Raw genomic sequence first — 72089 nt, 5'->3', positions numbered from 1 at the left:
TCAATCTCCTGGAGTTTACCTCTGAGACTGTGGACAGATTCTCTGACAGGAGATGGTGGGCTCCTTTGACTGACATTACTGACGTTACTGCTTGCGGTTTGGTGCAGATTCCGCATGTGAGTGATTCCATACATTAGATTATCCACAAGCATTTGAGTCCCAGCCCTGTTAGGGTGAAGCTGATCAGGTTTAAAAAGCTCAGGACGCCTCCAAAAAATGTTGAAATTGTCAATAAAGTTTACCTTCCGATGTGCACAGGCTGTAGTGAGCCAGCTGTTTAGAGCCAGCAGTCATGTAAAGTGACCACTGCCTCGACGTGCAGTTGGTATCGGTCCAGAAATGAACACTTCACACTGGGAAAACTCCAGAATGTCGAACAGATGGTTAAAATCCTGTTTCAGTATCTCAGACTGTTGTTTGTAAACATCGCTAGAGCCGACATGTACAATCAATCTTTCCGTAGCTGGATGGTCATGCAATATGTGTGGAATCATGGGTATCACTTCACAGACAGTAACACGAGGAAAGCAAAAGACCTTAATACTGTTACTCCATACATCTCTGATGACTGAGTCCCCAATTAGCAGCGTTTTGGGCTGTGGCGGTGTTACTCGACTTCTTTCACCATTAATGCCTCGGCGGCTAACATGGTTAGCATCCCGATGGCCAACATGGTTACCACCCCGATGGCCAACATGGTTACCACCCCGATGGCCAGCATGGTTACCACCCCGATGGCCAACATGGTTACCACCCCGATGGCCAACATGGTTACCACCCCGATGGCCAACATGGTTACCACCCCGATGGCCAACATGGTTAGCATCCCGATGGCTAACCCTCTTAGCATGCTTGTTAGCATGCTGCTGGCTAACACAGTTGGCAGCCTGGTGGTTGGTCCGCGAATGGCCAGAGTTATTTGCAAGCTTAGCAGCCAGACTGGAGTCGGATCTCTGATGCTGATTGGGGTGCGTTTGATGTCCTTGATGTCCTGGAGAGGGAGGCAGTATGTTGTGATGAGACTGCTCAGTTTCTGCTACTTCAGTTGAGGCAAGAGCTTCATATCTGTTATCGAGAAGAATGTTCTGTTCTGAAGATTGCTGCTTGCCGCCGCTGCTGTACTGGTTTCTGCTACGTTCCTTCCCCCGAACAAGAGTCCAGCCCTTATCATTGTTGTTGTTAACAGGATTAGGAGTTGAGGCCAAGATGAGCTTAGGCTTTGCCCCCAGTACATCCCAGCGACAATGGAGAGAAACGTCTCTTTCTTTGCCAGTCACAGGGACGGTTTTGTCAGCGGTTTGTGTGGCAAGAATCGAGTCCAGATATTCTTCCTCCTCCCTTATAGAATGTAAGGTATGGATTCTTTCCTGAAGTTCTGCAACCCTCTGAGACAGTTTGATACACTCAGAGCAAATAGATGATGTGGAAGCATGAGCCATAATCGCAAAAGCACCGGGCACAAGGCTCAAATATCAAAGTTAAAAATCCAAAGTGCAAAAATAACACCCAATAAGTTCTGGCAGGTATTTCACAGCTGAAAACAATATCAGCTGCTGATAAAACAGTGCACAAAAACCACTCACAAGGATGAGGCGCAAAAAACAGTTCACTCGCAGTGTCGGACTGTCGAATGTAAAAATGCTAAATAATCCTTTATAGATGAATGTAAAAAAGCTTACCAAGTGAAGTAACGAGTAATGGATCCTTTTAACTTGTAAAAATAACTTGAACTTGTAGATATAACTCAAATAAATGAAAGGACAGGCAGAGCTGACAGAAAAGCGTCTGTACAGGAGGAAAGCAGGAAGTGATTTTCCAATATAACATCCAATATCAAACAACCAACATTAACCAACCAACCTCAACCTCCTTAGCCTCTGAGAGGAAGGCCTCTTATACTAGTAGCTCCTCCCCTTAATTAAGCTGGGACACACCACTACTACTAGCAGGGGTTACCTACAAACACAAACATGACATACATACATTACTGCAGTAACACAATATATACATAACATTTTACATTTAGTGCACTACTATGACAAGAATAATAATTAATATGTCCATTTGTTGCATACAACTCCGTCCTCAGGTATTCCCAGGAACTGTAACCCCCCTCCCCTCCTTCAGTAGGCCGAGGGCCCTTCGGCCACTATAAGAGGAGGAGCTGGATGGGCCGCCAGTCCCCTGAGAATCCCGGAACAGGTAAATACAACATTATAATCAATCACATGTCTTTTAGAGACTTGGTGATGGGTGAGTGTATCATGTTTTGTAAATTGTATCTAAGCATTTCTGTCGTCAAAGCAGTTGCTTAAACATGAATAACTTGCATTTTAAACATTCCAGCCACACCTGGAGAAGTTGTGTCGGCATTCGAATATTCGGGTTCTCCACAGGCAACATTGTCGACTCGGAATGCAAAAATTCGAGACATTTGAGTTTTTCTTGACAGTTTCACGATAATTTATTCAGTTGGTTTGATGTTCCTCGAGACCTTGTTAAGAGTAATGATGCTGTGATTGTGATGGTATACACCAGGGGCGACCCAGCCCGCCAGGGGGTTCAGTCCAGCCCACGGAATAAACCTGCATTATTAAAAAAGAATAAACTCCATTTAGTTAAAATCTGCAGTTCCTATATTGTCTGCACCCTGTTAAGTGAAATGTCTGTCAAAAAAAGAGAAAAGCGGACACAGAGTGTCGGATTTTTCAACAAAAATGGAATTACTTCAGAATAGGCTATATGCACACGGGGTGCTGACATATTTCCGTTTAAATATTAGCCAGGTCAGCCCATTGATCTATATATCTATATATGGATTGCGCTGCTGTAACACACGATTTCCCCTCTGGGATACATAAATAAATCTATCTATCTAGCTATCTATCTCAAAAATCCCAACAGAGGATGTAATGTAATTATCTGTAGTTATGTATATATATATTCATGTACATTTTTGTACATTAAATGTGGTTTACATGTGTTGTGACCAAATGCTGATTTACTGCAATAAATTCACTGTTTAAGTACTGTTTAATTTATTTTAGTAATAATTTGTCACCCACCTGAGAGTTCTGATTGCTTACCATACTGTATCAATTACACAAGACACTGACCAGATGAATGCTAATTTCTTTATTATAATAATTCATTTTCTATAAAATTACATGCATCTTTTTAATGAATATAATTACACCTATAATAAAACAATGAAATATATTTAAACACACCTTTAAACACAACTTACACAATGTGTGAAACACACATTTAAGTACACACACAGGTGAAGTGAGCACACGTGCCCGGAGCAGTGAGCAGCCTCTACAGCAGGGATGGGCAACTTCCATGATAAAGAGGGCCAAAAATTTTTCAGCACTATTATTGGAGGGCCACATGACCACGCACTTCAAATAATTGGATATGAAAGACACTACAAATTATTCTCAATAAGAACATTTTCAATGAATTCAGATCTGTATGTTTATTGCACCAACATACATCTATTTTCTGCATATAAATGCATTAACATGTCCTTAACCCTAGCAAGTCTATGGGCATTTTTGCTGTTTAAGCATGGTTACATAAATGTGTCTCTAAACATACTTAATTATAGCATTTTACCCACATGTCTCATTTTTTTTTTCTTTTAATTATTAAATTATTATTGATCTATTTGCGGGCCGCCAGTTGCCCATCCCTGCTCTACAGCCTCTAGGGCTGAAGTGCCCTTGGGTAAGGCACCTAACCCTGAAGTGCCCTTGGGTAAGGCAGCTAACCCTGAAGTGCCCTTGGGTAAGGCAGCTAACCCTGAATTGCTCCACGGGCGCTGTAGAGGCTGCTCACCGCTCCGGGCACTCATTGACAACTACAAATGATTATAGAATAGAATAGAATGCCTTTATTGTCATTATACACATGTACAATGAGATTGAAAGCTTACCTTTTTCAGTGCAAACATACAGAATATAAAAAGTATCAGAAAAATTTTTACACTATAGAATAATAAAGATTTTTAAATTTAAATATGTAGCGCCCTAGCCGAATACTATTGAACAGTATGTGGCGTTTACTACAATAAACGCGGCCAGGGCCCCGGGTTCACTGTTATCAAAACTTAGGTGGAGAGGTTTACACTAGTCACTTAAGTCAAACACCGTATACGACATCTAATAACACAGGAACATTTGCTTATGTAAGAGCAATAATGGTATGATGTAACCTGTTCTATATGTTCATACATTTGTAGAGTGCCTTGTAGCCTCTAGAGGGGAGTTAGAGTGATGTTGAAGTGGGAGGAGTTAGAGAGAGAGGGTTGGACAAGTGTGTGAGCGGGAGAGAGAGGACGGAGACCCGGACTAGCCGGTAGCCACTACTACTAGCCTCCCAGTTGTTCTTGATTAAAGTGAGATACGTTGAAATCCATTCTTCAGTCCCCCTGTTATATTTCCACACTTATCTCGCTACCGAAATCGCCACCTGGATTGACCCACAGCCCGAGAACCGGTAAGAGTACTGGTTCCGTAAAAGTACGTTTTACACTGGTAGCAGCGGTGGTTGGCGATTTTTTTTTTTTCTCTCACTACTCGCCTTCTTCGCTAACAAAACAGCGCTATTTTTCATTTTTGGGGAGACTTGGATTGCGTTGTATTAACTCGCACTTTTAGTCGACTGGTTGAGTTTTTGCTACGTGCCGCTTGTTTTGTGCTTTCCTGGACGTGAAATGGCGGACGAAGAGCAACCTGCTCCCTCCCTGCAGCCTCTTGCAGCGCCAGTCTCAGCCGAGACAGTTCACGCACGTGTTCCGTTCCGTATTGAACTGCCTGCTCCCTTTACCGGTGAATCCCTAGAGCCATTCAGTTCGTGGATTCAGCGTTTCGAAGTAGCATTGGAAGTTTCAACTGCTCATTTGGAGAAAGCGAAATTACTAGCTGCGAGACTTAGTGGTCCTGCATTCGCATACTGGCTAAGTTTGCCTGAACAGGTGAAGTTTGATTATGATCAAGCTAAAGCGAAGTTGAATGCGGTTTTTGGACAGACACAATTTTTGGCCACCTTTCAGACACACTTAAATGCTCGCCCTCGCAAACCACAGGAGCCCCTAGAAGTATATGCTGCGGACCTAAAAAACTTAGTGGCGGATGCTTTTCCATGCTACGGCCCAGAGGCACAGAACTGTGAGGTGTTCCGGCGTTTTGTGACTGGGTTAGATCCCTCATTACAACTTAAAATCCACGAGCATGGTGCAGTTACTTTGGAAGCTGCACTGAAAGTGGCGACTCAGTGTGAACGAGCACAGTTAGCTCTGTCAGTAGCAGCACACACACCTGTGATGCCAGTGACTGTAACTCCACAACCTGGTGCCATGTCACCCTCTGCAGTAGCTGAATTAACAGCTGCTATTGCTGACCTCAGAACGGAACTGCACGCCTTGACACAAACGCATCTGCAACACTCAGAGAAGAGATTTGACCACCTCGCGCACCATGTGACTGATGTCCAGCGTGGCCTACCAGGCTGTGCTCGTGCTGCATACCCTTCAGGCTATATGGCTGCACACGCATGCACAAGCGGATGCCATCGAGACCGGGGCGACCTTCAACAGCATGACTGTGTTGACTGTTGTGCCACATCATCACGTCATTACAATAGAGGGCGTCGACCTTACACTGATGGATCCCCACCTCCTCGACACAGACCACGTTCATCCAGCTGGACTCTCCAGGATGATGACCAGCGCGTTTCTACCCATGATACCAACTCGGCTGCCCCTGGACGACCTCGCCAGTCTCCATCTGACCGTCAAGATGCGTATAACCGGCAACCTGTGAGGGATGACGGCTCCCCTCCCAGGTTTCGCCGTGACAGGTACTCTGGTCGCTCTCTGTCACCTGGAAGCCATTCACACTCATCTCCTTACTACTCACACACGCCACGGAGCTCTAGGCCCCGGTATGCCCGTTCTCCATCACCTGCCTCACCATACATGTACACACGGCCCTCCACCCCCCCCTCTCCACCCCCAGCATCACATGACAGGCCACACCGCCCGCATCATTATTCCCCCTCACGGCGTGTTCACTTTTCCACACCACATACGTCTGACAATTCGTCCCGTGCCGATGGTCAGGGAAACTACTAGAAGCTGGCATTGCGGACCAAATGTCAGCTTATTGTACCCCAAAGGTCCCTTCTCATGTTGTACAGTCTGATATAGATACATCTCCAACGCCCTACATTTCAATTTCACTTTTTGGCTCTGAACAGCACGCACTTATTGACACGGGCTCTGGCCTTTCCTTGATTACTGATGAGTGCCGCAAAGTGATACCTGCTCTGGCTTCCCAACCTGTTACTAAGTCCTTTATCCTAGCCTCCTCAGTCACAGGTCATTTGTTAGACGTACTAGGTTGCCTTACTGCCCCTGTGCGCATTGGTGATATAACCCTTTCCCATGTGTTTCACATTGTACGATCCTCTAGTCACCCAGTGATCCTAGGTTGGGACTTTCTGACACAACACAATGTGACCCTATCAATTTCTCATGCACATATACAACTCGAAGACACCACTGTGCCTTTTGTCTCCATGCAACACCTGGTCCCAGTACAATGTGCTGCTGTCACTGCCTCCCCTGTCACAATTCCCCCTTTGGCGGAGATGGTAATACCTGTCTCTGTTAATGGATGTATGGCCACGATACCTGGTCCTACCTCGTATGTAGGTATTGTCGAGCCACAGCCTCCTCCAGCCTCATCCTTAGCAGTCGCTAGGACACTGACCACGATCCGTGATGGACAGGGATTGGTTAGGGTAGTAAATCCCACATCAGACCCCATTTCGCTAACTGGAGGATGCCCCCTGGGCCAAGTTTTTTCGGTCTCAGGCCGCTTTCATGATGAATACACACTGGTGTCAGCTGTTAATACATGTGACACAGCTAGTGCTCCGGCACCCATTATTGACCTGTCGGACACGTGCCTCTCTCCGGATGAAATACCACACCTCAAGGGCATGTTGAGCGATTTTGCTGACATTTTCAGTTCGCATCCTTATGATTACGGCCGGACAGACCTGGTCCACCATTGCATTGATACGGGTGCAGAAAAACCGATTAAGTTACGACCCTACCGCACATCTCCAGCCACGCAAGTTTTGCTGAAAACGGAGATAGACAAGCTCTTGGAGCATGGTATTATTGAAGAGTCACATAGTCCATGGTCAGCACCAGTGGTGCTTGTCCGAAAAAAAGATGGCACCCATCGTTTTTGCGTAGACTATCGTAGACTTAACGCACTGACAGTCAAGGACTCACACCCACTTCCTCGTGTCGATGACACGTTAGACAGGCTAGCTGGTGCCCAAATATTCAGCACCATTGATCTTACTGCTGGTTACTGGCAAATTCCACTCCATCCACGAGACAAGGAGAAAACTGCATTCTCCACGGGTTCTGGCTTGTTCCACTTCAGGATGATGCCGATGGGCATTTCAAACGCCCCGCCGAGTTTCCAGCGTTTGATGGAACTGGTTCTCCGTGGCCTTCACTGGGACATCTGTTTGATCTACCTCGACGACATTATTGTGTATAGCACAGATTTTTCCCAGCATCTTCAGCATTTGAAGGAGGTTTTCCAGCGCTTTCGCGCCGCCGGTCTTAAATTGAAGCCTTCCAAGTGCCACCTAGCTCGCTCATCCGTCACATTCTTAGGCCATCACATTTCCAGTGCTGGGATCCAGCCTGATCCGGCTAACATCGAAAAGGTTTCTACATGGCCTGTGCCCCAATCAGCCACTGAGGTGAGAGCCTTCTTAGGCCTCTGCTCTTACTATAGGCGATTTATTAGGCAGTTTTCTCATATTGCCGAACCACTTCATCGCCTTACACACAAAGGCGTGGTCTTTGAATGGTCTTCTACCACCAATGATGCTTTCGAGACCCTGAAACAAGCTCTAACGTCACCGCCTGTCTTGGCCTTCCCCAACTTATCAGCTCCTTTCCTGCTGTACACGGACGCATCTTCACACGCTATCGGCAGTGTGCTGTCCCAAAGGGTAAATGGTAAAGAGCATGCTGTTGCTTTTGCTAGTCATACCCTCTCCGCTTCAGAAAGAAAGTGGTCAACATTTGACCGTGAGCTGTATGCCATTGTTTGGTCGGTTCGTCATTTTCGCCATTACTTGGCATTCCATCCATTCACTATCATCACGGACCACAAGCCATTAGTGGGTCTCAAGAAGCTCCCTCTTGATCTGGACCACACTGGTAGGCGTGCACGTTGGGCAGTTGAACTGGACCTTCACGACTGGACTATAGTGCACCGTGATGGTGCTAAACATCTCAATGCAGATGCCATGTCCCGTCGCCCGCCTGAATACCCAGTCGAATTCCCCAAGCCCCTGATGGTTTCAATAGCAACGCAGACAGTCCCAGGCTGCGTTACACAGACGTTGGCTCAGGGTTCGGACGGCCATTCTGAGATCCCAGCCTCACCATACACATCGACAAACCTGGTTCATATCCAGACAGATTGGGATCTGTCCACAAAACAGCGGAGTGACCCTGACATAGCTACAGTCCTAGACTGGTTAGACCATGGCCGGCGTCCACCACTGTGGAAGCTTCGGAAAACATCTCCATTCCTGCATAAAATGTGGTCTCAGTTCCCTCGCCTCATGGTACAAGATGGTCTTTTATGCAGGCGTACACACCACCCATCGTCTCGGTCTGCCATCCAGCAGGTGGTCATACCTCACTCCCTAGTTCCCCAGGTATTACACTATTCACATGGCCACCCTGCAGCGGGACATTATGGGCCAGCTAAAACACTTGATAGAGCTTTACGCTCCTTCTACTGGCCTTACATGTCCTCAGACGTTCACCAGCACTGTCGTCAGTGTGCTGCTTGCCAGGCCCGATGCTCTCCTGTCCCTCGTCCTCAGGCCCCACTTGTGTCAATTTCACCAGGTAGACCCCTGGAGATAGTGGCTGCTGACATCACGGAACTGCCCATGTCAGCCAAGGGAAACCGTTATGTACTGGTCCTGATGGATCTGTACACTAAATTTGTTAACCTTTACCCTTTGAGGACTCAAACAGCTGTTTCGGTGGCTCAGTGCATTTTTGAACAATTCATTCCTCAGCATGGCGTCCCTGAGTCTCTTCACTCAGACCAGGGCCGGCAATTTGAGTCAGATCTTATTAAGCACCTCTGTACTCTCATGGGAATACAGAAACTGCGGACTTCACCTTACCACGCGCAATGTGATGGGGCCGTTGAACGATACAATCGTACCCTCAAAGATGAGCTCTCTAAATACCTATTTGACCTAGGATGTGAGTGGGATGATCATCTCCCTCAAGTTGCACTGGCCTACAATACTACGGTTCACACCAGTACGAAATTCACACCTTTCTACCTAGCCCATGGACGCGAAGCGCGTGTTCCTGTAGACACCTTGCTTACTACATCTGAGTCGTCATCGTCCAGAACGTCGGTAACACCAGGTGCATACGCTGCTTCCTTACGGGCTAGGCTTAGGGATGCGTACAAATCAGCCACCGCTTTCAGGAACCAAGCTCAAGAACGGCAGCGGAAATACTATGACCGTCGTTTGAAATACAACCCGTACAGACCAGGCGATCTAGTATTAGTCGATGACCCAGCCAATCGCAATAACAAACTCGCTCCGCGCTGGATTGGCCCCTTTGAGGTTTTGGATACTGTGGCTCCAGAGGATCAGTCCTTACCTGTTGACTTCCGGGTTCGCGATTTGTCCCGCCCTTTGAGCAAACCCAAAGTGCTGCACTACAACCGGCTCAAACCGTTTTTCTCTAGCTCACACGATGCGAAGGTTCGAATTCCACAGCCTAGGTCTGGTATTTCATCCGGCCCCTTATACTGTCCTATATGGCCTGATGTACCTTCAGCTGCCCCGCCCCCAACTCTGTCTGCAGGCCCCGAAAATTTGTCACACCTTGCCAGTCAGGGTACTAGTGCACAGGACTCATCCCCTGCCCACTTGCCATGCACTCCCCGCTCGCCTGTTCCTTCTGCTACCCCTCAACACACTCACTCGGTTCCTGTCCCTCCTGAGCAACCCCCTGCCACTCACAGCCCACATGGCACACTCACTCCCTCCCCAAACCTAGCCATGCACACTAGTGGCCCCCTTCGCCGCCGGCGCAGAACTCCGGCGCACCTCAAAGACTATGAACTGTACTGATTGTACATCAGTTCACACACTGGATTGTTCCTGCTGACATCCTGCAGCAGTGGGACTCATTTTGTTCAGAATGTACTTTGTATTGCTCTGTGTTTTGTTTATATGGACGTATGCTGTTGGTATTGTTATTTTTTTTCTTTCTTTTTTTTTCTTGCTCTTACCATTTGTTTTCTCAGCACTTTCAGTGCAGAAATGTGGACATTTCTTGTTAGGAAAGGGAGTATATGTAAGAGCAATAATGGTATGATGTAACCTGTTCTATATGTTCATACATTTGTAGAGTGCCTTGTAGCCTCTAGAGGGGAGTTAGAGTGATGTTGAAGTGGGAGGAGTTAGAGAGAGAGGGTTGGACAAGTGTGTGAGCGGGAGAGAGAGGACGGAGACCCGGACTAGCCGGTAGCCACTACTACTAGCCTCCCAGTTGTTCTTGATTAAAGTGAGATACGTTGAAATCCATTCTTCAGTCCCCCTGTTATATTTCCACACTTATCTCGCTACCGAAATCGCCACCTGGATTGACCCACAGCCCGAGAACCGGTAAGAGTACTGGTTCCGTAAAAGTACGTTTTACACTTATAACACAATAGACCCAATATAATAAATGTACACAATTTAATAATACAGTAACAAACACAAAATCACTGAGTATTTAAGGATTCTTCAGTATAAACTCAAGAGGTACAATTCTTAACGACAAGAAATAAAAAAGGGCCCGCACACATACACACATTCGCACCCCGTTGCAGGCCTGAACCGTTGCTGGGGAGCGGAGTGGCCAATGGATGGTAAAACGGCCTCTTCACTCCGAAGAGCAATGGCTGAAGTGAAAGTTACCTTTAAATAGCGTTTTGTCCCTTTCTGTTGTTCTCTTTTCCCCGAAGCAATAGTTTCCACACGCTCCTCTTCAGCTCGCAGTGGAAACGTTGTAGACGGAGAGTCACCAGAGCCAGTGGAAACTGGGGCTTTTCTGGTCACCCCAGTCGCTAACTGGTCTGTCCCTGCAGTTGGATAGCGCGAACACACTATCGAAGTCCTCCCACAGTCTCAGTGACTTCGGCTAACCGAGCTGGTCAACCTACACGGAGTACGTGGTCTGACTTATAGCATTAGCCTTAAGCTAACCCGATTAGCTAACAATACACGGACGTAACGGCAGCCCGAACTAGCCTGCCCAACTACGCGGTGGAATTCGTAAAGCACGGGAATATCCTCCCCTACCTCGGTTCTCGATCTGAAAACCCCTTTGCGAAATCCCACTCGGTAAGCTATTTCGTCCACACACCTCACTACTGCATTCACTATGCTTAATTCGGGTGAAAACCAAATCAGTCTATCTTTCTCTTCTTTCCGTATTTTTTCTCTATGTCGTCTCTCTTCGCGCTCTCTCCTCTCCGCCCCTCCCCCACTCTACCTTCACTCGCTCACAACCACTCCCCTCCCCGACGGCCGCGAAAATTTTCGCAAGGCTTAGTAAGGTCCATGTAGCCCACTCCCCTGCTGTGAAGAGATTAACGCCCATTGTCTTGGTAATGCGGTGGAAGCGTCTCACCCCCAGCTCATACGCCTGCCAAAGCACAAGCGGCTCACCTCCAAGCTCATACAAGGCACCAAACGTGATACTTCACGAAAAACTTGGTTACAAACAAGCAGACTGTATATGTTACCGATCCTACAACAAACAGCGGAAATTTTGTAGACTCGTGTTTCAAAAAATACAATTCAAGCGCACGTAGAGAGTTTCTCAAATGAGTCCCGTCAAACAATAAAAATAAATAAAATTGTCTGAACCTCTTTGTATATTGTTTGAAGCTCTTTGTATATTTACTACACTATATAATATTTGTTACACTTTCTGTTTCCGCGTTTGAATTCGCGTTTGAAAAGCTAAGAAATTATATGGCGCAATTATATATATGGCTGATAAATGTTGTGATCTAAACAGCAGACTGGAAAAGGAGAGGAAAAGACAGGAAGAACAAATTCATGTGCTGTAAAACAACTTTATTTTGATCAAACATGGATGTCTATTCCGGGTTTCTTGAAGTGGAATGTCAAGAAAGTTGAGGGTGTCTTGAAGTTGAGGGTGTACTCGCCAGATGCACTTGCCGCATGCAACACACGCGTTGATGCTGTGGAGAACAATTCAAGGTACACCTTACATTTTGAATAAAATCTTTCAGAAGACAAAAATACGTAACATATGTGGTGTTACGTATGTAGGCCTACTTATCAACGTACCTTCATGTAGTTGTAGCCAACAGTTGCTACACAGCCAGGGTGTACTCGCTGCATGCAACGGGCCACCGGCGTGTTCCTGCGCGCACTGTGTATGCACGCACCTTCATGATGTCTGTCAACGGCGCACTGCAAAGAACAAAGTACATGTTATATTTTGAACGAATTTATTCATGTGTACCAGCCAGGGACCCTCTTTCTTACATTTGCGGCAGGTTCATCGTTCATCGCTGCCAAGGTCAACGGGCCACCGGCGTGTTCCTGCGCGCACTGTGTATGCACGCACAGAAGTACATGTTATATTTAGAACGAATTCATTCATGTATAAATTGATTCTGTGAAAATATCACAGGCATGGGTCATAACAGAACGGGAATCCAATTCCAGCAACCATGAGAAAAATAACCAGCAACCACGACGAGAAATAAACAGAGGACTAACACGGAAACAGACATGAAATGGCAGGAGATGCGGGGCAGACCGTGACACCGGGTTTCATGATGTGCGACTGTGGAACAGAAAGAGAAGAGATTTTTGGTTATGTTCAAATAATAGTGTGTGTGTATATATATGTGTGTGTGATTGGTTGTCTGTAACGTAGCTGTGTTAACAATTGTAAAGCGCCTTGGGTATTTAGATAAGGCGCTATATAAATTGAAACATTAATTCATTCATATATATATAAATATACTTATCGACGTACCTTCATGTAGTTTTAGGTACACAGTTGCCACACAGCCAGGGACACTCTGCCCTACACTTGCGACAGGTGTACTTGCCGCATGCAGCGCACGGGGTTATGCTGTGGTTCCGGTTGCAGTTTGTCTGCACCTGACACGTAGTCTTCTTTCCAGGAGCAGGCGAAGGACGTGGCGTTCTCTTCAACTCCTTTTCCTGTAGGAAACGAAACAGCAGTCCTCGTTGGTCAGCAAAGCCGCAACTTCTTGACCGGTGAACGTCCTCTGTCTTGCCATGGTGTTTTGCGTCGTCTCCACACAGGATAGTAGTGAAAATGTAAGTCGCCTGCCTTTGGGTTTCAGCTTTTATCATGACTCTGAAGAACACACCCACAACAGCGCATACTAATTATACTTTATTATAATAGGTGGCGCTTCACACATAACGCCGAAACCGAAACCGGGCTAATCCCCTGCATACACGGGAACAATAAAAGTTGATTGGACCCGTGATAATGGTTCACGGCAATCCGTGAATATCAGTCAAACACAAGCATAAACACTGCAAAAAATATTATATTACTATGCTGTATGAGTAAAAATAAATAAATGACGCTAAGTTATTTACACAAACGAAATATCTTATTTACACAAACGAAATATCAGTCAAACACAAGCATAAACACTGCAAAAAATATTATATTACTATGCTGTATGAGTAAAAATAAATAAATGACGCTAAGTTATTTACACAAACGAAATATCTTATTTACACGAACGAAATATCAGTCAAACACAAGAAAACACAAAAAATATTATATTACTATGCTGTATGAGTAAAAATAAATAAATGACGCTAAGTTATTTACACAAACGAAATATCTTATTTACACGAACGAAATATCAGTCAAACACAAGCATAAACACTGCAAAAAATATTATATTACTATGCTGTATGAGTAAAAATAAATAAATGACGCTAAGTTATTTACATGAACGAAATATCTTATTTACACAAACGAAATATCAGTCAAACACAAGCATAAACACTGCAAAAAAATATTATGTTACTATGCTGTATGAGTAAAAATAAGTAAATCTAAAAATAAATATTACTTTACTATACCTTTATTACTTTGTTGCTGCTATTGAAGTGCATACACAAGAAAATCTGGGACGCTTGCTTCATACATAACGCCAATACCACGCTAATGATAATGTGTTTCACGGGAACAATATGAACCCGTGATAATGGTTGGTTCAGCCATGTAAATGTGTGGCGCTATTGAAGTGCATACACAAGAAAATCTGGGACGTTTGCTTCATACATAACGCCAATACCACGCTAATGATAATGTGTTTCACGGGAACAATATGGACCCGTGATAATGGTTGGTTCAGCCATGTAAATGTGTGGCGCTATTGAAGTGCATGCACAAGAAAATCTGAGACGCTTGCTTCATACATAACGCCAATACCACGCTAATGATAATGGTTCACCGCTCTAAATAATACTTATGTCAATATGTAGCGCTTCACACATAACGCCGAAACAGGGCTAAACTTTATTTATTTATTTTAGACTACAAACTAGACCTGGTGCACACAGACTGCACACAGACTAGACCTGGTGCACCACAGAGCTCCTGCCACAGAGCTCCTGCCTGTCTTTCTGCTCCTGTCTTGCTCTGAAATTAACATATGTATGGTCCTGCTAATTGGGCAGGAGAAGGAGGGGTGATGTCCTCAGAACCTTGAAATCTCAGGAGTTCCAGTGTTAAACCTAGAAAATTAACACTTCTTTTGAAGATATGGCATCACAGAAATGACAACGCATTAACTCAATGAACAGTTATAAACCCATGCCACTGGCATTTTCTACCCAGGCTACACCCTCCCCCCTTTAAAGGTCTGAGTGTCCCCATCAGACACTAAACTCTAGTCGCCTGACCTACAAACAAGGCACAGGATTAGTTTGTTATCCCAACCTAATAACTATTCCTCTGTGTATAATGGTCATCTTCTGATCTTTGGATTTCCCTGGCTGATCATATGTGAGCCTTATCACTGGTTTCACGTTTCTCTTGGCTGGTACTTTGGTATTCTCATCACAGACAGTACTCGATAAATCATGACTTTTTGGAGTTTCTCCCTGTCTGTCAATTTCTAGGTCATCAGATTCCAGAGACAAGGCTGCATGTTCCTCTTGCTCATCCTCCGCAGGCATGTCGCCATCTGACTCAAATTGTATCGTCTCCCCATACCTAATAACATCTGGGTCGGTTGGCTCTTCATCTTCACTCTCGCTCACCGGAGTTCTTTCACCCGGTCCATCTGTCAGAGTATACTGGATTTCAACATCATCCTCCGATTCATCCGTCTGGGGTTCTACATTACATGGGCTCCCATCAGCCTCATCTTCTCCGGATGGAGGTGTTGTGGGTTTCTCATGTCTTGTCCTAGGCCTGCTAGGCAATGCCACTGGCACAGATGGAGAGGGCATCCTTACCCACTGTCCGATCACTAAAAGGTGGTCCCGATGCAAAGTTCTTACTCCACCCATCCCACTCTCAGGTTTCACTCGGTAGACAGGCAGCTTGGGGAGTTGTCCCAGTACCACATAGGGCAAGGGATTCCATCGGCTTTGCAACTTGTGCTTTCCGGGCAACCCCAGGTTCCTAACCAGCACTCTGTCTCCTTTCTTCAGATCTTGAGGGCGGACAAGTCTGTCATATGCCACTTTGTTTCGTTGATGTCGTCGATCAGCTACCTGTAACGCCAGCTTGTGCGCATTATGTAGGTCATGTTTCAATCGGTTGACATACTGCGTGTATGACACCATGGATTCTCCATCGGGAGACGTCCCGAAACACACATCCATGGGCAAACGAGCCTCTCGTCCGAACATCAAAAAGTAAGGACTATAGCCTGTGACGTCACTTTTGGTGCAGTTATATGCATGCACCAACTGGCACACATATTGACTCCAATTTCGTTTCTTGGCTGCTGGAAGTGTTCCAAGCATTGACAACAGGGTCCTGTTAAAGCGTTCGGGTTGCGGATCTCCCTGTGGGTGATAAGGAGTTGTCCTGGATTTCCTTATGCCCATTACCATCAGGAGTTCCCTTATGACTCGACTTTCAAAGTCCCGCCCTTGATCCGAGTGCAGTCTTGCCGGTAAGCCGTAGTGTACAAAGTACTTCTCAACAAGGACCTTGGCCACGGTAATTGCCTTCTGATCCTTTGTGGGATATGCCTGTGCATATCGACTGAAGTGGTCAGTGACCACTAGAATATTTGAGATCCCTTTACTGTCTGGCTGTAGTGCTAAAAAGTCTATGCACACCAGTTCCATAGGGCATGTGCTGACAATCTGATTCAATGGAGCAACACGTGGGCTTGGGCTTTTTCGAGCAATACACTCCCCACATCCCCTTATGTACTGCTCTATGTCATGAGCCATTTTTGGCCAGTAGAATCGTTGCCGTAGCAGCTCCAGTCCTCTGTCTATCCCTAGATGCCCTAAATCACCGGTGTGTATCTGGTAACACCAACTGCACTACATCGGCTTCTCCGGGTCTTTCTGTAACCCGATAGAGTAGACCTTCTCGGACTACCAACTTCCCAATCTCACGCTTCATCAACGATATGGCAGAGTTCTGCTCCTCCCCCTCACTGGGCCACTGCCCGGATAGCAGAAAGTTCTTTACTCTGCCTACTACTGTGTCATTAGCCTGTGCTCTCCTTAAGTCTTCTCTGGTCAATAGTTCCATCTGGCCATCTGCAAGACGAGTAGGGAAAGCGTAGGCATCCGGGATTCCTTCTGCTCTAACTCCCAACTGATCTGCGAAGCGCACCGGATCTTGGGGTATAGAATCCACCCTCACCCCTTGGGAGAGTGCCCATACTTCTGAATGAGGTATCACCCTCCATTCATTGGCTCGCCCCTGTTCATGGTTCCGGGATAACAAGTCGGCATCCACATTAGTCTTCCCTGGACGGTACTGGATGTCAAACTCATACAATGCCAAGCTAGCCAACCATCTATGCCCGGTGGCATTTAACTTGGCAGTTGTCAGTACATATGTGAGTGGATTGTTGTCAGTTTTCACGGTAAACTTGGCCCCATACAAGTAATCATGAAACTTATCAACCACTGACCACTTGAGGACAAGAAACTCTAATTGATGTATATGATAATTTCGCTCTGATGTGCTTAGGCCTCGGCTTGCAAATGCCACTGGTCTAAGACCCTCAGAATGTTCCTGGTAAAGAACTGCTCCTAGTCCACTGAGGCTAGCATCTACATGCAGGACATAAGGCTTTTGCGGGTCAGCGAAAGCCAACAATGGCGCATGCGTTAGACAGTGGATAATTTGATGGAAAGCAGTCGTACAAGCGCCAGTCCATCTTTCCCCAAACAGATCAGACTCCTTGTAATATGACTGCGCCTTTGCCCTGTTAGCCTTTCTTTTCTCTCCAGCCGGGGCATATCCTTTAGTCAAATCAGTTAGTGGCCTTACTATGGATGCATAGTTACCTATAAATCGCCTATAATAGCCACAGAAGCCTAGAAAAGATCTTAGTGACTTCAAATTGGTTGGTTGTGGCCATTTTGTAACAGCCTCCACCTTCTCCGGATCTGTTGAAATGCCAGCAGACGATACAATATGGCCTATGTACTTTACTTCTGACTGGCAAAACTGACACTTGTCTAAAGAGACCTTAAGCCCTGCATCCTCCAGTCGGTCGAGGACCCTCATGAGCCGTTCCTCATGTTCCTGCAATGTCTTCCCAAACACTATCAAATCATCGAGATACACAAGTACCTGGAGTAGGTTCATGTCACCCACTGCCTTTTCCATCAGCCTCTGGAATGTGGCTGGAGCTCCCATGATCCCTTGTGGCATCCGTTCGAACTGATAAAATCCTAACGGGCATATAAAGGCAGTTTTTTCTTTATCTTCCTCAGCCATCGCGATTTGATAGTAGCCGCTGCGCAGGTCAAGGACTGTGAACCATCTGCTTCCAGCTAAGCAATCTAGTGCGTCATCAATCTTGGGTGTAGTGTATTGGTCGGGTACTGTTCTGTTATTGAGGGTGCGATAATCAATACACATCCTAACACTGCCATTTTTCTTCCGAGCAATCACAATTGGCGAGGCGTATGGGCTCCGAGATTCTTTAATTATCCCCGCAGCTAAAAGTTCCTGAAGATGCCGCCTCACATCTTCAATGTCAGCTGGGGCCAACCGTCTTGATCGCTCACGAAAAGGTCTCTGGTCTTTCAGCCTAATGCGATGAGTCACTCCTTGGGCTAATCCTACATCCCAGTCATCCAATGAAAAAACTTGGACAACTTGCTCCGTAGCCGTTCTTTCCATTGCTCTGGCACAGGAGAATCCCCGAACTGTATGAGCTCAGGGTCTATGCTATCAGTCGTATCCTGTGCTGTGGGAACAATCACGGAGTCAGTAGCATAAAGACATCCCAATACAGTTCCAACAGGCAGGTCTACTTCCCTTGTAGACTCATTCTGCATGACGACCGGAAAGCTGGCTACATCGACGGCTGAAGCGGGTATAACCACGGGCTGTAGTAGAATACTAGAGGGGAGACTCTCTGATGGAGGTTCCATGATTAATACATCTTGGGACATAGACTGACGAAATGCCACCTCACATGGTACACAACAGCTAGTGGCCGGTGGGATGATCAAAGACCCAGGGCCCATCCATTTGACCAATCCTACGGCCTCGTCGACCACGTTCACTTCTGTGCAATGAGCTTGCTCCTCATCTCTGCCAGTAATGTCAATGCCACAGTTATCCCTGCACAATTCTGCCAATCTCTTGAAAAAACTAGCATTAGTGCCAATAATGATGGGTGTCTGATCTGGACTTTTTGGACCTGGACAAACCAATGCCAAGACTGTAATAGTCTCCTGGACCTTCATGAGCTCTTTGGAAAACTGCATGTCTACCACAATGTAGCCCAGATAGGGGTAGCTGGACTCACTCAGACCCCATACTGACAAACCAGACACTGGCTGAATGGGTACATCTGAGAGATGTTCTTGGTACCAAGCCTCAAAAATTATTGTGACCTGGGACCCACTATCTAATAAAGCACTACATGGTTCGCCATTGATTTTAACAGTGATAACAGAAGAGGGACCAACTAACCCTTTTGGCAATGGATCAGTCTTCACCGTCATCACAGAACTTCTCTTGACTGAGCATGACATTTCGGCAGACTTTCTGTCTTTAGTCTTCCCCTCCTGAGCTCTTCTCAGTGAACGGATCAATTTTTGGATCACTTTCTGTGTGTTCTCAGGAGCATTACACTTGGTGGCAATGTGGCCATTTTCTCCACATCTATAACAAAAATAATCATCCGCATCTTTTGCTGTTGAATTTCTAATATCTGACTTGGCATAATCAGCAGTGACAACTTTAGTGGGAGATACTGAGGGTTGTCCACTACTATCTTCTATGCCTTCTACTTTGTGCTGCAATCTCTTAACTTGTTTTCTTAAAGCAGTAACTTCTGAATTAGGGCTCTGGTCTGTAACCACATTGGGCATTACTCGGCTTGTTTCAGCGACTCTAGCTGTACAAGGGGGGTTTTGTTTGGCTAATTCAGCAAACTTGGTCTTTAACTCTTTCAATTCAGCTCTTAAGGTGTGGACCTCCGGACTGTTAGACTCCAGTCTCCCAGCTGTTTGCACTTGACGCACAGTAGCGTTTATCTTCTGGCGTGACGCTTGATACTCTTCTTCAGTGCGTATCTCACTGAGCAGGTCTAAAAAACATGGGGGGTTACTTCTCCTTTCACGCAGTCTAAGTTGTACTAATAGAAGATCTGACCCCACTGCTCCCCTCAAAAGCTGTTCAATTCGTACTCTGTCTCTGTCTTGAGCAGAGAGGCCCCCCTTTTGTACCACCTTAGTCAATGCTTGCTCTAATCGCCTCACAAACTCAGACAGCCTTTCACCTGAGTTTTGATGCAGTAGTCTGAAGGCAAAATACAAGTCTTCCCCAGACTCAGTGGTTCCAAATGCGCTATTTATTGCATCCAGATAAGCGCCTGGGCTAGCATCAGGATCACTGTATTTTACAGCTTTCACAATTTCCAGAGCAGGACCCTTAACGCTCTCTATAATGCGTCGCCGTTTCTCTTTCTCAGTGCATTTACTTTCCTCTATCATCATATAGGCTTGTTCCAACCAAGGATCTAACATTTCCTCACCCATAGGTGTGGGCTGAACGCCTGAAAAGGTTCTGAGTCGACGATAGCTGTGTCCTTCTACTTGAACACTTCTACTCTGACTCAGCAACTCGCTCACGGTACGAAGGAGAGGCTCCGATGTACTTGGCTGTGGGCTAGCAGGAGTGGTGAGACGGTGGAGGTCTGCCATTGTTTTGCCTTCAGCTAGGAGTAATTCCTGTAGTTTCTGTGCAAATTCATCTGCAACATTAGCTGGTTTATTTGCAGTTATTACTGTCCATGGCTCAGATCCATCGGGGGGAATTACTTCTGGGGGCACACGATCCGAGTCAACTGCTTCTCTGCACTCGCACAAGACTAATAGACTTTGCATCTCACTGCGAAATGACCTACCCCTTACCCGCACCCGCCCCCAGTGTTGGAAAAAAGAAAATTAAAGGCTAATAACTTGATGTGTCAATTTAGTGTTTTTCAGGAAGACTGTGGGAAAGCAGGAGTAAGGAGGCCTCAGTGGCCTTGAGGAGAACAGAAGGGGCCTATTCAGTGCAGGATGTGTAGCAAGCAGTTTTTAGATAACCAGGCACACAGGCTGGGAGAAGAGGAGCAGGTGAATTTCCATGGAGAGCAGCCAGGATTGGGGAGTTATCGAAACTTAACAAATCGAAACTTATGGACAGAGAGTATGAAAGAAAGGACATCGCCCAGCACGAAGGCTTTTCGCTTGGACACTGCTGAGATCCACTTGGGTTAGGTAGATTCCTAGGCAAACTAGCACCAGTGCACTGAAGAGTTTGTACCACGAATACTTCTATTATATTGCATTCATTAATATTCTATATAAATCATTTTAAAAGAACTTTTGTTGTCAAGACTTTGCTTGGACCACTCAGTCAAAAACCAGTCGGTTCATCGGGGCGGTGTTGGGGCCCGTCTGGGTCGGAGAAGAAAATTCCCAACAAATTGGTAGCAGAGGATGGTTTTTTGACTGGAGTCGAATTCTGCAATTAGGACTAGAGAGGAGGTCAATCCGTCCGTGAGGTGACTGAACTAAACCGCGCGGTCTGAAAAAAGGTAAGGAGCCATTCTCTCCTATTGGCTGATGTTACTACGTCATAGGCTAAATTAAAGTTCAGTCACTAAATGGTCGAGGCGAAATACTCTCTGTAAATTTAGTATTGAAATTGTATACGTGTTACAAACTCGATATATAGACAGGAGGATTGCCCTACGACTCATAAAGTCGGGAGGAGGACGCCCTGTAAACTGCAGTAAACGGTTGAAGAGTAGGCAGCCCACGTTCTAAAAAGAACCTTGGTTCTAAAAGAGAACGGTGGAGGACGTGCCCAGAGAAAGAGCAGGTAGCCCACGTTCTTAAAAAGAACTTTGGTTCTAAAAAAAGAACGGTGGAGGACGCGCTCAGGTGACGAGTAGGTAGCCCACGTTCAAAAAAAAGGGAACTATTGTTCAAAAAAAAAAAGAAAAAAAAAAAGAGAACGGTGGAGGACGCGCTCGGTCACGGTTAAATGAATGAGTAGGTAGCCTGGGATTTCAAGAATAACAGATTATTCAAAAGAAATCCCGGAGGACGCGCTCAGCCGGTTTTGGGGGGCCCCCGTGTGTTTTGTTGAAATTGCGTGCGTGATTGGTGAAACTACAGCTGTATCTGTGTATGCGTGTTTGCAAAATTGCAGTGTTGGGTTGGTTTTCATGTACCGTGTGGTTTTATGTTGAATAAAGACCTGTATAAATTGTTTGAGCATACGTGCTATAATAAAACTTGAGAGCCTTTCATTGGGGGACTTACAAACCCACGCCCATAAATCCATGAGCCTCTTATGAGAGGACATTTGAACCCCTGAGTAAATTGCATGAGCCCCCAAGAAAGACGTTCATCATTGTGTACACAAGCACAAGAGAAACATTTCATAAGAGGTTAAAGTGTAAAACAAAAATTATTATATATTTTTTTCATGCATGAAATTATAATTTGGTTTATGACGCTCCGTAAACGTACGATTTAAGTGCTGGAAGTGAAACTCGCGCGAGCTGTGTTGAGCCGGAGTTGTTTGGAGTGTGGAGATATTAACTTGTGTCTGTCTGCCCTTGGGGTGCGCGCTGGCGAGTTAAAGCGCCTGCGAACACGACGATAAAGTGATAAAGTTTACTGAATTAATTTGGGGGTATTAAAGTGCTAGTGAGTACAACGAAAAAGTTTTAAAATTTACTGAATCGAAGCAAAAGTAATTTGGAAGTAGTTTAAAAATCAGAGTTATATCATGGATAACATTAAGGGTTTGGAGGATTATTTGGTTGATACTATGGAGAAACGTGCTGTGCCGAGAATGAGGTCTGACACAGTGATGTATGTGAAAAAATGTTTTGAAAAGATGCGATCCGAAGGGTTGTGGCCAGACCCGGACGACCGTGGTGTGTATCAGGTTGATTGGGAGCACATCGAGAAGCATTGGGTCACACAGGTTAATAAAGAGAAAAAAAAGATTAGAGGCTAGCGGAGCCCTAACTAAGCAAAAGCGTAAAATCCAGCTGGAAGAAGCTGAAACTTATTTGTCGTATGTGAGAACATTTAGGAAAATTTGTCAGAAGATTAATGATAAAGAACGAGTTGAAACCAAAAAGACAGAACTCCCTGTGCCCCCTCCCTATGCAGAAAAAGCGTGTGAACCCAGTGCTCCTCAATGTCCGCGTGCAGCGCTGATGGCGCCTGTGTCTGTGAGTGAAATGAGTGACGTTGGTGTGGACGGGGCTTCTGCACGTCCAAAATCAGTGAGAGAGCGTGAATGTGATGAGGGGAGACAAGTGGTAATGGAGGTTGTCAGTGATGTGGCTATGAATAAAATAGAGAGTAGACTAGCGAGGCTCGAAGACCGTGATCGCGAGAAAGCTGGAGAAACAGAGATAAATAATGCATTGCAAAGAATTGAACAGCGAATGGATGAGAGTTTGAGTCTGAGTGCCCCCACCCGGTTCGAACAGACGTTGAACAGAGCAGAGAAAGTGGTCTGTGACGTGGAGAAAGCCATCAGGCAGGAAGAGGCTAAGTTGGAAAAAGAGCGTGCGAGACAGCAAAAGAAATGCGCTGCGGATGATAAAAGGAGAAATAGAGGCGCACCTGACTGTAGAGATACATTGATTGTGACTGGTGAAAATTTAGAATGGGAAGTGGAGAATGACGAGGGTGTGGCGAACAGACGAGTGAAAACTCCCTCTTCAGAGGAGAGCGAGGTGGGAGATGAATGTATTATTAACCTGACTGAATCCGAGCAATGGGTGAGAGTGCCCGCCTACTATGACAGGCACGGTGTAGTCACGCGATCAAAAGCCATGAACACGTCGACCCCTGGTGGTCATTATCCGATAATGGCGGTACCAGGGAGCAGTTACGCACACACATACGCTCCGTGGACACACAGAGATTTGCACACTATGATAGATAAATTACCCAATCCTAAAAAGGGCGTTCAGTATTTCTTGTCTAACAGTGCCCAATTAATTTGTTAGGTAGAGATTTGTTGTGTCAATTTTCAGCTATTATTGAATGCACACCGAGTGAAGGTAAATTAGCTGTCTCTGTCACCAACCATGATGAGCGCCTCAGAATACTTAATCAACAAGCAGCAGACGGCCCAGCTCACATTTACTGGGCCACATTACAACATCCTGAGGAACAAGCAACTGCTAAAAATTTGCTTTACACGTTTAATTTATGGAAACCATGGTTCCTGTCACTTCAGAGTATGACCCCACCAATAGACAGCACACACTGCACTTTTAATTACATCAGAGGGGAGGATGGGGTTTATGGACAGCTGTGGAATAACATTGAAGGTCAATTACAAAATATAAATTGTGAATCAATGATTTTTGGACCTGAAGGTGTGGCTGCACTAGTTGTGTTAACAGGAGAACAGATGACGTACTGGAGAAACCCGGACCAGCAGGATTCACTACCACATGTCTCGCTGTTGGTCTCGGCTGGACACGAACCTCGTGAGCTGGGCCCCATGCTGGCCACTGCCATGAAGGAACAGTTTCGCCCAACCTGTCTGCCAGGGGTAGAGGGTACGTCGGATGGTAAGTACTGGAGAGTCGCATGTGACACCAGTGACTTGGCGTACCTCTGTAACCAGCCCCTGACAGCCACACACGGCAGAGCACTGTTGGATCACCCCCAGGCCAAAGAACAACTAGAGACGGTCCCAGCCAACTTGTGGACCACGACAAAGGTAGATGTAGGATGTGCATCACACCACATGGCTCCTATTAGGTTAAAGCCAGGAGAAACAGTCGTTCATCAGCCACAGTACCGAATCAAGCCAGAAGCCATGGCAGGTATTACAGACACCATTGCAGATTTAATCAAAGTTGGAGTTCTGAAACCCACGACGTCACCGTGGAACACGCCCATACTACCTGTTAAAAAACCTGGAAAAGATGAGTATCGTATGGTGCATGATTTGAGGCGCATTAATGATGTCACTGTAACTGAGAACATACCAGTACCTGACCCCTATCGATCTTTGCAGAACCTAACGACTGAACACTGCAGCTTTTCATGCATAGATTTAGCTAATGCTTTCTTTTCTATACCAATTGATGAGAATGTGAAAGACATTTTTGCGTTTACCTTTAAAGGTCAACAGTACACATACAACAGGCTACCTCAAGGCTACAAAGACTCACCAGGCATCTTCAATCAATGTCTGTTGAAAGATCTGTCTAGATTAACTGACAATGATTTGATTGACTCCAACACCGTACTAATACAGTTCGTGGACGATTTGTTAATAGCTAGTACTTCACCTGATAAGTGCCTTAGAGACACCATAACCATTCTAACCTTGTTAGCTGAATTAGGTTACAAAGTGAACAAGTCAAAACTCCAGGTGGCCAGGCCGATGGTCACCTTTCTGGGGAGAAACATCTCACACAAAGGTCACACCCTGACTCCAAATCAGAGACAGTCAATACTGTCATTTCCAAAGCCCACTACAGTGTCCCAAATGATGTCATTTTTAGGCCTGACAGGCTACTGCCGCAACTACATACCTAACTACAGTGATTTAGCTCACAGCCTCAGAAAACTCGCAGTGTCAAAAGGTCTGAGTAACGGGAAGGTGGAGCTTGACTGGACGGTTGAGGCAGAGAGGGATTTTATAACTCTAAAACAAGCACTTGCTAGCGCTACTGAATTAGCAGCACCAGACTACACACAACCTTTTCATTTAAACGTTTCTGTAAGAGACAATCATGTTCATGCTTGTCTCTTTCAGAAGGGGGAGAGTGAAGGAAGGAACATTTTATTTTTTCACAGTTCCAAATTAGATCAACCAGTGATAGGAACAGGACCATGCACAACATACATGGCAGGACTCACCACAGCGATAGAGAAGACAGCACACTTGGTAATGTGTCACCCACTAATAGTCAGCACCAATCACGGAGTAATGGCGTTCATAAACTCACAAGCCTTTTCTTTGTCAAGAGCACGACAGAACAAGATAAAAGCCATACTCACACAGCCACACATCACGTACAACACTGCACGTACAACTTGTGAATCTGTGAATCTGACTGATAACATTGAAGTAGCCGAAGATGCGACACCACATGACTGCGCTGACGCCACAGAAAGATACATTCAGCTCAGACCAGAACTGCACAAGGTCAGAATTACTAAACCAGGAGCATGGGAACTCTGTTCAGATGGGAGTTGTTGGAGACAAGGTAACGAACTGAAGGCCTCTTACGCTGTGGTACAAGCATGTGGGGAAGAGTGGGAGGAGGTGGAATCAGGAGTGGTTCCACAACCAGCTTCAGCTCAGCTGGCAGAAATGGTCGCACTCACTAGAGCACTGGAACACGCGTCAGGTCAGATTGTGAACATTTACACAGATTCAGCATACGTGCACGGGGTCATCCACCATGAACTAGTCAGGTGGATGGATAATGGGTACACTAACGCCACAGGACAGCCAATCAAACATTTGAGAGCAGTACATGAGTTGAGTGAAGCTATCATGTTACCCAAAGAAGTGGCTGTGATAAAGGTAAGAGGACATCAGGGTAATGACAGTTTTGTTTCTAGAGGTAATGAAGCTGCTGACAGAGCAGCCAAAGCTGCTGGAGGGTACAACCCACAGAGCTTGTTGTTGCTGGAAACTCATAACATGCCTGAGTTGACGGAGAGCCACCTGGCACAGATCCAAGAACAAGCCACGGTCTATGAGAAGCAATTGTGGATAGACCGGGGAGCCACAGTCACTAAAGGACTCTGGAGGAGTCCAGAAGGGAGAGTAGTTTTGCCCTTAGAGAAGATGAAATTGATACTATGCGAAGCACATGGGCCTACTCACTCCGGAGTGTCGGCCATGGTGACCAAATTAGAATGTTTATGGTGGCATCCATACCTCAGAGACCACGTGAAGCAATACGTGAGCGAATGCGATATCTGTCAGTCATACAATGTGAAGAAACCATACCGGGTGAGAATTGGAGGATACCCAGTGCCCACGGGGCCATTTGAGGAGATTGTGATCGATTACACAGACATGGGGCCAGACAACAGGGTAAGGGGGTACAGGTACCTGCTGGTCATGGTAGACAGATTCACCAAGTGGGTAGAAGCTATACCCACCAAAAAGGAAGATTCAAAATCAGTCATAAAATGGTTGCAAAATGAGTTGATTCCCAGGTACGGCCTACCAAAAGTGATTAGGAGTGACAATGGGTCCCACTTTGATAACAAACACTTGGCAGAAGTAGAACAAAAGCTGGGCCTAACCCACAAGTTTGGCACTGTCTACCACCCACAGTCACAGGGGTTGGTGGAAAGAGCCAACCAGACCATTAAGACTAAACTGGCCAAGGTGTGCGCAGCAGGAGACATGGACTGGGTTCAGGCGCTGCCACTAGTGTTGATGTCCATGAGAGCAACCCCCACGGGAGAATACAATCTCTCACCACACCAGCTCATGACAGGACGACCCATGCCAGGGTGCCCTCGACCGAGGATTGAGGGACCAGCTTTGGAAATCCAGGAACAGGAGATGTCAGAGTACATGAGAGAATTAACCAAATTGCTTTGTGAAATCAATAAGTCTGTTCAACAGGAAAAAGGAGAAGAAGACCTGGAATCACCCAAGGTGAAGGTGAAGCCAGGGGATTGGGTAAGGATCAAGGTGCACAAGAGGAAGTGGAACGAGCCACGGTGGACAGGCCCGTGGGAGGTCGAAGGTGCCAACGAGCACTCAGTGAAAGTGAGGAAAGACAAAGGTAAGACTTGGTACCACATTTCACACTGTGTTGCAGCAAAAGAACCAACAAGAACCACAGGAGAGATCAAGACACACCTGGAGGAGACAGGAGAAGCCCCAGGGAAGGAGTTAGTGGTGAGTACCGACCCCAGTGTAGCTTTTTACAGAGAATACATCACAGCCGAGGACTGGTGGGAGGAAGGTGAAGGAGACCTGTTGGAGACTGACTGTGAGGCTATAGCACACTGTGTGAGCGCGGACCTGAACCTGGGAGCTGGAGTGGCTCTGCAGATCAGACAAGCGTTTGGCACTACAGGTATAGCCAAGGTGCCCATAGGCAAGTGTGCCACACAAACCACACAGACACACATTATATTTCATTTAGTGACCAAAAGATACTACAGGGAGAAGCCAGAATTAGGAGATCTGATTTCAAGCATACAACACCTGGCCACATTGTTAATATCATTGAACATTAACACTCTAGCCATACCGAAGCTGGGTTGTGGACTAGACGGATTAGACTGGAGGACTGTGAAACCAATCATTAAAACTTTACTTAAACCAACCGGTACCAAGGTGGTGGTGCACCATCTTCCATCCTAGGATGGAACTGTGGGAAATAAGAGACATGTTGTCGGGACGTGTCGGACGTCCAGATGAGGCTCAGTACCAACAATATGTTAGAGTAGGGAGATTAACTTTGAGAACATGGACTTGGCTATGGGGGGGAACATTTCTAGCCGCGGTGATAATAGGAGCGGTGGTGATATTTAGTGTAGGAAATCAGAAACAACCCAATAACGTGAACGTAACTTTGTGTCGGTGGGACGACAATCACACTGCCTGCAAAGAGGTGAGGCCCGGTGAGATCCACAGCCCTAACCCGCTAGTAAACGCGACCAAACCAGAGAAAATAGACTTTAAAGTAAGAAAACCAAGAGGAGCTGGAACCAGGCCAGTAGGACAGTCCAAGGACCGGTGTGTACGGACATACGGAGGTGTGGAATTGAGTTATAGAGATGGTACAGCCTCGAGCTGGACTTTTGACTTATGTGAGGTAGTGGACTGCGGGGGAGCCAATGCCTCATACAGAGGATGTGATTTGTACATATGTTGGACCAATCAAGTTAATGCGGGCTGTCATGGAAGGGGGAGTTTCTATAGTGCAGACTGGTGTCCTGGTTGGGGGTCAGTGATAAAGTACTCGGGGAGATGGAAACCGACATTAGGAGATAAGAAAGGTAACCCGTCCACGACCTCTTTGAGCAAATGGTGGGTCGATGTGTCGTTTCAGCGAGACTATCACGTGTCCCAAAATCCAGTAACTTTTTCTGTCAAATGGAATGGGCAGATATGGGGTAATAACAGACCGTTGTACTTCACCCTGGGGGTGGAGCAATCAGGACGTGACATATGGGGAATAATTAAACTCAGCTATTTAGCCAAACCCAAGCCACTCAGCCCAGCAAAACCTGAGGCAGAAATAGAGAAGATGGAGGATTCAGCAGACAAGTTCACTCTAACCACAGATTTCACTAAATTATCGTCCCAGCAGTTAATAGAATTAGCAACCGGTTACAGCGGCTCGAATTTGTGGTTGTCATGGCTAGAACAAAACAGTAGAGAAAATGGGTTAGAAGGTTGTGTGGCCTGTGCAGCGGCCCGACCCGCATTAATGACCTCACCAGCCCCACTGAATCCTGAAACAGATCCAGTAGGATATCAGTGTATGTTGAATTTAACTAAGGTGAAAAGTATTGCGACCTCAAATTGTTCCAGCCTGGACAGTATTTTTCCGTACGTCAAAAATTTGGAAGGAGGTAACGCTCCTTTCGTGCCAGTAAAACTTAAAGGACAGTACCAATGTTTTAACTTGACCGAGAAAGACGCAATCATGAGTGTGGGAGAAATTGAACCAGATTGGTGTAACGCCACAACGAAGGTCCCGGGGATAGGGAGAGTAGCCCGGGCAGGGATCTGGTGGTACTGCGGAGGACACACTCTGTTGGCATTAATACCAGGAAAAGCTAAAGGAATCTGTGCTATGGTTAGACTAATCACACCAATAACAATGATAGGGCTGAGGGAAATCACACCGCAGCCTGCTACAGCCCAAGGGAGAAAGAAGCGTGATGCCTTTGATTTGTCCATAGGGTCACCAACATACATTGACTCCATAGGAGTGCCTCGGGGGGTTCCCAATGAATACAAGCTAGTTGATCAAATAGCTACGGGCTTTGAGAACATTCCAATTATATCAGCCTTGTTTCCAGTAACACCGAACAAGAATGTAAATAGGATCAACTTTGTCCATTACAATGTGCTGAGATTAACCAACCTAACGAGAGACGCAATAGAGGGGCTGAGCGAACAACTGAGAGCTACCTCATTGATGGCCGTACAAAACAGAATGGCTCTAGATATGCTCCTGGCGGAAAAAGGGGGTGTATGTTTCATGTTTGGCGACAACTGTTGTACCTTCATTCCCAATAACACCGCACCGGACGGGTCGGTGACCAGAGCTCTGGACGGACTGAAGGCTTTATCTAAGGAGATGCAGGAGGCCTCAGGTATCAGTAACCCCATGGAGGAGTGGTTCACGAAGGTGTTTGGGAAATGGAAGGCACTAATTATGTCCTTGTTTATGTCAGTAGCAGTGTTTATTGCAATTGTTGTTATTTGTGGATGTTGTTGTATACCATGTATCAGATCTCTCACCCAAAGGTTGATCACAGCCGCGATTGAGAAGGGGGATGCAAAGAACCCACCACCATACACCATGCCACTGATGGTGGAGGATGATGATGACATATCATCTGAAGAAGACGATTCTGTGTGAAAAACTTGTTGTTTTTGATTAATTATGCTTGCTTTGTAGGTATTGGCAGCGACAGCGACTGATGAAGAATGAAGACGCACCACACATTAGAGCACAACCAACAGCACATGAAAGCTGATTCACTAGCTTAAAAGTAATATGCATGACACATGGGCACATTAATAGAACGGGTCGAGGTGATCTCCCACCAGGCGGGACCTGGGTCTCGGGGACAACGTCAAGTCACGAGACCGTGGGAGATGAAGGGGGGCATCTCCAAATAGTCTGAAAGGTCTCGGCCCACGACTGGGGAGTGATCCAGAACCCACCAATCACATAAAAGAACACATAGACGTTGTACTAACTGACATAGTCACACTATGAATGTATACACATTTAGGGATTTTTATGATTGTCTTTCTTTTAATAAGTGCACTGGGCTAGATAGATTTTAGTATTAGACTAGAGTTAGACCAATGTTTTGGTCTAAAAGGGGGAATGTTGGAAAAAAGAAAATTAAAGGCTAATAACTTGATGTGTCAATTTAGTGTTTTTCAGGAAGACTGTGGGAAAGCAGGAGTAAGGAGGCCTCAGTGGCCTTGAGGAGAACAGAAGGGGCCTATTCAGTGCAGGATGTGTAGCAAGCAGTTTTTAGATAACCAGGCACACAGGCTGGGAGAAGAGGAGCAGGTGATTTTCCATGGAGAGCAGCCAGGATTGGGGAGTTATCGAAACTTAACAAATCGAAACTTATGGACAGAGAGTATGAAAAGAAAGGACATCGCCCAGCACGAGAGGCTTTTCGCTTGGACACTGCTGAGATCCACTTGGGTTAGGTAGATTCCTAGGCAACTAGCACCAGTGCACTGAAGAGTTTGTACCACGAATACTTCTATTATATTGCATTCATTAATATTCTATATAAATCATTTTAAAAGAACTTTTGTTGTCAAGACTTTGCTTGGACCACTCAGTCAAAAACCAGTCGGTTCATCGGGGCGGTGTTGGGGCCCGTCTGGGTCGGAGAAGAAAATTCCCAACACCAGCAACGCACGGAGTGTAACACTTCTTCAATCTGTCCTATGGCTAAGTCTTCAGGGACCCCTAGGATAAGGACTGCATACTGGACATTTAAATTTTCCCCCAGGCTACAAATACAATAAAGGTGTGGAGAATTTCCAGTTCTAGTTTAAACACTAAGATTTGCATGTTAAATAGTTAAATAGTAATATTGCACATATTCCACATATTATTGCACTTATTATTATTGCATTTATTATATGGTGAGAGTCTATGGGATTGGAGGTTCAGTTATGGGATCAGTGCATGTGTGAGTTCAGTGTGGTGATTGCTTTGGGGAAGAAACTGTTCTTGAATCGGTTTGTCCTTGTTCTGATGCACCTGTAGCTCTTCCCTGAGGGCAACAAGTCAAACGGATCAAAGCCAGGGTGGATGCTGTCCTCCATTATGTTTTTAGCTTTTTTGAGGCAGCGTGAGGTATAAATGTCCATCAGGGATGGAAGAGGGCAGCCAATTATTTTCTGTGCTGTTTTAACTACTTTCTGGAGTCTCTCTCTGTCTGCCATGGTGCAGCTGCCATACCACACTGTGACGCAGTACGTCAGCAGGCTCTCGATGAAGGCGCGGTAGAACACCAGCAGTAGGTTGGAGTCCAGCTTGTGTTTTCTGAGGACTCTCAGAAAGTGTAGCCTCTGCTGAGCCTTTTTGATGACTGCTGTGGTGTTTCCAGTCTAGGTTGGCAGAGATAAGGACACCAAGGAACCGGAAAGTGTGGACCCTCCACATACTCACCGTTAATGTATAAAGGGGCTAGGTTGATGTATAAAGGGGCTAGGTTAATGTATAAAGGGGCTAGGTTGATGTATAAAGGGGCTAGGTTAATGTATAAAGGGGCTAGGTTGATGTATAAAGGGGCTAGGTTAATGTATAAAGGGGCTAGGTTGATGTATAAAGGGGCTAGGTTGATGTATAAAGGGGCTAGGTTAATGTATAAAGGGGCTAGGTTGATGTATAAAGGGGCTAGGTTAATGTATAAAGGGGCTAGGTTGATGTATAAAGGGGCTAGGTTGATGTATAAAGGGGCTAGGTTGATGTATAAAGGGGCTAGGTTAATGTATAAAGGGGCTAGGTTGATGTATAAAGGGGCTAGGTTAATGTATAAAGGGGCTAGGTTGATGTATAAAGGGGCTAGGTTAATGTATAAAGGGGCTAGGTTGATGTATAAAGGGGCTAGGTTGATGTATAAAGGGGCTAGGTTAATGTATAAAGGGGCTAGGTTGATGTATAAAGGGGCTAGGTTAATGTATAAAGGGGCTAGGTTGATGTATAAAGGGGCTAGGTTAATGTATAAAGGGGCTAGGTTGATGTATAAAGGGGCTAGGTTGATGTATAAAGGGGCTAGGTTAATGTATAAAGGGGCTAGGTTGATGTATAAAGGGGCTAGGTTAATGTATAAAGGGGCTAGGTTGATGTATAAAGGGGCTAGGTTAATGTATAAAGGGGCTAGGTTGATGTATAAAGGGGCTAGGTTGATGTATAAAGGGGCTAGGTTAATGTATAAAGGGGCTAGGTTGATGTATAAAGGGGCTAGGTTAATGTATAAAGGGGCTAGGTTGATGTATAAAGGGGCTAGGTTGATGTATAAAGGGTCTAGGTTCGTGCTGTGTTTCCTGAAGTCGACGATTATCTCTTTGGTCTCTTTGTGTTCAGAGATAAATTATTTTCTGAGCACCAATCTGCCAATTTCAGGATCTCCTGTCTGTAAACTGTCTCATCTCCTTAAGATGAATTGGGGTGCCCAAACTTTTTCAAATGACTGTAGGCCTACCTACAAATGTTTCCCATAAAGCAGCGTCTGAGCATGTATCTCTAAATATGAGAATCCAACAAAAAGCAGTGTATTATAAACCATTTGATCATATGCCCGTGTTTAATTGGCAAGTAGTAAAAATAGCTTAAATGCACCAATATTCATACAGTGCACATATACACCACACATAAAGCCAAGAGAGCCTATACCAAATATCTTTCCACTATACACCATACACATATACAGTATAAGACAAAAAGATTTTACACTTATTTAAATGTTAACCTGTGCAAATATGCATGGTTAATATACATGTCACATAGGGCTACGTCCCCCTCTCTAGCTGTCACTCCAGTACTGTTCAATGTGCCTGTGTTCTCCTCGTCTGTTTATCCCGCCCTGTTTCTATGCTTTCCCTCTGTCTGTCACACCCCTGTCGGTGTTCTCTCCTGCTGTCAGTCCAGTCCGTGTCTTCTGTGTGACCTTGTTTAGATCCGTTCCCCAGTAAGTCCAGTCCATGGCTGTGTTTGAAATAGCCTACTACAGGGTTGCCAACTCTCACGCATTGAGCGTGAGACACACGCATTTGACCGTTTTCACACGCTCTCACGCCACACTTCCGATATCTCACGCCGAAAAAAAATATCCAGTTTATTTACCTCAGATCCACATATATGATTCAATACGTTACTAGTTCGCTAGCTCTGGCGCCATCCACCGGCGATATAACACTGAATCTGTGTCCATCTGTGAATCTGTGTTCGCCCCCCCCCCCCCCCCCCCCCCCTCCGCTCAACAACTTTCGTTCGCCACCCCCCCCCCCCACCCCCACCCCCCGCTCAACAAAATACACTCGCCACCGGCTCCAGGTTAAAATCTCACTCCAAGCGAACGTCAAAAGTTGGCAACCCTGCTACTACATACTACTGGCGTACTGATTGAGCCCCAAATCAGTATGCCGTATGCAGTATGTGACCAAAATGAAAATTTCCAGTACGCGAAACATACCCGGATGACCTACTACTTCCGCAAAATATTCCAGTACGCGAACAGAGCTATCTTCGTGGTGTACTGCATCCCATCATGCAACGCTACGTTCACGTGACCCCGTAGTGTGCTTTGCTTTTGTCGCATACTGGAAACTGTACTGCATACTACTACGAGGACCAGTATGCAGTATCCAGTATATACTGAGTCCAGTATGCAGTATCCAGTATGTAGTAGTCTATTTCGAACACACCCAGGTCTTCTGTTGTTCACCTTGTCTTGTCTGTCCCTCCTTCCTTGCTTTCAGCTCAGGTGTTTCTAGTTTGTCTTGATTGGTTTGGTACTTGTACTCCCTGTGTTTCAGTCCCTCTTTGGAAGTCACTGTGGTGGTAATCCTGGTTCTGTGTTTATCTACCTTGTTCTGAGTTCTTGTGTTTGTTTTATTCTCTGTCTTTTGTTATCTGAGTTATCCTGTCTGGTTGTTAGTTCTTGATTTGTGATAGTTGTATTTTAATTAGTATGCCTCGTTACCCTCGTATCCTCTATTTTAACACTCCAGCTATTAAACCCTGCTATCCTCAGTATTTGTGTCCTCTTAGCTCTCAGTCGTTACAATACCTTTTAAAATGCATTGTATTTATTTCCTTTCTAAGCTTTATGCACACAAAAATGAAACCATATGCACATGTGCTTAAATTAAATATACCCCTGCAAACTCACAATACGATTTCAACTGTACATAATCTATATCTTTTTATCTATACTTTCAGTAACCTCTTTTGCAAACTGGGTTATTAACCCTTACTCTGCCGTTCCACATACTTTAAAGGTGTTATCAGTGATTCATGGACACAATCAATGAGGGATTATCTAATGTTTTTGAATTACAATAATGAATGGTTACTTGAACAAAACATCTACATCAGGGGTAATCAATTAAATCTTTCCGCGGTCCATTTTTGGCAGATAGCTCAGACCTTAGGTCCGGGTCCGCGGTGGCGAACGAAAGTTGTTGAGCGGGGGTGGGGGGGGGGGGGGGGGGGGGGTGAACGTAGCACTCGTCTGAAAATAAATTCTCCGGTTTAAAATATAGTCTCCCGTTAAAATTTTTTTGGCATTTGGGTCCATATCCAGTTAATCAGGAATGTGATTGGGTCCGGACAGGACGGTGTTCGGGTCCGGATCCGGACCGCGGTCCGCCATTTGGTGATACCTGATCTACATGGATTTGGCAAGGGTGTATCAAATATTGCCTAAAATGGAATACATAACCTGGAGGAGCAGTTATGGCCAGTTGACACCTCTGTGAATCACCCCCAGACCATGCCCAAAATACAGGTTTTATTTTGAGAAGGGAGAGCCAGTGACACATAAAAACACTGGCTGTATAGTTTAATCACACATTTGTACTGTATCTTCTTCTGCCATGTTAAGATGTGGAGCAGGTTGTCCATCACTTGTCCAGGTCAGTCATGGCCTGGTGGTAGGGAACTGGTCTTGTGACCGGAGGGTCGTGGGTTCAATTCTCAGACCTGAGGCCATGACTGAGGTGCCCTTGAGCAAGGCACCTAACCCCAACTGCTCCCCGGGCACCTGCTAGGGCTGCCCACCGCTCTGGGCACATGTGATCCACAGCCCCCTAGTAATCACTAGTGTGTGTGTGTGTGTTCTAACTGCACAGATGGGTTAAAAGCGGAGGACAAATTTTGATTGGGGTGTATAAATCACAATTGACAAAATATGGCACATTTACATTTTTTTTATTTACACCCCTGCAGGAGATGCTCCATGTGCTGGTTGACGAAAGAAAAGCCAGCAAACGCACTCTGGTCCGTTAAGCCAATCAAGCCTTTCTCACACATGGACAGGCGGTCGTTTAATAACTCCTGCTCGCAGTTGCCACCGTCATTGGATGATTTCTGTGGTTGGAGGAGAATGGAAGCAAATCACATGATGAACAGAGGCTGCTTTTCAGTATCTGTATTTTTCCAATTTGCTCTATGAGCATACAGTATGAAAAGTAAAAAAAAACAGGAATGAGAGATGACTGTAAGAAATGGAAAGAGATGGAAAGAAAGCTCATACCACTGGCACGTAAGGGGGTTGGATCTCTCTCCTCTCCAGAGCAGACCAGTCGACGATCTCAAAGAATGAGTGACCTCGGATATTAGGCACAACACCCAGTCTATAAGAAGGGTCTCGCTCAAACAGCTTTGTTCATGGAAGAAAACCAAAAGCAAGAATATTATTCATAATAGAAATATCTCAGTGTGTCTATTCATGTCTTGGTTGTGAAGTATTATTATTATTATTATTATTATTATTGTTATTATTATTATTATTATTATTATTATTATTATTATTACTATTATTAATGTGTCATCAGGTGTGGTTTTGTGCATGCTTACTCGTTCTAGCATGTCTCTGGTATCCAGAGTGATCCAGTCAGGGAAGTCAGGTATGTCCATAATGATGGAATCAAAAATATCATCTATCTCTTCACCATCGAATGGAGGCTTACCAATCAGCATCCCATATAGGAGCACACCAAATGACCACCAATCCACAGAGAATGAATACCGCTCACCCAGAATGATCTACACACACACACACACACACACACACATGCACACACATTCACATTCAGGGCATACTGAATTACATTGACATTGCTACAGGTGAGAACATTCAATGTCAAATTCATTTGATGCCATCTCATACCTCAGGGGCCATGTAGTATGGTGTCCCACAGAATGTTTTGCCAAGATTGTCTCCAAAAACATTCTCTTTGCACATGCCAAAATCCGCAATTTTTATGTGACCTTCTCCATCCAGCATCACATTGTCCAACTTGAGATCCCTAATGCAGGAGAGAAATACAAAAATGTGGCAAAAATGTGGTTCAGTAGACAAGAACAGTAAAGGTGAAAATACAGAATGTCCATGTAGATTTGTTTGTGTGTTACCTGTGGATGATGCCCTTTCCATGAAGGAACTGGAGTCCGCACACAATTTCAGCTGCATAGAATCTGGAAGAAAGAAACAAACCAGGAGCCATCAGACCGGACTATAATTACACAAACCTACGTTTATATTTATATAAGACATACAAAAAAACATCATTGTGTGTGTGTGTGTGTGTGTGTGTGTGTGTGTGTGTGTGTGTGTGTGTGTGTGTGTGTGTGTGTGTGTGTGTGTTGCCTCACGTGGCTGTGTAGAGGTCAAAGCTTCCTGTTTCCCGTATGTGGAACATCAGGTCACCTCCGGTCAGGTACTCCATGACAAAGAACAAGTGCTCCTAACATGCAGACAATGCCATAAACACTTTGGTATGAGTACAAGCAGAATTAGTGACTCCACAATCATCTAAATACCACAGTGACTCCATGAAGTATAAGGTACAGTAAACAGTTGTGACAATGCCTGGTGTGGTTAATTACTGCCTATACAAAAGAGTCCTGCTGGACACCCCATTACTGTTGACTGAGAGGTGGAGCAACTGTATAATGTAACCGTTAATTTGTTCTTTACTACCTCGGTCTGAAAGGTGGAGTAAAGGTGGGTGAGGAAGGGACAGTCCCATGCCAGAGCTAGCACCCGCTTCTCCACCATGGTGAACTCTACGTTATTATTCATCACGTCCTTCCTCAAGGCTTTCACAGCAAACAAATCCTTGCTGCCCTTTAGTTCAGCCAGAAAAACCTGAGCAGGGACCAAGGGAGAAAAATAGACAAACAGACCAGAGTGAAAGAAAAATAAAACACACATACACACACATCCATGAAATATGAAGATTTGATGGAATAGAGTTTGTTTGGTCTATTCTTGTGGAGATAGTATTTAACAATAGAAGGGCAAAAGGACAGACATGTAAAAATGATAAGTGAATAGTCAGGAGAAGTGAAGAGAGACACAGAGTCAGTGTGTGTGTGTGGAGGACGTGGGAGCAGCGTGAAGGGGAAGACTCTACCTTGCCATAGCTTCCCTGGCCCAGTACACTGTGAAAGGTGAAGTGCTCCACAGTGATGTGTGTCTGGTGGCTGATCCTGGACAGGGGGCGAGGACTCGAACCCTCACACAGTCGACCACATGGAGATGCATCTACAGAGATGTACAGTACATTTTTACACATCCAGACATCTAGCTGACTTGGGTGAATACCTCAGCCAGTAGTTTCTGGCTGATGCCACACAGATTAGCCACTTTAGTTTGGCACTTGGTCTAACCCAAGTTCAAGTGCATATAGTTTTTTTTTTTTGTAATAAATATTTTCTATCATTGGGTGAATTACAAAGGCAGCCCTGCTCTTCCCTACAGGGATGCATGTGACACCATATGCCCTGTGGCAAGAGACGCCAAAAGTAACGCAAAGCGTAAGCTCAGAGGGGATAGAGCTTTTTCCATTGCTGCTCCTAGATTATGGAACAACCTACCACTGCATGTTAGACAAGACCCTTCACTGCCCATTTTTAAAACGAGTCTTAAAACCCACTTTAATTCATTGGCTTTAAACACAGCATGAGACTTTGTATATTTTTAGTTTTTACTGCTTTAGTTTAATTCTTTGATTTGTTCTATTGATTCCTTTTACCGCTTTAGTTAATATTGTTTTATCCATTTTTTATTATTATTTGTTTTATGTCTAATGTTCTATTCTTATGTACAGCACTTTGTTTTGGCTGCCGTTCTTACAGTGCTCTATAAATAAAGTTGAGTTGAGTTGAATTATATGAAAATAACTATTGAACATGTTGATATCAGCTAATTACAATATGTTATCAACTTGAGATTCACCTAGAGATGGGTTGTAGGAGTCCTCAGTCTCATCCAGGAGAACGTGGAGCAGCTCCTTCCAGGCATCGTCCAGAGCACTTGTGTTCAACGAGACCTTAGTCTCGTCCAGGAGAACCTGGAGCAGCTCCTTCCAGGCATCGTCCAGAGCACTTGTGTTCAACGAGACCTCAGTCTCGTCCAGGAGAACCTGGAGCAGCTCCTTCCAGGCATCGTCCAGAACACTTGTGTTCAACGAGACCTCAGTCTCGTCCAGGAGAACCTGGAGCAGCTCCTTCCAGGCATTGTCCAGAGCACTTGTGTTCAACGAGACATCAGTCTCGTCCAGGAGAACCTGGAGCAGCTCCTTCCAGGCATCGTCCAGAACACTTATGTTCAAAGAGACCTCAATCTCGTCCAGGAGAACGTGGCGCAGCTTCTCCCAGGCTTCATCCAGAACACTGTTATTCAACGGTGCTACTGCAAAAAAGATTTTTTCAAGAAGCCATAATTAAATATTACATGAAATTAACAGGTGAATGTTTTTCATCTGAATTGTGTTAATGTGTGCTTGTTTGATATGAATAGCTACTGAACACGTTGATGTCAGCAAATTATGAAATATGGTATCAAATTGATATTCTGTATGAATAAGCAGTAGATATATGCGACATATATAGCCCGGTGCGGGTTATACAACATTTTCCATTTAAAAAGACTTGGTAGGTGCGGCTTATATTGAGGTGCGCTTTATAGTCCAGAAAATACGGTATACACAACCCATTAAAAAATCTAATCTATTTTTCTAATCAATAAATATACAAAGCCAAGAAGAAAGACACAAATGTAATTGAATCGTTATTATTTGATTTATATTGAGACTATCACTATTTGTGGACCTGGGTTTGTTGGTATGTTGCCATAGCAACACCACTGACTTCATAAAAATTAACCTGTCAAATTATCAGTTTTTTTTTTCTATTTTTCACTTATTGGTTTTACCAATAAACACCAAATTCAGCTGTGTTAAAAGAACAAAATAAGCCCCAATATATGCCCCAAAATAAGTTGTCACCATTGTACTCATTTACTCACTCAGGCCATGGGTGTTTTCGGTCTCCTGTATTGGTTCTGTTCCTCCGTATATCTCCTCTGTGTCTGTGTCATCCAAATCTTGGGTGCCGATGCACCAGCACCAGAGACAACACCTTGTAATATCTTCCCACTTCATTGTCTTTATGTGGACTGATATGGAATTATACTGTACATGCAATTTTATATATACCCTCATTTGTTGTGCCGTCGTTATGACGACAGAGCAGGTATTATGACGTCATGTGGAATTATGGGAATATATATTTTTTATTCGCTCTGTGCACGTGACGCTTCCGCATGCCCATATACCGGCAGTATCATTTCCGGTTATCGGGCGCGACTACAGAGACACGTCAACAATGACGTTTTACACGCGCTGTTTGCAGGACCTCCCTCGAGTGACGGTCAACGATGTTCATCGGATCGTCAAGACACACATGCCGCGGCTTCTTCGAGCGAGAAAGAGAAAGATTTCAAGATGTACATATCTAGTTATATTGACAACTACGAAGGTGAGTGTTCCGTGTTAGCGCTAGCACACAGCTAAGCGTAAATTAGTTAGCGTTAGCATTGTGTGTGTGTGTGTGTGCGTGCGCGCGCGCGTGTGTGTGTGTGTGTGTGTGTGTGTGTGTGTGTGTGTGTGCGTGCGCGCGCGCGTGTGTGTGTGTGTGTGTGTGTGTGTGTGTGTGTGTGTGTGTTAGCTAGGTGGTCGTGTCTGAACACTAAACTTCGTAAGAGCTTAAACTCAAGATCAACACAAACCCGGCGGATCCCTGTGTTTAGCCCGGCCATGACTGGGTTAAACAGCGGAATCTGTGTTTGTAAACAAAGCGCAACTCGACGGTGTTCGCCGACGCGTGTTTGTTTACAAAACAACGAATATTGTGCTTTGTTTACAAACACGGAATCCGCGCCGGAGACTGCTGTTTAACCTGTCTCAGGACTGAGTTATCTCACTTCACTATTAAACACATACTGTGATTAAGTCTGTTCTTTTATTTGCATTTTAGTGTGGAACAAAGATCAGGTGACAGGAGAGATGTGTGTGAGGGCGACCTGTTTTAGGTCCATGAAGAAGTCGGAGAAGCCACACAGCTCGAGTGTAGGGTGACAGTGCTTTAGAAGATAGATGCTATGAATGTTGTTTTTAGATTTATGTTTATGGGGACTAAAACATTTTGTTGGTGAAAAGTAAGCAGTGGAGTAATGTTTTGAGTAATGTTACCTGGCAATGTGAGTATGACTTAATGTCAGGAAAAGTGAATGTTAAAAGGCAAAACCCCCAGAAACTGTATTTGTTCAGATGTTTCCTGATTTACTTTATTGTAAATACTATTGAAGCTGGTAAATTGTTTATGTCAAATGAGGGCCACATTAGGCAACACTGTAGACTATTAGTGACAGTGTATTCTAATTATATAGCCTTTCCTGGCTGATTTTATTTTGTAAACAGTTTTTTTAATTAAATTGCACTTGATACTGTTTCTCATTGTATTTGCTACATTTTGTATTTTTGCAGATTTCTTTAGATGATTCGAGACCTGCTCATGTGTTGCTGGGACAACTTTGTGCAATCATGTGGTGGCATTGCTTTATCAAACTGCACATTATTCACAACTAAGAGTTCCTGCTGTTCCTCCTGTCCTGAGCTGCACAGAGAGTGAGCAGCAATGGCACAAGCCAAGAACTTTGGTAAGTAATAATATTCTAAACTTTGTACATTTGTGTAAAAATGTAGGGTGCTATGAAAAATGTCAATAAACACAGAATACAGTCATATACTACTTATTTTAAATTACAAAGACATCATTTCAGATATTAAGACTGCAAAATGTAATTGATTTAATAAATAAAAAGCACATATACCACTGCACTGCTGACAGTTATCCACCACCCATATAATATCTGCTCAGGGGTGGTCTGGGCCATAGATGAGTGGAGTGAAGACAATCAATCTATGCAGAGAAATTGAATGATCTTTAGTTGTTGAACTACAAAGCTGGCCTGACAAGAATTGTGCCAACTAAAGTGGCCAATAATTATACCTACTCACCTTAACAGAAGTACTGTTTTGTATAAACAAACTTTAGTGTGCATCATTACAGTAACATACAAATGAATATAAAATACCATAGTACAGGTTGGAGTTATTCAACCATGCACATTAGCAGTATGAGTATAAATAAATAGTGATCTCTGTAGATATATCTCTGATCATTAGGATCCTCTGCTCTGTAAATGTTTCCTGTTCTAACACACATACGTTAGCCCAAGAGGGACTGGCTTCTTAGGTAGTTAGCTGAATCTGGTGTGTTAGGAGCAGAGAAAACACTAAAATGTTTAGATCATAGGCTTCCAGTACCAGGGTTGAGAAGCACTTACATTAGATATGTATCTTAAACAGGGTGTGAAGCCAGGGCCTGTGGATAAAATGGCAGTTCTCTCAGCAAGACCTAAGCAAAGAGGTGTTTTTGAGGGTGTGCGGTAAGAATGAGTAGCAAATTAATAATATTTGTAAATCTAAATTGATAAGGAGTGAAGTTAAAACTCTCGCTGTTTTTTCACAGCACACTTTACAAAGCAGTGTGTGGAGATCTGGCAGACCTCTCTGTCCTCCGTGTGTCTGAGGTTTACAGAGATGTTCCTCCTCAAACTGCACCATTGATAACTACGATGGGCATCTCCCAAGACCATCCACTGGTTGAGAGTGCATTTGGAATGGTGCAAGCTGGTAGTCATCTGTCTTACCAGCAGCCAGTGGCTAAAGATTACATCACCCTGCCATGATGCACCTCTGCCTCCAGATGTTCCTTCGGTTGTTTACAGACTGGCATCTTCAGACTGCATGTTTGTTTGCAGTGAAAAAGAACAGCTCCACCTCAAGTCTCGTACCATGACCTGGGAAATGGCGCACAAAGTTGAGTGCGCAACCAGAAAGCAAAGTGAATGTGGAGAATGGCATCATGGGAGAATGGCGAATGGGGGCAACTGGCTGACAGGATCCTGAAAGGATCTTATCAAACCTCTGCTATGAGAAGAGGAACTGCTATGGAGCCAGCTGCTCTTCAAGAATACAGCCAGACCAGAAATGTCAACGTCTACCCTTGTGGATTTGTGGTTCACCCAGATGCACCTTGGATGGGCTCCTCTCCTGATGGTCTTGTGTATGACCACTGAAAACCCACAGTACGGCCTTGTTGAGGTGAAGTGCCCTAATGTTAAAAGTTATGTTGACTGCTCTTACCTAGAAGCAAAGCAGGGCACACTGCAGCTGAAGCGTCATCATAACTACTACTGACAGATCCAGGGGCAGATGCTCATCACAGGAATGGACTGGTGTGACTTTGTTGTTTTTGCTGAGGCGGACATGTTGGTGCAGCGCATATTGAAAGATGCACAGGTAATTAACACCATTAAACAAAAGGTGGACCATTTCTTTTTTCACATATACATGCCCAGATATCTATAAACTCAGTTTGTATGTTTGTATATATTGTTGTATTTGTTTAAAATGTTCTTATAACCCTGATAAGGATCTGTAGAATAGAAAAAATATTTGAATGTCATTGGCACAGTTCTGATATTTTAAAAAACAACTCAATAGACAAATCACAAGCACTTTGTTTCAAAATAAAATTATTTATTTTCCTTCACTTTGTCATTGTTTTACATTTCGTCAAGCTTAAGTACAAACAAGTGAAACATTTATATTAAATATTAAACATTAAAAGTGGGGGCTATTCCACGAAGCGAGCTTATGAAAGCGGCGCTTATTAGAGTGAGCCTCGCTTGAGTTAGCCAAACAGTTCACTTCCGTCTAGTTCCGTTCCACTAACGAAATCCAGACTCAACCTGTCCCCGCTAATTCAAGCCCGGCTTTTGTAATCGGCGATCAAGCGCGTGCACACAGTATTTACACAGCCTCACTAATCGATATTCGAAAAGGCAAGAAAATGTCGAAAGAGCTGAAAGAACGAGCAGCTTTTTTTTCTTCTGCTGAACAGGAGCTACTCATACGTCTTTATGAGGAATATAAAGACGTTATTATGAAGAAAGGCAACACGTCCTGTATTAATAAAGCCAGAGAAGCTGCCTGGCACAATATTGCAGACAGATTAAATGCGTGAGCATGTTAATAATTTCCTGATTTAGAAGTAACATGAGCGGGGTTAGAAGAACGTGGCAGCAGGTCAAGGTAAAATAAAAATATGTACTCCAGAATGGTAAGTACAGTTGATTAGTCCAATGTGCAGGAAAAAGTAAAACACCATATTAAATAACTGTATAAAATATTTTAGCAACCAGAAAGAAAACTGCTACTGCTGCTGCTGGTGGTGGGCCTCCTGTAGCAGCCCTCACTCCTGCAGAAGACCTTGCTTTAGAGCAAAACAGCGGACGCCCCATCATTGTGGGAATCGAAGGAGGAACATCATCTGATCTTGTCTGTCCTCATGATACACAGCCTTATGTTAAAGGTAGGTTTAGTTGTTTCTCAGATTTTACATTTTTGTTCTTACAGGCTACATTGTAGTATTATTGTATACTTGATGACTAAAATTTTACAGTGGTGGGGGGTGTGCTGACTCTTTTGGACCCTCCTGTATTTGACAATGATGTGAGTACCATAAACCCGCCTATTTCTTATGACTGAACCCTGAGGACCGTTAACATTTCCGTTAACATTTACGTGTCTTAATTTGTTGTTTGCAGGGGGAGATTGCCGGACCATCCAGGATGGTACAGGAGGATGAGGACACAGTTTCTGCCTGTTCAGAAAGGACACAGTGTCTGCCTGTTCTGTAAGGCGTGTGTGTCTATGTATCTGTCTGTTAATGTGCTGTGTGATCTCTGTTCTTCAATTTCCTTTAAACACAACACAAATCATGAGAAGACCCTCAGGCCTCCATGTTCAGAGCTCACACCTCTGCAAGAGAACACGTGAGTAGTTATGCAGTTCAACATGAATAAATACTTCTCATTCTTGACTATACTTCAGTCTTATCAAGGAATCCATGATTAGTGAGATCTACAAAAGGTACTTGCTCTAAGATATAGAATGTAAAAAACTAAAAATACGGAAGTTGGAGCTTGAAATAAAGAAAATGGAGAAAAATGTGAGTATTTGCAAAAAGGTCTCACTTTAATATGCTTGTTTTTGCAAGATAAGTAAATCAAAGTTTCTTCTGTCCACAGGCTCAGCAAGACAATTAATACATTTCTCTTTCAAAAAAAAACGCCTCTTGTTTTATGTTAATAGTGTTAATGAACAAATGCAAACAAAATATTCCCTTAACTAAAGTAAGTGTTTGCATACATGTCCCTCATAGCTCTACCATCCATGTGGTCTGCAATTAAAATGTCGTCTTCCCATTGCTCCAACTGCACTCTTGGCATTTCTTCTTTTTGCAGTATTGCCACATTGTGCAAAACTGCACAGGCTGCTTTAATGTCACAGGCTCTCTCAGGAGTGACTGAGATGGCGCAAGCAGTTAAATCTGCTGTTTAACTGTCCAAATGCCATCTCAATGCATGCCCTTGTCTTTGAATGTGCACGATTGAACCTCCTCTCTGCATCTGTTGTAGGGTCTGCATATGGGGTAAGGAGAAAAGGTTGGCAGGGGTAACCCCTATCCCCAAGCAGTAAGCCAGGAAAAGCACCTACGATTATAAGGAGTAGAGTTAAACACTGAGGCCAAATCTGCACTATTTTGTGTGGTTGGAGTATTCTTACCTTAGCAAACCTCTGTGCCAGTGAGGAGGCACGAAATATCCTGGAATCGTGCAGCGAGCCGGGCCATTTTACCTCAATGTTGGAGAATAGAAATTGGCTGGTGCAAACCATCTAGAACAATGGCAAAAGTGACAAAGGGTGAAAGTTATTCAAACCCATGAACTGACATGCTTTACAATTTCTGTTGGGTAGGCAAAACTTGCATGTACCTGTACATTGATGCTGTGAAATAATTTTTTGGTTCACATAGTCTGCCTCCATGGGTACAGATGGAGCCTTTATCCAGATGTGAGTACAGTCTATAGCACCAATGACATTTGGAAATCCTAGACAATTCAATGCGTTTTGAATTGAAGGAATTTTAGCATGAAATAGTTGATTAAGATGAATACAAAGCACTTTGGTAAGTGCTCTGGATAAGAGCGTCTGTTAAAGTCATATAAATTTAACTCCAAGTTACTGATCAAACCAACACTACTTCTCATGAATACATGCCAGCTGTTCTGAAAAGGATGGGAAGGATGCCTCTGTGACCAGGGAATTTGATGAATATATTAAGGAAGCGCTTAAGCGCAAGGTAAACCTTTCGAATTTCGCTGCAGAACGTTGCCTTACTAAGATGTTATGCATCCCCAAAGCTGTACAGAAATGCACGACTGGCAAAGAAGCACAAAGCGATACAGACTGTTTGGGGTTTGGTAAGAGATTTACTACGTCTAGTGGTCTTCTCAATATATGGCCCCGGTAATTTACAAAGATATATAATACTGTGTCTTCTGAACCTGTAGCATCGGCGCAGATGGAAATTCTGAAGTGAGGGGGACCAAGCTGTACAATATATGCGTTTATGCTTGTAGATGCTAGATTTCGGATGGGGTCAATATAAATCTGGAGGGGACATGTCCCCCCCGTCCCCAGTGCCATCTGCGCCCCTGACCTGTAGTGCTCAAATAAGTAGTCATCCGGAAAGCCCAGTGGATCTGTCCTGTCCTGGAATGACCTTGGAGCTGGTAGCATGAATGCTCTGTGCACTACACACGCTCCCTCATCTACTGGATTCTCTACAAATGGGCATGCCATGGTCAATCAGCCTTCAGCCTTCACTGTTAGCTGCTCTTTTTATAGCTTACATTTTGGATTATTTGTATCACCTGTATGAAAATCTTGGTAAGGTATTTGTCTGTATCCATTTCCTTTTTGCACCATTAAGTTAACCACACATTTACATTATTTATACTGAACATATGTAAATTGCAGAGTGATATGATTTGCTTGTAATTTGAACACAAAAGAGGAAGTATGGGGATAAATATATACCTAAAAGTATCTTCACCTAAATTACTCAGTATTAATAATTATTAATACTCAGGTACAAAGAATTGTATTTTTTGTGATATAGAGTTTATGCTAATGTATGTTTCTGCACCATAACTGCGATTAGACACTGTATTCCATTTTATACTGACCTGAATTTGTGAAGATTAAACCAATACATTAAAATGTGCAGAAACCTCACTGAATAACATTGAATATGTACTCTTAAGATCGAAATATAAATTGCATTTTGAAATATAATTATTAAAATTTGATAATAATAACCTGCAATCATTCCAAACTAATAATTACAGTACTCAATTAAATGTATAAAGATGTTATAATATATGCTACATCCACAGCCATTTAATGGATAGAACTGCAGCGGAACCTTGTTCCTCAATTCAGTTTCCCGGATGGCGAGACTGACATCACGCTGCTCAGCCAATAGAAGCGGTCCGGCTAAGCTAAGCCTCAACTCTAGCCTGGTACGGAGCAGGTTAGTTCAAACGTATATGTTGCTGTAGTAACTGAGCGAGGCTCAAGTCTAGCCTCTTTTGTGGAACCGAATTTGAGCAAAATGAGCCAGGCTTGTCTTTAAAAGCCCGGCTTACTGAGTTAGCTCGCTTCGTGGAATACCCCCCTGGAGTACCATTGCCCTGCTGTTTTTCCTTATTTAGTAAACCTACCTCAAATCATGAAAGCCTTAATTGCAGCAGGGAAACATCAGGAGAAATTCTGTAACATTTCTAAAATAATAACAAAAAGCCCTGTACATGAATGTAAAAAGTATTCTTGGGAAAGAGCAAATGTTATATATTCTGTACTCATACAGCCCTTTCCACCATCCGAGGCCCATTTCTTGACAAGAGGACCATTCTGGTAGCTGGAGAGAAGACATGCCACAGTAAACAATTTGATTGATACTTCCTGTGATGGAGAGTGGTATTACAGTGTCAAATAGTTTGTTTTCTTTAATTCGTCTAATCATCCTCTCTACATGTACCCTTAGACATGCAATATGCTGGGTCTCTCTCACATCATCTTCCAGCATCTGTGTTCTCTTGTGCAGGAAAGCAGGCCTGTGTACTTTCATCGTCGTTTTAACGTCCGTTGTCCCCTAGCGGAGGTTGGACGCGTAGTTTATGTCGCCAGCTCACTCTATCCAAAGCATCAGCTTCCTTTAGCCCAGTAGTTTTCAGGTCTCCTCAAATAGTTGTCAACCATGTTGTCCTTGGGCGTCCTTTTGGTCGTTTCCCGTCAACTTCTAGGTTCATAATGGTTTTTATTGCAGTATTTTCACTGCGTTTTACATGACCAAACCAGCGCAACCGATGCTTTTGCAGTGCTTCACTTATTCCACCTAGCCCACTACGATGTAGTATCTCAGTGGACTCAATGTGATCAGCAAGGTTTACACGTTGTAACCATCGCAGCATTTTCATGTCAGTTCTGTGTAGTTGCTGTTCAAGTCTTTTGGTCATGGGCCATGTTTCTGCACCATACAGCAATACAGGCCTCATCACTGAGCTGTACAGTTTTGTTCACAGCTGTAAAGGAATATCGCGTAGAGTGAATATAGAAGCAAGGGGTCTCCATTTGCTCCAAGCGGCTCGAATGCGAGTACGAACTGCCGCATCAGCAGTTCCGGCAGTATTAATCATGTCCCCCAGGTATTGAAATGTCGTTACATGTTCAATCCCTAGCTTGTCCAATAGTTGTGTTTGCTTTACAGGCTGGTTAGGATTCTGACAAGTTGGGCAAACAAAGTTTGCTGCGGCTATTGAAGACAATGCACCAGTTATCTTCGAGCACTTTTTATGACACCATTTTTTACAATGATGGCATAGAATCGAGTTGCTGCCAACACCAGTATTGCACACTGAGCACGGCCACTGACCAGTGGGAGCATTTTGGGCGGTTTCTCCAGTAATCAGGGCTTTTGTCTTTCCTATGAAGGACGCCGCTACTTTACAAGGAACCAGGTCATCAACAAGGAATCCCTTGTCTACCATAATGGCCATGTCAGGTGTCAGTAGAGATGTGATGCCTGACTGCCTGAAGATTTCCTCGTCACTGAGAGACCCCTGGTAAAGTGCTGATACAAATGTCACAGCTCTATGTGGTGCCATCCCCAACATACCTTTGAAAGTGCAGTGGGACTTGTATGTTGAAAATACTTCACTTTGCAGCAGTAATGATGATGGAGTCTGGCAGTGAAGCTCTGTGCAGTCAATCACTAACTGTGTGTCTGGGTACCTTGAGAACTCCTTGGGCAGGTGAGCCTTGATGACTTCGGGTGGCATCCAGATACACATGGATCCCAGCAGGGTGTAAAGGCCTGTAAAGGGTGTAAAGAAGTTGGCCCACGTAATGATGATCCGGCTCACAGTGGTGCGGTGAATAAAAAATCTGTGCCCAAGATCCCTCTGTTTTAGGCCAACCGACAAGTACATCAGAAAGAGGAACAGCTCTTCAATTGGTGTTAGCTTCTGGATTGGGCAAAAACAAAGAGAAAACATACACAAATTATATTTTTAAAAGATTAAAATAATATACACAGTCCGGTCACATTATAAACAGCCCTTGTAACCGTACTCTTTGTGGATGTTTTCAGTTAATTAGGTTATATAGGATCAGATCATATAGCACTTTGTAGTTATACAATAATCAGACTGTAATCTGTCTTGGTGCTCCGGCGTGGGGGTGGTTGGCCCGCTCCCCTGGGCGGTTGTGGTCCGGAGCGGCTCGGGGCTCCTCGGCGGGAGGGGGGCCCTGCCGGGTGGTGGGTGGTTTCCGGGGTGCGTGGCGCTGGGGCTTTGCTACCGACCCATGGTGGTGGTGGGGGGGGGGGCATCCAGGTCAGCCCATTGATCTATATTACTCTCCCAAGAGATACATTTATAAGCAGTCTGGAAATTTTTCAACTAAACTAAATAACACATGCATGTCATGTTTTTGATATTCAATCATAATTATGGTAAAGTTTTAAATAAATAACTTTGATGTTTTAGTTACGATAACAGTCACAATTCTGATATTGGAAGTCAAATTTATGAGTTTATCTCTTTATTTGTCAACTCTCCCCGTTACAGTATTAACACCATTAAACTCCCCGTATTTTCATAAATTCTTTAAGTGCAATACCTCTTATATATGTTCAAGTATAATATGAGATGGCATCAGTGTGGAGGAGCATCTTTGAGCACTACATGGCTAAATGTGGGTGAAATTAATAATTATGAAATTATGATAGAGAAAATAATGAGTTTGAATCTGAAATTTATGACAAAATTTGTCAGATTTTTTTTTACCTTGAAGTAGCAGAAAAGAGCTTACACAATTCAGTTTTCCACAAATACATAATTAGATAAATTGACATGACTGTGACCGTGGGGCGAGGCGCCAGACGAGACAGGAGTCCTTGCTTTTCTGCCACACGTCACGTATTTATTATTACACATATAGCGCAGACAGCGCACGTAGAACGTAAACAATGTGTTCACACACATAGAGCACAGGACACTGCGAACGCACATTAAATACAGACCCCATAAACCCCACGTGATGATGAGACGAGCCACAGGTGAGACGGATAATCACACGACGTAACCGCACCCACGGAGATACACAGACGCAGACGAGCAGACGACGTAAACACACGCCCAAAGGGAGGGGCCAGGGACCTCAATGTGACAGACTCCCCCACCAAGGGCACTACCCTTCCCGGGGTGCCAACAGGACCCAGTGCCCCGAACCCACATCGGGAGCGGGAACATGTGCATGTGTTTCCCTACTCCAGTTCTCAACACACCTCTACCATATTGTTCTTACTGATAAACATTGTAAGCGTGTGTTAAGAGCTGGGTGAGGGAGAAAAAACATGAACTGTCAACATGGATAGCAAGGGTGAAATACCTGATTTAAGAAAATGCAAATATTTGTTACTACCAAAATAACGACATGAACTGAATTTTAGCCAGTCTTTTCAACATCCAAATTGAATGGATGCATTGAATACACCAGGGATATATTTTAGGATTCAAGCAACTGCTGCACGTTCGCCTGCTAAACTTAAAGTACATTAACTGCCTGTAAATAAAACGTATTTTGTATTCTACTTAGTGCACTACACAATGAGTGGGGAGCTATTTGGGTCATGATCTAATCAAACACAGCTACACGGTTACGCGGTTACGTCTTGTGATTATCCGTCTCACCTGTGGCTCGTCTCGTCATCACTTGGGGTTTATGGGGTCTGTCTATTTAATGTACGTTCGCGCAGTGTCCTGTGCTCGTCGTTGTCTGAGTCATACGTTTTCTGTGAGTAGCTGTGTGTTTTACGTGCGCCATCTGCGCAATATATGTACTCATATTAAAGTGACTCTGAGTGCACGGACAGCGAGCTATGTACGGAGGACGAGGGTAGTTCGCCACCCACTGAGCGTTCTGCCGGGACCGTCAAGGGGAGTAACAGCCTGGGGGTGAGCGCTCCCCCTTACCGCTCCGAGGGGAGCGCGATGGACGGCTCCCGGGGTGGGAGCCCAGCCGCGCCCATGAGCTGGAGCCTGGGCAGTGAGGAGGAAGAGGAGATAGAGGTTACAGACAGCGCTCCCACTGCCAGGTTAGGAAGGCTCACACCTGGTGGAGGGTTCGCGCTGCACCCGGTGGATGGTTTGCGGCGAGGGCAGGAGGAGGACCGCCCACCGCAGCGCCTGCAGCTCCCGCTCCCGACGTAAAACACACAGCTACTCACAGAAAACGTATGACTCAGACAACGACGAGCACAGGACACTGCGCGAACGTACATTAAATAGACAGACCCCATAAACCCCAAGTGATGACGAGACGAGCCACAGGTGAGTAGGATAATCACAAGACGTAACCGCGTAACCGTGTAGCTGTGTTTGATTAGATCATGACCCAAATAGCTCCCCACTCATTGTGTAGTGCACTAAATAGAATACAAAATACGTTTTATTTACAGGCAGTTAATGTACTTTAAGTTTAGCAGGCGAACGTGCAGCAGTTGCTTGAATCCTAAAATATATCCCTGGTGTATTCAATGCACTATTTGGATGTTGAAAAGACTGGCTAAAATTCAGTTCATGTCGTTATTTTGGTAGTAACAAATATTTGCATTTTCTTAAATCAGGTATTTCACCCTTGCTATCCATGTTGAAAGTGCATGTTTTTTCTCCCTCACCCAGCTCTTAACACACGCTTACAATGTTTATCAGTAAGAACAATATGGTAGAGGTGTGTTGAGAACTGGAGTAGGGAAACACATACACATGTCTGGAGGAGTGCAAGGATCAACTTAGGAATCGGTGTTGGTTATATATATATTTTTGCCACACACTATGTTTGCCACATATGAGCATCTAATGGCCTTCTGGAGTCTTATTGAGCCATCAACATCCAAAATGCTTCGTGTTGGTCAGGCCAGTGGAGGCTCCCACTTGAGTGCCCTTGAGGAAGCGTTGTCAAGACCCACTGTAAGTACATCTGTTTTTTTTTCTTTCTCATATTTAATGTGTAATCTATACATGCCAGTCAGATTATTATGACCACCTCCTTGTAAATCAAGTCTTTGTGGATGTTCTCAGTTGCACTGATCATATAGGTGAACTTTAGGGTGGTAGATCTCCAGGACCAGGATCCAGCACCCCTGTTCTACAGTATCAGACTGTAGTCAGTACCTTTTTGTATACTTTATTGATCCTATTTAAACACTACAGAGCAGCTATTATTCAGGATTGGATCAGATAAAGCTTGATCCAATGTACATTTTTAAACACTCAGATTTACTGCTTGCTAAAAAAAGTCCACTAACCCAGTGTTTCTCCAAACCTGGTCCTGTGCATGCCCTGAACATTTGAGTGCTTTCACTGCTTTAACACCCCTTGCAACTTGAAAAGTGTGCTGGGAGCAGCAAAGACACTAAAATATAAAGGACAGGGCGTCTACAGGACCAGGATTGCACTTACCAATAATTTACAGCCAAAGGTATAATGTGTGCAGTGCTCTGTGAACACTGATGAATATCTAGATGACTTAGAAACTGTGAACAGACAGATCAGTTATTGTCTCTGACTTTACACCTACAAGGTGGACCCACATGGTAGGTATGCCTAGTAAAGTGGAAAGTATGTGGACAAAGCCACATTACCACACCACTACCACATCAGGGTCACGACCAGAGGCGGACGAAGTACTCAATTTCATTACTTGAGTCAAAGTACAGATACCACTGGTCAAATGCTACTCCGATACAAGTGAAAGTTGCATGTTCAAAATCTTACTTAAGTGAAAGTACTGAAGTACTTGCTTTTAAAAATACGTATTAAATCACATTAAACAATGTGACGGAAGTACACCTTCCGTCACATTTGTATAAAATACTTTATAGTTTAAAAGTATTATACATCCTACCAAATCCTCTTTGGGCATAATATTCATACAGTCTTTGATAATAATCAATAAGGCATATTCCAATGATGTACATCATTCAGGTAGTGGTAGCAGAAAAGTTTAACCTACACTTTAGTTTAAGGAACAAAAACATTTTCTAAAACCACAATTCACTGATTAGCCTAGCCTAACCTGTTTAAGCAAATTATGTTACCATATTAAAAGTCAATAATAAAATGACGGTTTTCTCTCTTTGCTAGTTAGGTATTCAGTCATCCAATACAACATTATGCTACAGTCAATATAAACAAAGACAAAGTAAAATTAGCAGTGTGGCATCTTGGTAGTCTAACCTTGCTACAACCTTTTGCAGTATGGCTAAAGCCCACCAACTCCATGCCACCCAACATGCTAACAAACTCTTTTCAAACTAGAAATCACAGCCACATTAGAATTATTGACATTAATTCTACACTGACATTAGAATGGAAACATTATTTGACAAGATTCGATTAACCCACACAGTTTCCCTTATTGATGTTTCCGTAGTTTGAATTACTTGCCAATATAATGTTAACATTTATAGTGATCCTAGCAGACCTAGCAGTGGAGTGAGCAGGCAAAGTCATTTCACTAGCCTTACTGCAAAGCTCCTCTGACTACATAGTCACTTAACAAAACATTTAGGCTGCATACCGTAATATACTTCCTCAGGTGGGACGGTGAATTTTGGTATGCAGTGATATAGTTTGTTTTTGGCAAACAAAGCATGCATTTAAAACGATAGGAATGATTCATCCGTTCAGAAAACTGGAACATTTTGTCGAGATACGGCCATGGGTGCAAAAGAGCATGCCAGGGTTGCCAGCTCTCACGCATTGAGCGTGAGACACACGCATTTGACCGTTTTCACACGCTCTCACGCCACAGTTCCGATATCTCACGCCGATAAAAAAATCTAGTTTATTTACCTCTGATCTATATCTATCAACCACCGGCGATCGCGATATAATACTTAATTTGTGTCCATTTTTCACCGCCCCGGTAACGTTCGCCACCCCCCGATCAACAATTTACACTCGCCACCAAGTCCAGGTTCAAATCTCCCTCCAAGCGATCTTGAAAAGTTGGCAACCCTGGCATGCTCCATCACCGCCGTCTCCGCTCATGTTGCTGTTTTTTAGGAAAAGAACGACTAGCGACACCGAACTTGATTTTACACCTCACAGACACATCCTTGATTGCTGATAGGCTGTCACCTGTGAAAATACTATCGGGGGAGGGGAGGAGAGTTGTGTGTGGAAGTAACGAGTAACGAGAGCTGGACAGAAATGTAGTGGAGTGATAAGTACTGTATTTGTTATTCAACTGTAGTGAAGTGAAAGTCATAAGTATTTTTTAAAAAATCAACTTAAGTAAAGTACAAATACTCAAGAACTGTACTTAAGTACAGTACTTAAGTAAATGTACTTCGTTACTGCCCACCTCTGGTCACAACAGTGCTGGCAATGCTCACCCAAACAATAGCTGCTATTTACCGTAGAACAGGACAAAATCTGGTTAATAAAGTATACAGAGAAAGAGACAGATTACAGTCTTTTTTTTTTTTAATGGCCCACCTCCACCCCCAATCTTTGGAGGACAACTTTGTTCTTATGTACAGTTCAAACAATTCTGTATAATATAGTGATAACAATATGCAAAGTGATAATTATTGGGGTTAGGTGGACCAAGAAAAGAGGGGGAGAGAAAGAATAAAAAGGGAAAAGACAGAAGGGCAGGAGGAAAAACAACCAGCTCAAATGACTACTGCAAAGAAGAGCAGAAAGTGTACCCAAGACATATAGCACACATGACTGTGATGCATGTGTATGTGTGAGTGTGTGTTTATGTGCAACCATAGTATAAATGTACGGAATGTGCTTACCAGCAAGGGTAAGAAAGCCGCGACAACATTCCCCCAGAGGCCAGAGGCAGGCAGAGAAAGACCCGGGAATCCCACCCACCCACGGCCCCTCCAGGAGCAGTGGAGTCCCAAGGCCGCACATCCCAGTGACCCTCGCGGGAGAGGGAGACCCCGGAAAGCCCCCCCCCCCCCCCCCCCCCCGACAGATTACAGTCTGATTATTGTATAGCTACAAAGTGCTATATGATCTGATCCTATATAACCTAATTAACTGAAAACATCCACAAAGAGTATGTGTGATGATGCCAGTAGCTCTGCCTCATCACCAAGACTCTAAAAGACACGTGATTGATTATAATGTTGTATTTACCTGTTCCGGGATTCTCAGGGGACTGGCGGCCCATCCAGCTCCTCCTCTTATAGTGGCCGAAGGGCCCTCGGACTACTGAAGGAGGGGAGTGGGGTTACAGTTCCTGGGAATACCTGAGGACGGAGTTGTATGCAACAAATGGACATATTAATTATTATTCTTGTCATAGTAGTGCACTAAATGTAAAATGTTATGTATATATTGTGTTACTGCAGTAATGTATGTATGTCATGTTTGTGTTTGTAGGTAACCCCTGCTAGTAGTAGTGGTGTGTCCCAGCTTAATTAAGGGGAGGGGCTACTAGTATAAGAGGCCTTCCTCTCAGAGGCTAAGGAGGTTGAGGTTGGTTGGTTAATGTTGGTTGTTTGATATTGGATGTTATTGTGTTGAGCCCAAGAAACTTAGGGGCTAGACTGGCTGCTGATTGCCAGTGCTTACTGGAGGTACTGCTTATAAGCCTTTGTGGGCTTGAGTACTTTTTATATGTTTGTTTTCCTTTTATACAGTTTTTCTTTTTGTTTACTAGTATTGGTGAATTACTCCTTTGCAGGAATACACAATTAAAACACCTGGATTGGGAACTCCAATGTCTGTATTCATCTCACTCTCTGTAGTGAACCCACCTCCATATTCACCCACTCGTAGTACCACGCTCACAAATGGTGGCAGCGAACAAGGCCTTGCAAGAGTGACGCCGTAAGAGGACTGGCTTCAGTGAAATGGCCACGCAGGGTCACCTGCGGAAAAGAAACAGGTTAGCAGACTCTTCTAAAGCAAGACAATCTACAAGACTGGGAGAATGCCGCCAAAAAGAGTTCCACCAGCAACGAGTCAACAGCTGCAAAGAGAAGATGACCCGCTTCTAATCTCTAGCACCGAAGCTGCGTCTGGCGACCCACCCGCAGATGTAGAACAGCTGTGTGCAATGCTCCAGAGCTTTATGAAGGAGCAAAAAGGAAGGGAAGACTATTTCCAAAAAGAAGTAGCAAAACAGGAGCAAAGATGGTGCTCAATGCAGCACCAGTTCGGTTTACTGCAGGAAGAAGTCCACAAGGGCCGGGCTGCGGGAAGACGCGAACAAGACTAGAGTGAAGAAACAACGGACTTCGCTCATTCTCGGATTATACGACGCACTCAAGCAGAGAGTGCAGACCAAGCAAATGAAAGTGAAACACGGCAATCTACATCGCAAGTTTCATCACACACAGTGTGGCCAACACCAAGACTGCCAACGCTAAAAGAGTCAGATGACATCGAACACTTCCTCACAATGTTCGAACGCATAGCGCAAACGGCAAACTGGCCAAGTGGAATTTGGGCGCTACATCTGGCCCCGCTTCTGGAAGGAAAAGCCAGGGCGGCTTACGTAGCTATGGATGGTACGGACATCGGTGACTACCACAAAGTAAAAGACGTTATCCTGCGAAAATACAAAATAAACAAAGACACTTACCGCCAGAGGTTCCGGATGAACGACATACTCGAGGCAGAGACACCACGGGAGCTCTACACTAGGCTGAAAGGTCTCTACGAGAAGTGGATGACGCCACAGGAGAAGACTAAGGAAGAGATTGGCGACGCGATCATGCTGGAACAGTACCTGCGCATGGTCAAGCCAGAGCTCAGGAGGTGGATTATTGAGCGTAGTCCCGGGTCAACTCTCCAAGCGGTAGAGATGTCAGAGGCATTCGTGGCAGCGAGACAGACAGAAGGCAACTTCCGCTTTGACGAAGTCAACAAACCGCGTCAGCACAACGAGTTTGGTATGTTTGCTGGGGGACGGGGTAGTATTCCGATGCCACAATATAGCAGACCACCTACACACGGGCGCTCGAATGCGATTAATGTGAGAGCAGCTAGCGATAGACGCCCCGCAGATAAAACACTACGGTGCTTTAACTGTAACCAAACCAGCCACAAAATTAGTGCTTGTCCTAATTTATCGAGTAGCTCCAGTCGTTTGTCGTACAGCCTGTGGTGGAAATTTGGTGACCTCCTGGTGCGTGTATACACAGGCGACGCCAGACGCAGTTCATAGGGAACTGTCAGGATCAGGGGATCTAACTGGACAAGAGTCGAGAGGTTTGGCGGTCGAACTTTACCCGGGGGGGGGGGTTATACAGGTGGCACCATTGGTGGTTACCAGACAGGGTAACTGAGTGATTGGGAGTTTCACCCTCGACTGGGAGTCGAGCACCAGGTGGCCGCACGTAACTGTGGGTTGACGAGCACACAGTTCGCATAAAACCAGTGAGAGTGAAGGTCGCGCTCTGTGTGAGTGTTTGTGGTATGAGAGAGCGTGGGTGAGTAGTTGTCTCTCTCCGCAGAAGCAGCAAAATGGGTGCATGTAATAGTAGCCGTACTGACGGTGAGGTCAGTGAGATACTGTGTGAACATCCTAGAAGGGAGTGCAGTGATTTGTTTTAACGGGGCATGGATTAACCCTGAGATCTCCGGGGGAGAACGGGCCTGAGTCCGTTTGAGATCTTATTTGGCAGGCCGCCAAATACAGTAATGATGCAATGATGCCATGTTGAATTATTGTGCAAACCTGTCCTCTCTCTTGTCACAAGTTCGAAGGGCGGTGAAAGAGGCGTTACCTAAGGTCCACAGCACAACCTGGAACATGGATTCACGCCAGCCATTGCAAGAAGGTTCTTGAACCTGAGCAGACGAAGAGCAGTCCTGAAGCATCCCAGCTTCTGTAGAGTGAAAGGAGGGTGTTCAGGCGCCACAGCTGAGTGGGTGGAAGTGCAGATAGGGCGTGCCCGCACTCCAAGCACAACAGCTGTCAAGAATGGTCAACTATCACCCACCATGAACCCTGTGCTCTTGCTCATCCGGTGATGGAGCACAATGGCAATTGTTGTTGAAGGTTTTCTGTGTGCCTTGTATGCTGTCACTTCTGAGGAGTTGTGTCTTGCAGGCTGCAGACACGGCGCCAACACCTGAGGACCTCACGATGTGGACGGATGTCAAGGCCACAAATCTACCACCTGATGTTGATTCTGTTTGTAATCAGGTGTAGTTTGTTTGACCATCCATGTACTTTCTGTAAGTGACACTACGATCGAAAGCCTGTATTGGAGTGGTCTGTAGTCGATGTAATTTGTCCATAAAGGACAAAAAGGACGGAAATGTGGTGGAAATTTGGTGATTTCCATTTATGTCAGGCTTTCTTAGTATACATTAAACACATTAGATATAGGTGTTAGATCTTTTTACATATACGTGTGTTAATCAGTAGGGCTCAGATGTGTGTGCGTGTGTTCTCTGGCCTCGGCTGAGGCCTAATCTGATGTTCCTCTGGTGTTCCTAAACTGACCTCGCTGGAGACGGCTAATCTCTACTTGGAAGAGACTACGGCGACACTCAGTCTGTCATGACATCACGAGGATGCTGAGCGTGGAGGGGACATGCGTCATATGCATCTGTCAAATCAGTGTTAATTATTTCATGTATTGTCCAATCACATTTGGTTGATCACCTCATGTTCACCTCGTGGACACCGTGTGTATTGATGATTAAACGTATAAAAGATGAGAGTTTGGAATGGGGAATTAGCTCTCTCTGTGACAGACACCTGGCGTGTTTGTAACGGAGATCTCAGGGGTTAATCCATGCTTTGTTGAAATAAATCATTGTACTTTATTATCTAACCCAACTGCTTCTGACTTTTATTGTGCTCACCATTTAAGGGTTTCAGAATTTCTATCACAAGCCCAAGGAGAGTTTAGCTTTAAAACTGTTGATGATACTAAAGACAGCACAATTACTGTAAAAATAGGCAGTAGAAAGTTCAAAGCGCTCATTGATACGGGAGCTAGTCAGACGCTGGTATCGGCTAAATGTTTTCCCAACAATGAAGTAGTACACACCGGGAAATTACGGGTAAAGTGCATACACGGGGACGAGCAGGTATATCCCACAGCAGAAGTAAGCATAGAGGTACAGGGGCAGGCTTATCTGTTAAACGTGGGTATAATTCAGCAATCTCCCTACTCCGTGATTTTAGGCAGAGATGTACCCGTTTTAATAGACCTCTTAGCAGATAGGCAGAAAACAGCTGATGTAATGGTTGTAACCAGGCTGCAGGCTAAGCAGGAGAGTGTAGCAGGGGAAAATCAGACCCTCTTGAGGGAGTTACCCTATAATGAGACTCCTAAAATTTAAAAAGTCCAAACGACAAAAAAGGCAAGATAAAATCAGAGGCACTGCTATAGAGGAACAAGTAGAATGTCCTGATATAGAGGTAGACGCATTGCCTGGTAACGTGGCGCAGTTACAACGTCAGGACAAGTCACTTGAGCCACTATTCCTAAAGGCAGAGGAACAGAGATCCAGTTCACAATAATTAGGGACATTCTTTTCCGAGTAAAGGGTGAAATAGAACAACTTGTGGTACCTGTAGGTTTGAGGCAGGAAGTACTTAAATTAGGGCATTCTGACCCATGGGCAGGTCACCTCGGACACGCTAAAACTCAGAGCAGAATAGCGAACCGATTCTACTGGCCACGTCAGCAGTTAGACATAATAGAATTCTGCAAAGCATGTCCAGAGTGCCAGCTAACCGCACCAAAAAGAAAATCAGACAGACAGAGTACCCATGATAAGCTTACCGGTTATTGACGTCCCGTTTTCACGGATCGCCATGGACGTAGTAGGTCCCCTATCCAAGAGTCAGAGCGGCAAACGCTATATTTTAGTAATTGCTGACTATGCAACGCGCTATCCAGCAGCATTTGCACTAAGTAAAGTGAAAACACGCCAGCTGGTTAATGCCCTTCTACAGTTAATATCCAGAGTAGGCATACCACGTGAAATACTCACAGATCAGGGAACAAACTTTATGTCCAAGCAGCTTAAAGACGTCTTTGCGTTAATGGGTATAAAAGGCATCAGGACGACCCCCTTTCACCCAAAAACTGACGGCTTGGTTGAGCGCTTCAATAAGACCCTGAAGTGCATTCTTTGCAAGTTTGTGTCAGAGACTGGCTCTGACTGGGACAAGTGGCTCCCATATGTGAGCCTTTATTCCAAAGAATAAAGAATAAAGAATAAAAGATGATAAAGCTAGGGGTGATTGAGCCATCCAGCTCTGGCCCATCACCAAGACTCTAAAAGACACGTGATTGATTATAATGTTGTATTTACCTGTTCCGGGATTCTCAGGGGACTGGTGGCCCATCCAGCTCCTCCTCTTATAGTGGCCGAAGGGCCCTCGGCCTACTGAAGGAGGGGAGGGGGTTACAGTTCCTGGAATACCTGAGGACGGAGTTGTATGCAACAAATGGACATATTAATTATTATTCTTGTCATAGTAGTGCACTAAATGTAAAATGTTATGTATATATTGTGTTACTGCAGTAATGTATGTATGTCATGTTTGTGTTTGTAGGTAACCCCTGCTAGTAGTAGTGGTGTGTCCCAGCTTAATTAAGGGGAGGGGCTACTAGTATAAGAGGCCTTCCTCTCAGAGGCTAAGGAGGTTGAGGTTGGTTGGTTAATGTTGGTTGTTTGATATTGGATGTTATTGTGTTGAGCCCAAGAAACGTAGGGGCTAGACTGGCTGCTGATTGCCAGCGCTTACTGGAAGTACTGCTTATAAGCCTTTGCGGGCTTGAGTACTTTTTATATGTTTGTTCTCCTTTTATACAGTTTTTCTTTTCGTTTACTAGTATTGGTGATTTACTCCTTTGCTGGAAAACACAATTAAAACACCTGGATTGGGAACACCAATGTCTGTATTCACCTCACTCTCTGTAGTGAACCCACCTCCATATTCACCCACTCGTAGTACCACGCTCACAGTATGGTTTCAATGGGTGTTCATAATGTGACCGGACTGTGTATACTATTTTAATCTTTTCTCTTTGTTTTTGCCCAATCCAGAAGCTAACACCAATTGATGAGCTGATGAGGCCTGCTTTCCTGCACAAGAGAACACAGATGCTGGAAGATGATGAGAGAGAGACCCAGCATATTGCACGTCTAAGGGTACATGTGGAGAGGATGATTAGACGAATTAAAGAAAACAAACTATTTGACACTGTAATACCACTCTCCATCACAGGAAGTATCAATCAAATTGTTACTGTGGCATGTCTTCTCTCCAGCTACCAGAATGGTCCTCTTGTCAAGAAATGGGCCTCGGATGGTGGAAAGGGCTGTATGAGTACAGATTGGATAACATTTGCTCTTTCCCAAGAATACTTTTTACATTCATGTACAGGGCTTTTTGTTATTATTTTAGAAATGTTACTGAATTTCCCCTGATGTTTCCCTGCTGCAATTAAGGCTTTCATGATTTGAAGTAGGTTTACTAAATAAGGAAAAACAGCAGGGCAATGGTACTCCAGGACCAATGTTGGAAACCTGTGGTAAATATTTAAGGGTGCATATGCATGTTATCCATGTGTTTACTTTTCATGTACACTTCCTGCAGTTTGAACTATGACCACTTACTTTTTGTAAATAGTTACTTCACATCTAATGGGCTTCACTTTTAATGTTTAATATTTAATATAAATGTTTCACTTGTTTGTACTTAAGCTTGACGAAATGTAAAACAATGGCAAAGTGAAGGAAAATAATTTTATTTTGAAACAAAGTGCTTGTGATTTGTCTATTGAGTTGTTTTTTAAAATATCAGAACTGTGCCAATGACATTCAAATGTTTTTCTATTCTACAGATCCTTATCAGGGTTATAAGAACATTTTAAACAAATACAACAATATATACAAACATACAAACTGAGTTTATAGATATCTGGGCATGTATATGTGAAAAAAGAAATGGTCCACCTTTTGTTTAATGGTGTTAATTACCTGTGCATCTCTCAATATGCGCTGCACCAACATGTCCTCCTCAGCAAAAACAACAAAGTCACACCAGTCCATTCCTGTGATGAGCATCTGCCCCTGGATCTGTCAGTAGTAGTTATGATGACGCTTCAGCTGCAGTGTGCCCTGCTTTGCTTCTAGGTAAGAGCAGTCAACATAACTTACAGAGCAGAGGATCCTAATGATCAGAGATATATCTACAGAGATCACTATTTATTTATACTCATACTGCTAATGTGCATGGTTGAATAACTCAACCTATACTGTGGTATTTTATATTCATTTGTATGTTACTGTAATGATGCATACTAAAGTTTGTTTATGCAAAACAGTACTTCCGTTATGGTGAGTAGGTATAATTATTGGCCACTTTAGTTGGCACAATTCTTTTCAGGCCAGCTTTGTAGTTCAACAACTAAAGATCATTCCATTTCTCTGCATAGATTGATTGTCTTCACTCAACTCATTTATGGCCCAGACCACCCCTGAGCAGATATTATATGGGTGGTGGATCACTGTCAGCAGTGCAGTGGTATATGTGCTTTTTATTTTTAAAATCAATTACATTTTGCAGTCTTAATATCCAAGATGATGTCTTTGTAATTTAAAATAATTAGTATATGACTGTATTCTGTGTTTATTGACATTTTTCATAGCACCCTACATTTTTACACAAATGTACAAAGTTTAGAATATTATTACTTACCAAAGTTCTTGGCTTGTGCCATTGCTGCTCACTCTCTGTGCAGCTCAGGACAGGAGGAACAGCAGGAACTCTTAGTTGTGAATAATGTGCAGTTTGATAAAGCAATGCCACCACATGATTGCACAAAGTTGTCCCAGCAACACATGAGCAGGTCTCGAATCATCTAAAGAAATCTGCAAAAATACAAAATGTAGCAAATACAATGAGAAACAGTATCAAGTGCAATTTAATAAAAAAAACTGTTTACAAAATAAAATCAGCCAGGAAAGGCTATATAATTAGAATACACTGTCACTAATAGTCTACAGTGTTGCCTAATGTGGCCCTCATTTGACATAAACAATTTACCAGCTTCAATAGTATTTACAATAAAGTAAATCAGGAAACATCTGAACAAATACAGTTTCTGGGGGTTTTGCCTTTAACATTCACTTTTCCTGACATTAAGTCATACTCACATTGCCAGGTAACATTACTCAAAACATTACTCCACTACTTACTTTTCACCAACAAAATGTTTTTAATCCCCATAAACATAAATCTAAAACAACATTCATAGCATCTATCTTCTAAAGCACTGTCACCCTACACTCGAGCCGTGTGGCTTCTCCGACTTCTTCATCGACCTAAAACAGGTCGCCCTCACACACATCTCTCCTGTCACCTGATCTTTGTTCAACACTAAAATGCAAATAAAAGAATAGACTTAATCACAGTATGTGTTTAATAGTGAAGTGAGATAACTCAGTCCTGAGACAGGTTAAACAGCAGTCTCCGGCGCGGATTCCGTGTTTGTAAACAAATACGCGTCGGCGAACACCGTCGAGTTGCGCTTTGTTTACAAACACAGATTCCGCTATTTAACGGAATGTCATGGCCGGGCTAAACACAGGGATCCGCCGGGTTTGTGTTGATCTTGAGTTTAAGCTCTTACGAAGTTTAGTGTTCAGACACGACCAGCTAGCTAACAAACACACACACATACACACACACACACACACACACACAATGCTAACGTTTAGCTGTGTGCTAGCGCTAACACGGAACACTCACCTTCGTAGTTGTCAATATAACTAGATATGTACATCTTGAAATCTTTCTCTTTCTCGCTCGAAGAAGCCGCGGCATGTGTGTCTTGACGATCCGATGAACATCGTTGACCGTCACCCGAGGGAGGTCCTGCAAACAGCGCGTGTAAAACGTCATTGTTGACGTGTCTCTGCAGTCGCGCCCGAGATAACCGGAAATGATACTGCCGGTATATGCGCATGCGGAAGCGTCACGTGCACAGAGCGAATAAAAAATATATATTCCCATAATTCCACATGACGTCATAATACCTGCTCTGTCGTCATAACGACGGCACAACAAATGAGGGTATATATAAAATTGCATGTACAGTATAATTCCATATCAGTCCACATAAAGACAATGAATTGGGAAGATATTAAAAGGTGTTGTCTCTGGTGCTGGTGCATCGGCACCCAAGATTTGGATGACACAGACACAGAGGAGATATACGGAGGAACAGAACCAATACAGGAGACCGAAAACACCCATGGCCTGAGTGAGTAAATGAGTACAATGGTGACAACTTATTTTGGGGCATATATTGGGGCTTATTTTGTTCTTTTAACACAGCTGAATTTGGTGTTTATTGGTAAAACCAATAAGTGAAAAATAGAAAAAAAAAACTGATAATTTGACAGGTTGTCTGCCTCAGGTTGTTCTTTTAACACAGCTGAATTTGGTGTTTATTGCTAAAACCAATAAGTGAAAAATAGAAAAAAAAAACTGATAATTTGACAGGTTAATTTTTATGAAGTCAGTGGTGTTGCTATGGCAACATACCAACAAACCCAGGTCCACAAATAGTCTCAATATAAATCAAATAACGATTCAATTACATTTGTGTCTTTCTTCTTGGCTTTGTATATTTATTGATTAGAAAAAGTATTTGAAGGGATTTTTTAATGGGTTGTGTATACCGTATTTTCTGGACTATAGAGAGCGCACCTCAATATAAGCCGCACCTACCAAGTATTTTTAAATGGAAAATGTTGTATAACCCGCACCGGGCTATATGTCGCATATATCTACTGCTTACCTAATGCTTATATTAACACAGTTCAGCTAAAAAACATTGACCTGTTATTACATTGTAACATGTACTTAGGACTTGTTGAAAAAATCTTTTTTGCAGTAGCACCTTTGAATAACAGTATTCTGGATGAGGCCTGTGAGGAGCTGCTCCTCGTTCTACTGGACGAGACTGAGGACTCCTATAACCCATCTCTAGGTGACCAAGACACATTCATACAGAATATCAATTTGATAACATATTTCATAATTTGCTGACATCAACGTGTTCAGTAGCTATTCATATCAGACAAGCACACATTAACACAATTCAGATGAAAAACATTCACCTGTTACTTTCATGTAATATTTAATTATGGCTTCTTGAAAAAATCTTTTTTGCAGTAGCACCGTTGAATAACAGTGTTCTGGATGAGGCCTGGGAGGAGGACCTCCCCATTGTCCTTGATCAGATTGAGGTCTCGTTGAACACAAGTGCTCTGGACGATGCCTGGGAGGAGCTGCGCCACGTTCTCCTGGATGAGAGTGAGGACTCCTACAACGCATCTCTAGGTGAATCTCAAGTTGATAACATATTGTAATTTGCTGATATCAACATGTTCAATAGTTATTTTCATATAACTCAACTCAACTCAACTTTATTTATAGAGCACTTTAAGAACGGCAGCCGAAACAAACTGCTGTACATAAGAATAGAACATTAGACATAAAACAATTAATAATAATAAATGGATAAAACAATATTAACTAAAGCGGTAAAAGGAATCAATAGAACAAATCAAAGAATTAAACTAAAGCAGTAAAAACTAAAAATATACAAAGTCTCATGCTGTGTTTAAAGCCAATGAATTAAAGTGGGTTTTAAGACTTGTTTTAAAAATGGGCAGTGAAGGGTCTTGTCTAACATGCAGTGGTAGGTTGTTCCATAATCTAGGAGCAGCAATGGAAAAAGCTCTATCCCCTCTGAGCTTACGCTTTGCGTTACTTTTGGCGTCTCTTGCCACAGGGCATATGGTGTCACATGCATCCCTGTAGGGAAGAGCAGGGCTGCCTTTGTAATTCACCCAATGATAGAAAATATTTATTACAAAAAAAAAAAACTATATGCACTTGAACTTGGGTTAGACCAAGTGCCAAACTAAAGTGGCTAATCTGTGTGGCATCACCCAGAAACTACTGGCTGAGGTATTCACCCAAGTTAGCTAGATGTCTGGATGTGTAAAAATGTACTGTACATCTCTGTAGATGCATCTCCATGTGGTCGTCTTTGTGAGGGTTCGAGTCCTCGCCCCCTGTCCAGGATCAGCCACCAGACACACATCACTGTGGAGCACTTCACCTTTCACAGTGTACTGGGCCAGGGAAGCTATGGCAAGGTAGAGTCTTCCCCTTCACGCGGCTCCCGCGTCCTCCACACACACACACTGACTCTGTGTCTCTCTTCACCTCTCCTGACTATTCACTTATCATTTTTACATGTCTGTCCTTTTGCCCTTCTATTGTTAAATACTATCTCCACAAGAATAGACCAAACAAACTCTATTCCATCAAATCTTCATATTTCATGGATGTGTGTGTATGTTTGTTTTTTTTTTCTTTCACTCTGATCTGTTTGTCTATTTCTCTCCCTTGGTCCCTGCTCAGGTTTTTCTGGCTGAACTAAAGGGCAGCAAGGATTTGTTTGCTGTGAAAGCCTTGAGGAAGGACGTGATGAATAATGTAGAGTTCACCATGGTGGAGAAGCGGGTGCTAGCTCTGGCATGGGACTGTCCCTTCCTCACCCACCTTTACTCCACCTTTCAGACCGAGGTAGTAAAGAACAAATTAACGGTTACATTATACAGTTGCTCCACCTCTCAGTCAACAGTAATGGGGTGTCCAGCAGGACTCTTTTGTATAGGCAGTAATTAACCACACCAGGCATTGTCACAACTGTTTACTGTACCTTATACTTCATGGAGTCACTGTGGTATTTAGATGATTGTTGAGTCACTAATTCTGCTTGTACTCATACCAAAGTGTTTATGGCATTGTCTGCATGTTAGGAGCACTTGTTCTTTGTCATGGAGTACCTGACCGGAGGTGACTTGATGTTCCACATACGGGAAACAGGATACTTTGACCTCTACACAGCCACGTGAGGCAACACACACACACACACACACACACACACACACACACACACACACACACACACACACACACAATGATGTTTTTTTGTATGTCTTATATAAATATAAACGTAGGTTTGTGTAATTATAGTCCGGTCTGATGGCTCCTGGTTTGTTTCTTTCTTCCAGATTATATGCAGCTGAAATTGTGTGCGGACTCCAGTTCCTTCATGGAAAGGGCATCATCCACAGGTAACACACACAAACAAATCTACATGGACATTCTGTACTTTCACCTTTACTGTCCTTGTCTACTAAACCACATTTTTGCCACATTTTTGAATTTCTCTCCTGCATTAGGGATCTCAAGTTGGACAATGTGATGCTGGATGGAGAAGGTCACATAAAAATTGCGGATTTTGGCATGTGCAAAGAGAATGTTTTTGGAGACAATCTTGGCAAAACAATCTGTGGGACACCATACTACGTGGCCCCTGAGGTATGAGATGGCATCAAATGAATTTGACATCGAATGTTCTCACCTGTAGCAATGTCAATGTAATTCAGTATGCCCTGAATGTGAATGTGTGTGCATGTGTGTGTGTGTGTGTGTGTAGATCATTCTGGGTGAGCGGTATTCATTCTCTGTGGATTGGTGGTCATTTGGTGTGCTCCTATATGGGATGCTGATTGGTAAGCCTCCATTCGATGGTGAGGAGATCGATGATGTTTTTGATTCCATCCTTATGGACACACCTGACTTCCCTGACTGGATCACTCTGGATGCCAGAGACATGCTAGAACGAGTAAGCATGCACAAAACCACACCTGATGACACATTAATAATAGTAATAATAATAATAATAATAATAATAATAATAATACTTCACAACCAAGACATGAATAGACACACTGAGATATTTCTATTATGAATAATATTCTTGCTTTTGGTTTTCTTCCATGAACAAAGCTGTTTGAGCGAGACCCTTCTTATAGACTGGGAGTTGTGCCTAATATCCGAGGTCACTCATTCTTTGAGATCATTGACTGGTCTGCTCTGGAGAGGAGAGAAATCAAACCCCTTTACGTGCCAGTGGTATGAGCTTTCTTTCCATCTCTTTCCATTTCTTACAGTCATCTCATTCCTGTTTTTTTTTTTTTTTACTTTTCATACTGTATGCTCCTAGAGCAAATTGCAAAAATACAGATACTGAAAAGCAGCCTCTGTTCATCATGTGATTTGCTTCTATTCTCCTCCAACCACAGAAATCATCCAATGACGGTGGCAACTACGAGCAGGAGTTATTAAACGACCGCCTGTCCATGTGTGAGAAAGGCTTGATTGGCTTAACGGACCAGAGTGCGTTTGCTGGCTTTTCATTCGTCAACCAGCACATGGAGCATCTCCTGCAGGGGTGTAAATAAAAAAAATGTAAATGTGCCATATTTTGTCAATTGTGATTTTTACACCCCAATCGAAATTTGTCCTCCGCTTTTAACCCATCTGTGCAGTTAGAACACACACACACACACACACACACACACACACACTAGTGATTACTAGGGGGCTGTGGATCACACATACCCAGAGCGGTGGGCAGCCCTAGCCTGGCGCCCGGGGAGCAGTTGGGGTTAGGTGCCTTGCTCAAGGGCACCTCAGTCATGGCCCCTGTGTTAGAAATTCTGAAACCCTTAAATGGTGAGCACAATAAAAGTCAGAAGCAGTTGGGTTAGATAATAAAGTACAATGATTTATTTCAACAAAGCATGGATTAACCCCTGAGATCTCCGTTACAAACACGCCAGGTGTCTGTCACAGAGAGAGCTCAGAGACCCCTCTCCAAGAGATCCCTGTTCCAAACGCACAAGGCGTCTGCAAAAGAGAGCTAATTCCCCATTCCGAACTCTCATCTTTTATATGTTTAATCATCAATACACACGGTGCCCACGAGGTGAACACGAGGTGATCAACCAAATGCGATTGGACAATACATAGAATGAATAACACTGATTTGACAGATGCATGTGACGCATGCCCCCTCCACGCTCAGCATCCTCGTGATGTCATGACAGACTGAGTGTCGCCGTAGTCCCTTCCAAGCAGAGATTTGGCATCTCCAGCGAGGTCAGTTTAGGAACACCAGAGGAACATCAGATTAGGCCTCAGCCGAGGCCAGAGAACACACACACACACACATCTGAGGCCTACTGAAGTCACGAGAATGGCTTCAGTGCCATGATTAACACACGTATATGTAAAAGATCTCTAACACCTATCCCTAATGTGTTTAATGTATACTAAGAAAGCCTGACATAAATGGAAATCACCAAATTTCCACCACATTTCCGTCCTTTTTGTCCTTTATGGACAAATTACATCAACTACAGATCATTCCAATACAGGCTTTCGATCGTAGCGTCACTTACAGGAAGTACATGGATGGTCAAACAAATTACACCTGATTACAAACAGATTACAACATTGTTCAATGAAGTTAATCAAACCAAATCATCATCATTTTCAGTAAATGAATCAACATCAGGTGGTAGATTTGTGGCCTTGACATCTGTCCTCATCGTGAGGTCCTCAGGTTTTAGCGCCGTGTCTGCAGCCTGCAAGACACAACTCCTCAGAAGTGACAGCAAACAGGGCACACAGAAAACCATCAACAACAATCACCATTGAGCTCCATCACCGGATGAGCAAGAGCACAGGGTTCAGGGTGGGTGATCGTTGACCCTTCTTGACAGCCGTTGTGCTTGGAGTGCGGGTCACGCCCTATCTGCACTTCCACCCACTCAGCTGAGGCGCCTGAACACCCTCCTTTCACCCTACAGAAGCTGGGATGCTTCAGGACTGCTCTTCGTCTGCTCAGGTACTGGAACCTTCTTGCAATGGCTGGCGTGAATCCACGTTCCATGTTGTGCTGTGGACCTTAGGTAACGCCTCTTTCACCGCCCTGTGAACTTGTGACAAGACAGAGGACAGGTTTGCACAGTAAATCAACATGGCATCATTGCACTCGTTCGTGGTCGGTGCAGAGGGTTGTTCTCACCCGATGCCTGTATTTGGCGGCCTGCCAAATAAGATCTCATTGTTATCATACATCCCCCCTGTTGACACATGATCTTCACCGTGTGTCAATTGTGCATACACAGGAAACATGCTCCCAGGAAGAAACGGTTCGTCACTGGGCCCAACCCAAAGGCCCCCCCCGTTCCACCGCACCCGCCCGCGCTGCCCTACAGACAACTCAGAGGCGGCTGCCGTGTCCTGGAGCTCGCTAATCTCAGCTGTTGGGGAAACAACGGTGTTATCAGCACACAGAGCGTACATGTTGTCCAAATTCTGCTTAAATGACTGCCCAGCCGCCTGCTTAGCAGCCACACCTGCCCATTCATTACCCAGAAAAAAAAACAGAATCTTTATCGTTAGTATGCGCATCATATCTACACACAGCTATTTGTTTCGGGAGGAGGATGGAATCATGAAGTTCAGCAAGTAATTTACAATGTGTGATCAACTTCCCAGAGGAAGTGAGAACCCCCATGTGTGTCCAGATAGCCCCGAAGTCGTGCACTACTTCAAAGGCATACCCGTTGACCGTGCGAATCGCCACTGCTTCACCTAGAACCACTCAGCATGCCTCAGCCAGAGTCACCAATCCAGCTGCCCGCGCCGAACCGTGCTCTGGCAGCGGTCCAGATTCAACAGTGCTGTGTTGCGAAACCACTGCATACCCCACACAGGTTTACTCTGCTGCTGGGTCACGTGATGCCAATCCGTCCACAAATAGCTCCAGACCCCCCTCAGGTCTGGCCTTGGGGAATAGATCTCAGTCACCACTTCTCATCTACTGTTTGGACAAATGAAAGTACAGAGTTAGGCGAGCCCAATGTTAGGGATGTTTGCAGCGCTTGTATTTCAATGCAGGAAAACTTAAAATCAACCCAAAACCTGTGAGTCTGCATGTGCCGGTACAAAAAAACAAGGCATTAGCCAAATCAACACCCCAAAACCACTTCCTGTCAGGTGGGCCTCGTGACAGAGTTGTATAGGGATTCGGTACCAACGGGGCTCTCGCTACCACAGCTAAATTTACCGCCTGGAGACCTCTTATCAATCTCCACTCCTCCGGTACACCAGGCCTCCTAAATTTTCTCTCAGGAAAAAATTGGAAATAGCACATGGAACAATTACCCCCCCCCTCACCAATGTCTCAAAGACTGGTCGTATCCCCTTGACCGCTTCAAGGGATACTGTGGTTTACAAGGCCTGAAGTCAAACTTAGGTGTGCTGCACACCGACTCACACTCCCTGATTAAGCCTACGTCACCCTTTCCCTTTGGACCACAGAGTCTGCGGGACTCCCTCCGGTCCCACACACACACCCTCTATCTTTGGACAATGGAATGTTGGCAACATGCCCAGATACAACTGTACTCCTCTC

General features: G+C 44.2%; 3 protein-coding genes and 3 long non-coding RNA genes across 9 annotated transcripts in view; 2 read left to right on the top strand and 4 right to left on the bottom strand.

Annotated features, from left to right (window-relative positions):
- Nucleotides 1-36027: 36027 nt before the first annotated feature.
- Nucleotides 36028-40282, bottom strand: LOC143473695 (protein kinase C delta type-like). The gene is made up of 10 exons (XM_076970795.1): nt 40144-40282; nt 39073-39528; nt 38249-38379; nt 37813-37980; nt 37485-37576; nt 37245-37307; nt 37000-37138; nt 36687-36875; nt 36364-36489; nt 36028-36197 (listed from the first exon to the last, which is right to left on the bottom strand). Exons 1-10 carry the CDS (start codon nt 40277-40279, stop codon nt 36039-36041), a joined length of 1659 nt encoding a protein of 552 aa, XP_076826910.1. The 5' UTR covers nt 40280-40282; the 3' UTR covers nt 36028-36038.
- Nucleotides 40283-40457: 175 nt separating this feature from the next.
- Nucleotides 40458-42638, top strand: LOC143474431 (uncharacterized). Of its 2 annotated transcripts, XR_013120770.1 has the most exons (4): nt 40458-40655; nt 41154-41245; nt 41663-41835; nt 42548-42638. It is a non-coding gene; the product is annotated as an uncharacterized LOC143474431 (long non-coding RNA). The 2 variants fall into 2 exon arrangements; XR_013120769.1 differs by lacking the exon at nt 41154-41245.
- Nucleotides 42639-44953: 2315 nt separating this feature from the next.
- Nucleotides 44954-55639, bottom strand: LOC143473954 (uncharacterized). Of its 3 annotated transcripts, XR_013120658.1 has the most exons (4): nt 55530-55639; nt 48195-49680; nt 45875-48074; nt 44954-45801 (listed from the first exon to the last, which is right to left on the bottom strand). It is a non-coding gene; the product is annotated as an uncharacterized LOC143473954 (long non-coding RNA). The 3 variants fall into 3 exon arrangements; XR_013120657.1 differs by having other exon boundaries at nt 45875-49680; XR_013120659.1 differs by having other exon boundaries at nt 44954-45729; nt 45875-49680.
- Nucleotides 55640-62709: 7070 nt separating this feature from the next.
- On the bottom strand, nt 62710-64655 carry LOC143473955 (uncharacterized). Its single transcript, XR_013120660.1, has 3 exons — nt 64481-64655; nt 63428-63600; nt 62710-62858 (listed from the first exon to the last, which is right to left on the bottom strand). It is a non-coding gene; the product is annotated as an uncharacterized LOC143473955 (long non-coding RNA).
- A 203-nt stretch (nt 64656-64858) lies between these two features.
- On the top strand, nt 64859-71511 carry LOC143474030 (protein kinase C delta type-like). The gene is made up of 13 exons (XM_076971291.1): nt 64859-64994; nt 65631-65726; nt 65912-66079; nt 66773-66903; nt 67172-67336; nt 67573-67664; nt 67828-67890; nt 67999-68137; nt 68256-68444; nt 68609-68734; nt 68905-69053; nt 70798-70969; nt 71200-71511. Exons 1-13 carry the CDS (start codon nt 64859-64861, stop codon nt 71509-71511), a joined length of 1938 nt encoding a protein of 645 aa, XP_076827406.1.
- LOC143474028 (uncharacterized) overlaps nt 69364-72089 on the bottom strand; it is a 4463-nt gene continuing 1737 nt past the window's right edge. Inside the window, exon 2 of the mRNA XM_076971288.1 lies at nt 69364-70605. The gene's annotated coding sequence lies outside the window, so the exon portion shown is untranslated. The remainder of the gene's footprint in view (nt 70606-72089) is intronic.

The sequence above is a fragment of the Brachyhypopomus gauderio genome, chromosome 13 (assembly GCF_052324685.1).
Source record: "Brachyhypopomus gauderio isolate BG-103 chromosome 13, BGAUD_0.2, whole genome shotgun sequence".
Lineage (NCBI taxonomy): Eukaryota > Metazoa > Chordata > Actinopteri > Gymnotiformes > Hypopomidae > Brachyhypopomus > Brachyhypopomus gauderio.
This window is presented reverse-complemented; position numbering and strand designations above follow the sequence as displayed.

What these genes read in the sequence shown, in the direction of transcription:
- LOC143473695 (XM_076970795.1), bottom strand. Translation starts at nt 40,279, where the DNA reads ATGAAGTGGGAAGATATTACAAGGTGTTGTCTCTGGTGCTGGTGCATC. An exon ending in CATACTACATGGCCCCTGAG is followed by an intron (nt 36,876 to 36,999) that starts GTATGAGATGGC and finishes GTGTGTGTGTAG; the next exon opens with ATCATTCTGGGTGAGCGGTA. An exon ending in CCAGAGACATGCTAGAACGA is followed by an intron (nt 36,490 to 36,686) that starts GTAAGCATGCAC and finishes CCATGAACAAAG; the next exon opens with CTGTTTGAGCGAGACCCTTC.
- LOC143474030 (XM_076971291.1), top strand. Translation starts at nt 64,859, where the DNA reads ATGAATTGGGAAGATATTAAAAGGTGTTGTCTCTGGTGCTGGTGCATC. An exon ending in CGAAAACACCCATGGCCTGA is followed by an intron (nt 64,995 to 65,630) that starts GTGAGTAAATGA and finishes TCTTTTTTGCAG; the next exon opens with TAGCACCTTTGAATAACAGT. An exon ending in ACTCCACCTTTCAGACCGAG is followed by an intron (nt 67,337 to 67,572) that starts GTAGTAAAGAAC and finishes TCTGCATGTTAG; the next exon opens with GAGCACTTGTTCTTTGTCAT.